At 36.4% G+C, this 72,089-nt stretch overlaps 5 protein-coding genes across 7 annotated transcripts in view; 3 read left to right on the top strand and 2 right to left on the bottom strand.

Annotated features, from left to right (window-relative positions):
* LOC306867221 (vacuolar protein sorting-associated protein 4B-like) overlaps positions 1-4,550 on the top strand; it is a 7,861-nt gene extending 3,311 nt beyond the window's left edge. Inside the window, exons 8-11 of the mRNA XM_079412813.1 lie at positions 1,717-1,798; positions 1,875-2,094; positions 2,978-3,118; positions 3,194-4,550. Of these exons, the coding sequence (XP_079268939.1) occupies positions 1,717-1,798; positions 1,875-2,094; positions 2,978-3,118; positions 3,194-3,295 (545 nt within the window). The 3' untranslated portion in view covers positions 3,296-4,550. The remainder of the gene's footprint in view (positions 1-1,716; positions 1,799-1,874; positions 2,095-2,977; positions 3,119-3,193) is intronic.
* Positions 4,551-5,166: 616 nt separating this feature from the next.
* Positions 5,167-9,520, bottom strand: LOC306867222 (pleckstrin homology domain-containing family B member 2-like). Of its 3 annotated transcripts, none has more exons than XM_079412814.1 (8): positions 9,448-9,520; positions 9,119-9,174; positions 7,895-8,047; positions 7,566-7,668; positions 7,442-7,481; positions 7,225-7,311; positions 5,889-6,006; positions 5,167-5,819 (listed from the first exon to the last, which is right to left on the bottom strand). In XM_079412814.1, exons 2-8 carry the CDS (start codon positions 9,153-9,155, stop codon positions 5,686-5,688), a joined length of 672 nt encoding a protein of 223 aa, XP_079268940.1. In that variant the 5' UTR covers positions 9,156-9,174; positions 9,448-9,520; the 3' UTR covers positions 5,167-5,685. The 3 variants fall into 3 exon arrangements, with proteins under 3 accessions (XP_079268940.1, XP_079268942.1, XP_079268941.1); XM_079412816.1 differs by having other exon boundaries at positions 5,565-5,819; positions 9,119-9,213; positions 9,448-9,499; XM_079412815.1 differs by lacking the exon at positions 9,448-9,520 and having other exon boundaries at positions 5,565-5,819; positions 9,119-9,238.
* A 4,585-nt stretch (positions 9,521-14,105) lies between these two features.
* Positions 14,106-37,193, top strand: LOC306867749 (uncharacterized protein KIAA1614-like). Its single transcript, XM_079413599.1, has 10 exons — positions 14,106-14,221; positions 17,400-18,320; positions 22,611-22,680; positions 24,573-24,713; positions 26,274-27,451; positions 29,418-29,565; positions 32,199-32,451; positions 32,644-32,768; positions 34,996-35,168; positions 35,248-37,193. Exons 2-10 carry the CDS (start codon positions 17,435-17,437, stop codon positions 35,439-35,441), a joined length of 3,168 nt encoding a protein of 1,055 aa, XP_079269725.1. The 5' UTR covers positions 14,106-14,221; positions 17,400-17,434; the 3' UTR covers positions 35,442-37,193.
* A 4,309-nt stretch (positions 37,194-41,502) lies between these two features.
* LOC306867460 (syntaxin-6-like) lies at positions 41,503-47,809 on the bottom strand. The gene is made up of 8 exons (XM_079413120.1): positions 47,644-47,809; positions 46,789-46,958; positions 46,611-46,705; positions 46,472-46,534; positions 46,256-46,384; positions 46,032-46,138; positions 45,283-45,377; positions 41,503-44,784 (listed from the first exon to the last, which is right to left on the bottom strand). The coding sequence occupies exons 1-8, from the start codon at positions 47,676-47,678 to the stop codon at positions 44,708-44,710; spliced, it is 771 nt and encodes a 256-aa protein (XP_079269246.1). The 5' UTR covers positions 47,679-47,809; the 3' UTR covers positions 41,503-44,707.
* A 2,251-nt stretch (positions 47,810-50,060) lies between these two features.
* Positions 50,061-51,640, top strand: LOC306867176 (immediate early response gene 5 protein-like). The gene has a single exon (XM_079412750.1). It carries the CDS (start codon positions 50,348-50,350, stop codon positions 51,152-51,154), a length of 807 nt encoding a protein of 268 aa, XP_079268876.1. The 5' UTR covers positions 50,061-50,347; the 3' UTR covers positions 51,155-51,640.
* The last annotated feature ends 20,449 nt before the right edge of the window (positions 51,641-72,089 follow it).

Here is a 72,089-nt window from a genome sequence, read left to right on the forward strand (position 1 = left end):
GGTTCAATTCCCGTTTAGTGTTAATGGTTCGGAAATAGTTTTTATTTTGTTTATATATAAATGCTATGTATGTATTTATTTAGATATTATATTGACATAATAATCCATCCATTGATCCATTCTCTAAACTATCCTCTGTTGGGTTGCTGAAGTATGGAAGCCTGCTTCTGTCACTGAATAAAAAATTAAAAAGGTAATTGCGACTTAATGATAATTTTTTTTCTCAGAATTGTGAGATTTAAATCGCAGTTACGATTATTTAAGTCAGAATTGCGAGATATAAACTGGCAATTCTGACTTTTTTTTTGCAATTGAGAGTTTGTATGTCACAATTCTGACTTTCTTTCGTAATTGAGAGTTTGTATCTCACAATTCTGACTTTTTTTCGTAATTGAGAGTTTGTATGTCACAATTCTGACTTTCTTTCGTAATTGAGAGTTTGTATCTCACAATTCTGACTTTTTTTCGCAATTGAGAGTTTGTATCTCACAATTCTGACTTTTTTTCGCAATTGAGAGTTTGTATGTCACAATTCTGACTTTTTTTCGCAATTGAGAGTTTGTATCTCACAATTCTGACTTTTTTTCGTAATTGAGAGTTTGTATGTCACAATTCTGACTTTCTTTCGTAATTGAGAGTTTGTATCTCACAATTCTGACTTTTTTTCGCAATTGAGAGTTTGTATCTCACAATTCTGACTTTTTTTCGCAATTGAGAGTTTGTATGTCACAATTCTGACTTTTTTTCGCAATTGAGAGTTTGTATCTCACAATTCTGACTTTCTTTCGTAATTGAGAGTTTGTATCTCACAATTCTGACTTTTTTTCGTAATTGAGAGTTTGTATCTCACAATTCTGACTTTCTTTCGTAATTGAGAGTTTGTATCTCACAATTCTGACTTTCTTTCGTAATTGAGAGTTTGTATCTCACAATTCTGACTTTTTTTCGTAATTGAGAGTTTGTATCTCACAATTCTTACATTTTTCTTCGCAATTTGCGAGTTTGTTTCTCACAATTCTGACTATTTTTTTGCAATTTGCGAGTTTGTATCTCAATAGTCTGACTTTTTTTCTCAAAATTGTGATATATATATATATATATATATATATATATATATATATATATATATATATATATATATAAGTTTATAATGTTATATGTAGTTATAATTATAACAATTCTGAGGGAAATTCTGAGTTAATATCTTTATTGTGTGTTTTAAAGTCAGAATTGCATGATATAAATTCACAATTACCTTCTTTTTATTTGTTATAAATATGTATGTATTTAAGTATGTATCATAATATAACGTATTATTAAATTGTATTATTAATATGTAAATTATAATATTTTATCACATTGAAGTCATTTAGTTATATTTTTGATATAATGTTATGTTTGTTATAATAATTTTTTGTTTTCATAAGTTTTCAATATTTAACATATTGATTCTAACTTTTTTTATTCTATATGATAAAGATTTATTGTGAATTAATAATATTTTCCAGATAATATTTAAAAAAATATTTTTTCTTCTTTCTAATTTTTTTTTTTGTTATATATTACACAAATTTTGTAATGTTATAAAATAATTCCAATTATATTGAAGTCCTTGATTTTTGTTAGCAGTTGTTTTCTCTTCTGTTTTTGTCTTCATAATAGTTTTCATTATTTATTATATTATTGATTATAAACATAATTTTCTCATTCTCGCAGGCGTAGGAAACGACAATGAAGGAATTCTGGTCCTTGGAGCGACGAACATCCCCTGGACGCTGGATTCTGCCATCAGGAGAAGGTGCGTCATGCAAATCCACACAAATTCTCATGTCTTGAAATACAGGCATTGGTTTATTGTTGCCTCATGGTTAAAGGTTTGAAAAGCGCATCTACATCCCTCTTCCCGAGCTGCACGCTCGCTCCGCCATGTACAAGCTGCACCTCGGCTCCACTCCCAATAGCCTCAACGAAGATGATTTCATAACTCTTGGGAAGAAGACTGAGGGCTACTCGGGTGCTGACATCAGCATCGTCGTTCGTGACGCCCTCATGCAGCCCATCCGCAAAGTTCAGGCTGCGTCCCACTTCAAAAAGGTACGGAATGACATTTGTCTGGAAGCTTGATTCCGCCATGGGATTTAAAAAAGGTAATTACGACTTTGTCTCATAATTCAGAATTTTTATCTAGGATTTCTGAGGTTTTCTCACAGAGTTGGGAGAAAAAAAAGTTGGATTTATGAGATAGAAAAAGTTTATACCTTAAAATTCTGACTTTTTTTTCTCTGAATTCTTACATCTCACAATTCAGAGTTTATATCTCGTGATTCTGGGGAAAAAAAGTATAAATTGTGAGAAAAAAGTACAGTTTAATTACCTTTAAAATTACCTTCACGATTACTTTTTTTTGATCCCATGGCAGAAATAGGCTTCCAAATTATGTTCTTTTTTCCGCCACAGAATAAAAAAAAATTATAGTTTTTTTTTTTAAATAGTTTTTCTCATAATTCTGACTTTTTTTTTTTCTGACAATTCCAACATTTTTTCTGAGGATTGTGAGTTTATATCTCAATTCAGACCTCATATCTTGCAGTTCTGAGTTTATATCTTGCAAGTCTGAAATTATAAAAAAGAATTGTGATAAAAAGTTTTATTTTCTATTTTTATTAATTTTTTTCTACTTTTATTTTTTATCCCATGGCCGAAACAAGCTACCATATTCTGTTCTTTTTTCTGCCATGGAATAAAACATAAATAGTAATTGCAACTTTATATCTTACAATTCTGTCTTATCTTTTCTTCCGAATTGTGAGTTCATATCTTGTAATTCTGAATTTATATATAAAAAAGTCTCAATTGTGAGATTAAAAAGTCACAATTACTTTTTTTATCCCATGGTGGAAGCAAGCTTGCATAGGTTTGCGTGCCTAGTAAAGCGTCTAATCGAGCTGAATCCGTCCTCTCATGTCTGTTTTAACAGGTCAGAGGAGAGGCATGGAACAACCCAGATGTTGTGGTGGATGACCTCTTAACGCCCTGCTCTCCAAACGACCCAGGCGCGATCCACATGACCTGGGTGGATGTAGCGAGCGATAAACTCCTGGAGCCGATAGTCAGTTTGGTAAGTTTGCAACTAGTGGAGGAAAAAAGCTAAATTCCCAGAGCTTGTTTTGATCTTCTTGTCTGTGTGTCTCAGGAGGACATGTTGAGGTCACTCGAGAAAACCAAGCCCACTGTGAATGAGGAGGATCTGGAGAAGCTGAAGAAGTTCACTGTGGACTTTGGCCAGGAGGGATGAATATTTGCAGGATTCGCGTAGCATTTATTTATATTTTTCCATCATGTTTACAAAGCTCCTTCTCCATATTTTATTTCTCAAAATCTTTGGTTAGTCTTTAACCCTGAGGTTTTTTGTGAGCCTTAATATTATCCTGAACATAACCAATCAGATCAGATATCCATTCATTATTATTAAAAATCCTCTTAATTTTAAATGTTTTTTTTGCAAATGGGTCATAATATTTTTTACTTGGACTTTTGAGAGAGCGAGAAAAAAAGATAATTTGTATTTAACTTGGTCACTTGTGCCTCAATGTCTGGTTATCTACCTTATTGCCAAAATAAGACTTAAAAACGACTAGTCTTACAACCAACTTGGGACCACAATCAAAGACAAGCAGTGAGCTGTGAAAAAGTGTTTACAAATATGTGAATGTTTTGGGTGTGCAGACCTCTTTTGTTTGTTTTTCTACTTTCGTCTGTAAATAAAGTATTTACTCTACCTCTAATCGCGTGATTCTGCTCTTTGTGGTTTTCATGCCTTGTTCCGTTTTTACTATCATCTAATGCCTTTAATATACGCTGCTTGAAAGTGGTCGCAAGCAGACAAATAATACCACTAAACAGCAGGTGGCGCTCTTACACAGTGACGTAGCGTAACGTAACTTGCGTGAGCACGTTCTTCTATACACGCCATGTGACTTTTTTTTTACAAGCCTATAAAAACGTTATATTTTCTTTTTGTAATGTTGTAGTGTTTATTATAAACAATTGCAAACTGAAACGTAATGAATGAACTGACCCAAAGAATCACAAGACATCTTATTTTAATAGTTTATAACACACCGATTATTACGTGGGTATATATTAACATGTAAATTGTTTTTTTGAGGTTCAAACAAAGCAATTAAGAAAAACAGATATAAGCAATAAAGTATGGTGTCAGATTTTTCTAAAGCACATTTAAACACCTGACCTGAGTTAAACTAAACCATGACCTCAAATCCACTGATACCTCTTGTATGCATTACGATTATTATCACTTATATACTCATGATTATACCTGTTATGTAAACACAACAAAGTCAAAGTACAGTAAAGAACAAATCATTACATAATTGTGTAAATCTAACCGATTCTGTCTATCCGACTTTCCCCTGAAGTTTCCCACCATCGCACTATCCCACAACACATTGTGAATGTTTTACATTTTGTATTAACTCAAGAGAAAAAAAACACACAACATTAGAGATCAAGACAAAATCACATTTTTCAAAGTAAATAAATAAAAAGAAAGTGTCCACAAAAAAGTGAAAATACACACTTGATAACACCGAGTATAAATAAACAATAAAATGAGTTCAAAGAAGGCCGCCACAAAAACAAAGGCAAAGAAAGGAAAAAAACGTAGAAAAGGTGCGGCAGATTTAAGGACGCACTCGTTGCTCTTTCCTGAATTACATCACAATCACCGTCACAGTATTAATTATGTATCATCATCAGTATTATTACAGGATTCCTGTCAAATTAGATTTAAATGAATATTTCACACAAAAATGAAAATTCTGTCATTATTTACTCACCCTCAAATTTCTTGAAATCACATGATTTTTACAGACATTTAAAAAAAAGAAATTCAGGCTGCTGTTGGCCATACAATAACTGATATTTTATTTTTGAAGATATTTCTGCCAAATATTTTTTTTTCAATATATTGTCATCAATTAAAAAATTAAATCAAAACAGACATATGATTTTTATATATTTTATATAAAATATATATATATTTTATATATATTCATGTCTGTTTTGTTTTTTTATTTGATGAAACAGACGTGTGCCTTTTTACAAAAAAAACAAAAAAAACATTACAACTGAATTTTCATTTTTGCGAGAACTATTCCTTTTAACCGACTGTCAGAAAAATATTTAATTCAACACAATTTTGGCTTTGCAGAGCTGCAAACGACACTAAAAACTGTTTCTTTTCTAATTAGAAATAACAGGAAAAAAGTACTTGCCTATCATTCTTTTCATCAAGGCCTGTGTCATCGTTAGTATAAAATCAACCCATTTTTAGACTCAACAACAGACACTTTGTGTTTCTAAACAGCAGCTGATCTATAAACCTCACCGATTTTCCTAATCTTAAATCCAGCCGCCAATCTTTTAATGTATATCTTTGTATGCTACAGATTAAATTTGCAAAGCAAACGCGTTTGTTGGTGCCTAATCAAAAGTACATAAGCTTTGGTACAAAGACAAATACAGAAAAGTAAGCTAATATTCGCCCAACCCGGCTACATTATCAGACCTGCACGTTACGAGGCGTAAAGGCAAAGTTAAAACACAGGAAGGGTTTCCCGCACTGTAGGTCAGGTGGGGTTGGGCTGGATTCACACAAACACATCAGAATACGGAAAACAGGGAGCCGAGGGCCAATCCCGTCGCAGCACCGGCCAGCATCCCCAGAGCAACGTCACCTGTGTCGTCACGCCGGCGCTCCTGCACGATCACGTGGTTGACGCTGGGTGCGTATCCGCCTGATGGACACAAACGTCAATCAAACTACATAAAGGTTATATGTCAAAAGTCAACAAACTTCCTGTTACCTTGATAATGATACGGGTAGGCAACTGCATACTGCTGGCCATCTGCAGAATAGACCATCTGTGTGGCATAAGGCGGAGGATGAGGAACATAACTGCCATATCCATCAGGATAGAAAACCTAGATGAAAATGTGGGGGGGGGAATAAAATCAGGGATGCATTATTTATCAGTACCTTATAATTTTTTTAATTGGTATAAATATATAGTTTTTAATTTTTTCCTGGATGCTCATACATTTAAATATAGAATATTTCTATTACTTCTTTTTCTCATATTCGATTGCATTTTAAATGATCTGTACTATTTAAATTGCATTATAATTTGTAAAAAATATTTCATTAATAAATTAATATATGTTTTCAGAGTATTTACTTCTTAATCATGCATGCTACTTTCCCCTATTTTTTATATTCAAATTATTTGTTTTTATTTATTGCATTTATTATTTATTTGTATTTATTTAGAGATTTTTGTAACATTTATTGAAATTTTAACAATTTTTTTTAAATAATTACATTTTATTAAATCATTTAAAATTCTATTATAAAACAACTATTTTTCATTTTTATTTATTATACATTTTCTTTAGTTTTTCATTAAATTTAATTACATTTTACATTATTTTTAATCATTATGAAAGTTATTTATATCACAATTAAATTATTTCATTATTTTACCAATACTACTTTATTACTGGCTCTGGAATATTTCAAATTTTAATTGTACATTTTTTTTCATATATTCTCTCTCTCTGTATATATATATATATATAAAAATGAATGTTTAATTATATTTTAATTACTGTTAATAATTCTAAAATATAAATTTTATGTACAAATTATTTTATAATTAAATGATAGAATTCACCTATATCTTCATATTTAAATGTATCATACATTTTTTCTAAGTTATAATATTTATCACATTTAATGAATGAAAAAAAAATCAATTATAAATAATTTTGATAAACAAAATGTAGAATTATAATATTAGCCAAAACATGAAAATAACAATCATAAAACAATCTGCATTAGTGTCCTGCTTTGATCAGATGAACTAGTTAAAACTGAAAGCATCATTTGAAGCAGTGTTTTATTGGGATTGATAACATTCTTTTTATAGCAGCCAATATATTTTCAAGTATTGCTTGTAAACGTAATCCGACCTCAATTGTTCTTCCTGGTCAAATAAATTTATAATCAAACAGAAATGACAAAGTCAACATCTAAAAAGAGCTTTAAAACGCATGCAACAACATATGCAGGATATCCAAGTAAAATAAAATATTATTTTTTTGTAATAATCAACATGTGTCATTTTCCTTTAAATGTATTACCTGCGAAGTTGGGTTTAATTCAGAATAGGGTGGAGGAGCTGATGCTACGATGTCCTCGGCAAAACCGACCTGAGAAGGTGGCACAATCTACAAAACACACCAAGTCATGTCAGCAAATGCATCTGTACCACTTCTAAAATGAGCTCCAGAAGCTGTGCAAATGGAAAGTTTCAATGTGAAAGTATTTTCCCAGTCAGGCTGCATTTGTGTAACTCACAGTGTTGAGTCTGGCGTCCTGAAGTGCCATGCTCCAAGCCCTGTGCCAAAATACATTGAGTTAGTATGAAAACAATCGAATTTTGAAGAACACATTGTAAATAATAATAGAAAATTTGACTCACAAAGCATCGTCTGCACTGTCTGCGCAGACGCTGATGACCCGACCGTCCCGGCAGACGATCTGCAGGAGGGAGTCTTTGCTTTTGCCCTCAGGTGGCGTGAGCTCTGGAAATAAATAATGGAGGATGAAGACCAACAACAAAAACAACAACACATGAGGACTTTACCAGGCTGCTTATTATTTACTTTTTCCTTCCTCTGTTGGTCTAACGACTTGCAAAAACCTGTCAGGTACTACATAAGGCGGCACTTTTGAGGTTTCCACATCTTCCACGGTTCAAAAGCAGAAGGAAAGACGGCAGATGAAGACTGAGGTGCGGCTCACACCCACCTCTACATGCGCTGGCGTTGCGGATGTTAATGCAGTCCACCTTCATGTGGATCTCGTCTTCCATGTCCCGCCGCTGCTGGTCATCATAGAAGACCAGACGTCCATCTGACCAGAGGTCAAACCAGTTTCTCTTCCAGCGCCGCAAGATGGTGCCTGATAGATTTTAGAATTACATTTTTAATGACTTTAAAATTTTATTCAATTATTATTTTTAAAATTACATTCTAAAATTAAGTACAAGTTTTATATATATATATAAATTTATATATATAAAATTGTATATATATATATATATATATATATATATATATGTGTGTGTGTGTCTGTCTGTGATAAATTAGTGCCGTCAAACAATTAATCACGATTAATCGCATCCAAAATAATATGTGTATACTGAGTATATTTATTATGTATATATAAATACAAACACATGCATGTATATATTTAAGTAAAATGTTATATTTATACAAAAGAATTTAATATAAGAATATGAAAATATAAATGTGTAAATATTTTCAAAATATATACTGTGTGTGTATTTATATATACATAATAAATCTAGACAGTACACATACATATATAATGTAAACGAACACTTTTATTTGCGATTAATCGTTTGACAGCACTATTATCAATTTATTACAAACTTATTCATTTCAAAATATATAATTTATTTAGACAAAATAAATTTAATCAGCAATGTTTTATAATTAAAACCTAATAAATATATAAGCTGTATCTGCATATATATTTTATTTTTCATATTATGAATGTAGTATAAAACAATTAAAACATTAAATAAAAAAGACCACTTGTTAATGTAATCTGACCTCGACTGTTCAAGCTAAAATAATGAAGTAATTATCTAAAAAGATCTTAGACTTACAAGACAAACAAGATGCAGCCTAGCTGCCTAGATAGTTAGCTTACTAGGTTTTGAGACACAAAGTTCAGCAGTTTTTTAACTTAAGTCTAAAAACTCAAGAGGACAGGAAACCATTCGTGCATGTCTTCTTTACTGAATAAAAACTAAAAGCAAAACTGAAAAGCTTTTCAATTCAACTTCCAAGCTAAACTGATGTATATTTCATGAGTTCCCACAAAGAGGTTTTAAATTATAAAAGTGCTATTTAAACTTGAATTACAAAACATGTTCAAATGCTCAAATTAGACTCCAAAACCACCAAAACAAAGGATTTTAAACACGGTGTAATAAACACTCACTTTGTCTGTGCAGCCACCCGCTCTTCACAAACGCCATCCTCCAATACACTCACTACCTACACATACAAAAACAATTCACTTCAAGCCTATACACACTATTTTTATGTATAGACTGTTAAACATGTAGATATTGCTTATGTTTAACAGTAAATATAGTTTAGCTGTTGAACTTTCTGAGTTAGCTTGCGCTCGCGGCGCCGTTGTGGAAAAAACGACGACAAACCGACGAAATAAACATCCAGAGATATCCCAAAACAACTACAAACATGTCGAAACACTATACGGGTCATATTCATGCAATATTAAATGGGTTAGATGAGTAAATCTACCCTCTGTCGGCGTGTTTCTGTTTGAAGCGTGAGCGACTAGCAGTGATCCTCCTCTCAGCTGATGCCTTGTGTCACAGTATCAGATGATCAACACGACTTTTATTCAGTTTCACAGACTTTTATATACTTTACACGCTTTGTTTGGCGAGATATTATAGTACAGAGCGTTTTTAGGTTAATTCATATATTTAACATGTAGGGATCCAAGACATATTCGAGCACATTCAACTGAACTGAAACTTCATTCTTATTTTAGGTGTTTTTTTTTACTGTGTTTACAAACTAAATAATGTTTTTAAAAGTTGACGATATTATAATGATATTAATATAATGAGAAGGAGATTATAGCCTAACAATAAACTGTAGTATTATATTTAAAATTATGTATACGTTGTTTACATAAAATAGAATATTTTAGAATACTAATTAATTTCATATATATATATATATATATATATATATATATATATATATATATATATACACACACACACATACATATACAATGTTTTATAAAGTATTATACAACACAATAATAATAATACCACATTTTCCTTTTATTACTGAATATGTTATACTTAACATATTCATTTAATTTTTCTTTTTCAATACATTTCACAACCTTTTTCTGTATATATTAATTTATGTTATAAATCTTATGGTGCATTATATTAAATATTCTAATATATTATTTTATATTTTTTAATGAAGTTCTTTTAATTAAAAATTTTTTTTTTACTATTACACTTATTACCCCCCCCCCCCCCCCCCCCACACACACACGCACATATATAATATTATAAATTTGAAATGTTATGAAATGTTACATTATGATTTAAGTATATATATATATATATATATATATATATATATATATATATATATATATTAGGGCTGTCAGTTTAACACATCACCTTGATTAATTAGTTATGAAAAAATAATGCGATTAAAATATTTTCACGCAGTTAACGCACTAGCCCCGCCCCCGGGCCTCTACATCATCTCACATTTCATACAGTTGACTGTAGACAAATATTATATTATATTATATTATATTATATTATATTATATTCGAATGAATGACTCATAAAGACATTTTCCGCCACCTGCTGGCAGATTTAGTTTCTTTTTTAGAGTATCATTTAATTAAAATGTAATAATTTAATTAAATAATAATAATAATAATAAAACATTAAAGGGATAGTTCACCCCCCAAAAATCAATTCTGTCATCATTTACTCAAACCTCAATGACTTTCTTCTGTGGGACAAAAAGAAGGTATTTTGAAGAATGTTGGTAACAAAGCTGTTTTGGTTACCAATGACTTTCATTGTATGAACAAAAAATACTGAGATGTTTCTCAAATTATCTTCTTTTATGTTCCATAGTCTACGCCGTTGTAGCCTAAATGTTTATGTGTAATAATTTTTTTATGTTGAATCAAATAAAATATTTCTAAAGCTACAATTTGTAATGTCTACTTGATACTTTCTCATTTAACATAAAATATATATATATATAATTTTTTTATCATATATTTTAATTATATTACATTATATTATATTATGATATATTTCTTTCACATAAATTACACTTTTTTTCTGTACATATATTTTTGTGACAAGTACAATTTTATATGGGAGTTATTAAGAAAAGTATTGCTTTACTGTTGACTTTATTTTTCATGACTAGCATTTAAATTTTAATAAAGATAATATATTTTCACTATAAAATATATAATAACATTTCATAATTTTCCTTTAAAAATATTAATCATTTTTCTGTATACATCACATAGAATTTTACATGGAAGTCATTAAGAAAACTCTTTGTGTACTTTGCAATCTTTATCAGATTAGTTACAATATTTGATTGCTCTCACCACTAGATGGAACAGTTTCACTGGGTACTGGGTACATTTAAAGTTCCTGCAAAGGAAAACGCCATTACTGGAACATTTTTGCACAAACCCATGTATAGGTTGTCTTTTAAATGAAAAGTAACCAGCAAAGTTCCTATTAAGTTTTGCGTTTTGCATCTGCAGTCGTCGTGTTCCTCCATCACACTGCATTTGCCTAAGCCTTATCCAGCTCAGTGTTTTCCTAGTGACCTTTCCCACTGACAGCTTAATGAATGAGGGTCAAAACCAAATGATACTGAATGATCAAACCCTAAACCCCTCATTTATGAAGATTATGGCGCAAAATTGCATTAGATCAGTTCACATTTGCATTTACACAAGCAAACTGAATCCCAAACCACTTTGAGATCCAGTTCAGAGAACAGTTCTGAGACTGTTCTGAGAACAGATAGCCGGATCTAATCCTGTACTGTAACCTGTAGACAGTGTCCACTTCCACAGCTGGGATCAGAGCAGGTCGGTTGGCACAGCTGAGCTCGTTCCAGTGCTGGTGGAAATAATCTCATCCGAGCCTCATTCACTCATACTGGGGATGCTCGTGGGGGCCGGATTCAAGTGATTTACGCAACAATGTCTCGCCAGTGGTTGGCTGTTGCGGATTTTGTTTTGTTTTAATCTTTGGGCAGATTAACCGACTGAACCAATTGTGTGCCTCCACGGGACTAATGTGTGGGGAAAACTTGTGAATTCAAAACAGAGTCCTTGCAAACTTCATCTAGACGAGAATATATTGCTCTGGAGGAAGTATAACAAATGTTTTTTTGTGTGGTTTTTTTGTGGATACTATGATGGTCAGCTATGCATATGACATCAGTGACTGACAGGTAAGTGTCACTGAAGTTTACATTAGTGCTTGTGCTGTTAAGTGAGTTTTTGTTTTTACAGTATTCTGTAGATCTGCAAAATGTAGAGTTTGTAATCGTATATGACCCTACATAAAAAAGTAAAAATAAAAATTATATTATATTATATTATGATTAAAATGGTATAAAATAATATAATTTAATATATATATATATATTCAAATAAATTAAATTATTCATATTCTAAATTTTTAAATGTATCAATTCTCTACATTTAAATTTTGTACACACACTCACAATATTTATGATTTATTTAATATTTTTTAAACTTTTCTACATTTAAATCGTATCTTATACGTGTTGTATCTTAAATGTGTTGTATAAACTATACAAATTTATTATTTATTTTTATATTAAATATTATATTACGTTATAATTTTTAATTGTTTACATTTTACAAAAATAATAAATAAAATAAAAAGTAATAAATAAATTAATTCTTATATTTATTGTATATATATATATATATATATATATATATTTTTTTTTTTTTTTTTTTTTTTTTTTAAATAAATGAAAATTACTCAAAAATATATACTATATTTTTACTATATTATTTATTATTACATTATATATTAATATTAATATTTAATATTTAACATTTTCTACATTTAAAGTGTAAATATTTACACACACACACACACACACATCCATATCATATAAATATAAATATATTATACTGTTTATAATATAGTATTTGATAATATAGAATGTATATATAATATATATATATATATATATATATGATTTTAAATTAATGTAATATTTAATATATTTATAATATATAATTATATAATATCTATTTTAAAACATTTTAAACAATTTAAATGTCATGCACATAAAACTATTTATTATTTATTTTATATACACACGATATTACATTATTATAATTCTTTACATTTATAATAAGTGTTTACATTTAAATTTCAAAATGTCATTGGATGGATGGATCATGGATGGATAAACAAACACCTTGAAAGAGATAAGATGTGAAGCCCTTGTGTTCGTACTCATTATCAGTTGGCCATGGAAAACCTTTAGGCTCTCTTCAGCATCCCTCCTCCTCTCTGCAGCTGTTTGATTTAAATGTAGCCTAATTACAAGGAGCATGTGACTGTGTCAGGACGTTTAAAAACGCACATAATGACTTTAGAGCAGCAGCAGTGATATGTATCCGCTCATATTACCGCTGCAGGCTGGGTCTGTGTCTGTGTTAGAGGAATGCACAAATAAGAAGGCCTATTCAGCTGGTGTCCTGCAGTTTATGCGTCCTTGGACCCAACTGTGTATGAAGTTCAAGACCCAGCCCAGCGCTCTCTATTACAGCTGGCTTTGCTTCAGAACAGGCCTCAGATCAGGGATTCAAGAAAAATAGCCCAGTGACTTCTGTGCGTGAAAAAATCAAACCAGACCCCAAAAGCTCTCACAACGTGACGATTAATAAACACAAAGACGCGCACGAATCAACAAAGGAAATTCCTAGGCAGCTGGAATATGAGAACTTCCTCTCCTCTGCATTTAAGAATTCTTCCATCAATTTTCCTCCCAAATTCTAGTATAGAATTACGCCCCTCCCACTCGGGGGCGGAGCTAAAAGGGCCGCTCCACCAATAGGAACGTCTCACAGGTCAGTTTTTCTCAAAGGTGGTCAAGACCGTCTCCATAGCAACGAAGCGATAGTTCAGCAAGTAGTTCAGTTTCTGTAACGCGAGTGAACGATAGCCAGTCCTTTCAAACGCAGCTGTTTAGTTGGCCAAAATTGAAGTGGGAGTGTGCCGAGCTCACTTGAGCAGGCCAAAACAGCTGGAGGAAGAAAGAGAGAAGATTTGGGACGCTCAAAACTGAAAGCAAAGCAGAAACTAGAGCAAGATGGGATTTGACTGGCCGCTTGTGTTTTTGCTGACTCGAATCTGATTTGATCAATCTTAAAATGACTTTATAAGTGCGCATGTGCCTGCTGTGGAGGATAGACAGCAGAGGGGTGAAGGAGGTAAGATGTTTGAAGATGATATTTATTAGTTTTTCTGTCAGATTTACTGCTTTCGTGATCTTTAAAAGTTGTTTGTCCAGCTTTCATGGCCACCTGTGCGCGAGTCATTGCATTTTGTTTTCTTGACCCATGCTTCTGTTAGCTCCAGTGTTAAATAAATGCCAGATGAGAGAAGTGTTTTCGTTTCTGGTCCGACACAGTGACCCCCGTGTGTTTGGGGGTCACACCAGCAGCAGATGGGATAGTAATGACTTTAGGCTGCAGAACTGTAGAAGTCGACCTGAGCTCTAAGAAAGACATCAAGAAAGCGTCGTGTATGACTTTTACTTATTCCTCTGAAATGGTCTCATTTCCTGTTGTTTTCTCATCACCAACAGATTGGACTGGAATAAAAAGCAGCACATGGAAAAATTGGAAATAGAAGTCACGGAAATGATCAATTTCTATAGTGAATACTTCTAAATACTGTTTATTTTTAAGCTTGACTCTATGGTAGGCTATTTAATTAGCTTTAAAGTGCCCTTTGTAAGCATGTTATTTATTTAGCCTAAAAAGTCAAGAAACAAAATCATGGAAACTTCTAGAGTGAATATTTCTACATTATATCTATTTCTCATTTGATTTCTTATTTGTGCGCATATTAATTATAAATAATTAATTATAAAAAAAATCATCCTGCATCCTGAAAATTACAAGGTCATCAGCCTAATATGTTGCTGTCTCTGGTCATTGAACAACTAGCTTTTGTTGTAAGTCAATATGAAGTATGGCCTTCTTAAAATTTTGGAAATGGTATGTTAATGTTTTAAATGGCTATTAAGCGATTAAAATTATTTCGAATTTTCTCTCTTATTATGTGTGTTCAGATGGAATAATGTCTGTGTGGATCCAAGCATGAAGTACCTGGAGCACCAGGAAGGTGTCCTAATTAAGAGAGGACCAATTAAATCAAATTAATCTGCCAGAAAACTCACTCATTTGTGAATTTACCTCAGAGAAAACATACTTTTCTATTCTTGTCCTAAATAATGGCTGTCAGATGCTAAGTGTACAACATGACCTAACTGCACCGTAGAATATTAATTAAAAGTTAAGAGCATTCAGATGTTAGTTTGACGACATTGTGCTTTGTGAAATGATGATTGGAGGTTTAAAAGCAAGATTGCGCTTTTAAGCCGAAAGCTAAAAGTGGGATAATGTGTCACCAAGCCCTACATTATTCTCAGAACAGGTTAGCGTGTTGTATCGGTTACTTGCGAAACTATTTGTTCTACATCAGTGGCGTTAGTAGTTAGTAGAGCAGATGAAACTTATGTGTTACACTAAAATATTCAGTATTACTTTCCCTCAGCCTTGGGAAAATCCAGTTTCAATGCCACAATGACATACTAGCAATTGTTTGTGACTAAAAGATATTTTTTTAGATTCTGTGGTCAAGTCCTGGCCACAGCTGTTTGGAAAGAATGAAAGATGCAAAAGTGTTCATGTCAACAAAAAGTGATTTATCAAAAATTCAGTTTAGTGAATAATGTGCTTTCCACTGGTCTGAGGACAGTTAAAACCTCTGTGGTTACTAATGGCCTCAAAAAGACAGTTTAAAATGCCAAATACAGTATATCATGCAGTAAGTGATGCTGCCTAATGAAGGCCTGTTTGCACACACAAGTATTAAATGTCACTCAAAAAATGCACAATCACTAAATTATTTGCACTGAAAAAGTCTTATTCTTAATGAATATTCTTATATTGTCTTTAAGTTAAAAATATGAAATATGATTTTTAAAGGAAAAAACTTTCTCTGAAAGCAAGTCTTAATATTTAATTTTATTGTATTGGTGCTTCAAGAAAATGTATCTCGTTTATAAGAAAAGAAAACTGTAGGGCTTTTTTATATAAAAGACTTATTTCATAAACAATACATTCACGTAAACATTGGTTTTCATTTAATAACCGCGTGTACGCACAAATTTGTGCGTGAAATCTGCGTACAAGTATTTTCATGAATAAACTATGATTCACCAAAAATATTTTAAAGGCTGGCTAAAGGAAAGGTTGTGTGGAAATCCCTTATATGGAGATGGTTTGGGTATGTTTTATGCAAATTGCTCATTTAGAATATTCCAAATTTATTAAAGGGGTCATATATTTTCTTTTATCTTTTAAATGTTACAAGCTGATCTTGCACATATAAGATCCGTAAAGTTGCAAAGATTAAAGTCTCAAGCCCAAAAAGGTATTCTTTCTAAAAGTTAAGACTCATCCACGCCTTCCTAAAATGCCTCAATAAAACACGCCCCCACAAATCTACGTCACTGTGTGGGAAGATTTACAGAACACCGCCCAAATGTTTACACAAAGAAAGAAGGCGTAACTTTCATTCTCGCTGTAGTACTGTTGCTGCTGCCACCATGTCTTGGAGACGCTACGTTTCCAAATAAGGTAAGGGGCGTAACATTTCCGTCACATGCTCGAGGTATTCGGCCAATCACAACACACTGGATAGCTGGCCAATCAGAGCACACCTCGCTTCTCAGAATGATGAGCTTTGTAAAAAATCGACTCGTTTCAGAAAGACGGGGCAGAGAGGAGCAACAATAATGTACGATATGTGGAAAATATAGTGTTTTTTTACCTTAAACCGCGTAAACACATTGCATTACACCAAATACACAAAATAATGTTCTTTTTAGCAACGTCATAAGACCCCTTTAAAATTACAATGAAGTTAAGAACAAATTCTCTTGTGTGTATCCACGCAGTTATTAATAATAATAATACATTACATTTATATAGCGCTTTTCTGCTTTTCTAAGCACTCAAAGCGCTCTACATTGTGAGGGGTGGTGTCTCCTCGTCCACCACCAGTGTGCAGCATCCACCTGGATGATGCGACGGCAGCCATAGTGCGCCAGAACGCCCACCACACACCAGCTTACTGGTGGAGAGGAGACAGAGTGATGAAGCCAATCATTGTAAGCGGGATGATTAGGAGGCCATGATGGTCAGAGACCAATGGGGAAATTTGGCCAGGATGCCGAGGTCACACCTCTACTCTTTTTGAAAGACATCCTGGGATTTTTAATGACCACAGAGAGTCAGGACCTCGGTTTAATGTCTCATCCGAAAGACGGAACATTATTAGCAAGTGAAACCTAACTTGTCTTTCCATCCCCTTTAGCAACTATAATGCTCCAGTGACAATCTGATTCGATCATGGAGGACGCAGTGACCTCTGAAGATGCTGAACCCCTGCCTGCCACCTCCCAAAACATTGACATCCACCTCAGGGAGCCAGAGGACGAGTGTCCTTCCAGCACAAGCCCGGAGCCCAGCACCCCGTCCTTGCCTTCTAATCAGCAAACTCAAGGCTCAGCTGTATCGGCACTGCAGTCCAAGGTCAAGGCTCTCTCCGAGCGCAGAGTAGCTTGGAAAGAACCTGGAAGTAAAAACCAGGACAAACGAGTGGTTCCCGGGACCTTCATGCTGGGATATGCCCTCACGGACGCTTGGGGCTCCAGCAGCAGCGATGAAGATGGGGAACCTCGCAAGCCCCTGATGTTCATTGCCGGAGATCCCAAGCCTCAGGTAGAACTCGAGTACGATCCCATTTCTTCCAAAACTTTACTGGCAATTACACGTGGCCTTGGAGAAGGAGCGAGTCTGGAGAACCTCTCGAACAATGCTTGCAGGGCTCAACATGATGCTTCTCCATCTGATAAACCATGGGTGCCTCCAAAGTATTTCTGGAGGTCCATTAGACCAGAGATGCCGGTTCTAAACGGGAACTCCCCTGTGGTGAAAGATGGACCAAATGGAGAAACCATGGGACACAAAATGGGCCACAAGTTTCCAAAAGAACTGCAAAGGTCTGACAGCCTGGAGAGTCACCTAAGCAGGTACAATCATGGTGAGGTGGGGCAGTGTGGACTTTGGCGGGCAGACAGCTTGGAGAGCATGTGCAGCAGTGGAAGCTCGCTGTCCCTGGCCGAGAGGGTCGAGATGAACCGAGGTCTTCTCAAACAGATGCTGCAGAAAGCCCAGAACAAAGACCATGTGCCAGGACAAAGGATAGAGGACCCGACACACATTGGTGGTAGAGGTAAGGAGATCCATTAAAGTGGGTCAATGACAAGGCGCTAATTTTTATAAAAAATGCAATTAAGACTTGCAATGACTTTAACACACCTCTTCTATAATGAACATGTGTTTAATTTCCGATTTACAATATATTTGGATATTTTTTGGGGGGCAAATTAAAAATGCTAAAGTGGTATGACTGTTCTGATATAATAATGAAGAAAAAGCCTATAAAAAATATGAAAAACTATGAAATTCTTGAAAAAAGTAATTTTCATTGTTTATTCGTTTTTATTTAATTATTATTTAAAAAAAAAAAAATCCACTAAATCCCTTATTAATCACATTTAATTTTTTTACAAAACTGGTTGACTCTCATTGCCTAATAATAAATGAAAAATGTTTGAAATTTTCATTTATAAAATGATAAAATAAATGAAAAAATCATGAGCTCCAACCAACATGCAGAAAAAAACGAAGCATAAAACAGGAAGTGACATCACAGAGGACCCCTACAGAGCCTCATGACTGTGTGCAAAATCTAAGTTTAAACTTTTTATTTTTTAAGTCAGTCCAGGTTGTAAAATGTCATGTGGTGTGACTCCGAAAAAACTAACAAAAAAAGATATACCTTAAAATCTCTAGTTTTATTTATTATTTAACAATATTTTTATATTATTTTTATATTTTATTAGGGCCCAAGCACCGCGGTGCAAGGACCTTATTGGAATTTCTCCATTTATTATTATTTATTTTTCTATAACAAATAATCATGATGTAAGTTATGTGTCATGTGTAAGTTATTAATTGTTATTGGATATTGACACCACATGACAGTTTCAGAGTAAATAAATCTAAACATCTCTTAAAAATGTTCTAAAAACACATGAATACCAAAATACCTTTTTATCTTGAAAAAAATATATTTTATTATATATTTATTTATATATTAACATATAAAACAAACAAAAAGAGCACATTATTAAGAACCTGGCATATGAGTTTCAAACTCGGCTTGAAATCGACCATCTTATTTCTGGAAGCTGGGATGTAATCGTCCTTCTCTGATGTAACAATGTACAATATAAAGCGTAGCAGCGCTAATCCGAGGTTATCAGACAGGTGTTAAATGCTGTTAGCACATGTCTGATGAGATGACATTGTCTCCTTTAGCATGTTTATGGATTACACGCAACAATCATACATGACCTCCCTAATGAAGCAGAGGTCATATAGACGAGAGAGCTGGATAATCCAGATATGAGGGGACAGAAGGATAAGAATGAGAGTTACACTGATTAAAAACTACTCAGAGTAACAGTGATAAAGGCTGGGAGATGGGAAAACAGAGACGGTGTGATGCTTCATTTGTTTGCTTGTTTTCCTCACTTTTGAAGCACCAGATGTTGACGCAAACATGATGACCTTGGCAAGTGAGATAAACAACTGGCTTTTAGCTGTCTGGCAAACACAGCTCACTCAACATGAAGTAGATAAAGCAGTAGTGAAACTGTGGATAACCTAGAGTTTTGGTTTTGATAGAATGCAGGGAAAAATGCATTATAAAAATTTAATTAAATAAAATATACATATAAATATATAAATATATATATATATAGGTACATCTAAAAAAAATTGATTATCGTGAAAAAGGTCAATATTTTTGGTCACTCATTTCAGAAAGTGAAACCCATATATTATTAGGGCTGTATACCTTGGAGAACCTGGCGATACGATACATACCTCGATACACAGGTCACGATTCGATACGTACCTCGATACAGAGCTGTCTCGATACGATTTGATACAATGTGACACGATTCGATACGATTCAATAAAAATACATGGGCCAGAGCCAATTAGTTAATGCTGAACACATTTACTCAACAAACAGAACTCTGCATTTTTCTTCAATTTATTGAAGACATTTATTGCTTTAACATTTTCCATGAGTTTTTTTAAATTCGCGGGCGCCGCTGCGCCCCCTAATGGCTGGGCGGAGTATCGATACTAAGGGCTAGAATGTCGATACTGTATCTTTTTTAATTATATCGGTATGTATCTAAGAATCGATATTTTGAGCGCACCCCTATATATTATATAGATTCATTACACATAGAGTGAAATATTTCAAGCCTTTATTTCTTGAAATTTTGATGATTATGGCTTACAGGTAATGAAAACCAAAAATTCAGTGTCTACGAAAATTAGAATATTACATAAGATCAATAAAAAAAGGATATTTTAAACAGAAATGTCAGGCTTCTGAAAAGTCGGTTTCAATATGCACTCAATACTTGGTTGGACCTCCTTTTGCCTGAATTACTGCATCAGTGCGGCTTGCCATGGAGGCAATCAGTTTGTGGCACTGCTCAGGTGTAATGGAAGCCCAGGTTGCTTTGATAGCGGCCTTAAGGTCATCTGCATTGTTGGGTCTGGTGTCTCTCATCTTCCTCTTGACAATACTCCAGATTCTCTATGGGGTTCAGGTCAGGCGAGTTTGCTGGCCAATCAAGCACAGTAACACCATGGTCACTTAACCAGCTTTTGGTACCTTTGGCGTGTGGGCAGGTGCCAAGTCCTGCTGGAAAATTAAATCAGCATCTCCATAAAGCTTGTCAGCAGAAGGAAGCATGAAGTGCTCTAAGATTTCCTGGTAGATGGCTGTGTTGACTGTGGACTTCAGAAAACACGGTGGACCAACACCAGCAGATGACATGGCAGCCCAAATCATCACTGACTGTGGAAACTTCACACTGGACTTCTACAACTGGACTTCTTTACACTAAGCTCTAATCATCAAAATTAAAACAATTTTTTTTTACGTAATGAATCTAAAATATATGAAAGTTTCACTTTTTGAAATAAGTTACAAGAAAAAAACTTTTTTCACGATATTCAATTTTTTTTAGATGTACCTGTATACAGTGGTGTGAAAAAGTGTTGGCCCCCTTCCTGATTTTTTTTTTTTTTGCATGTTTGTCACACTTTAATATTTCAGATCATCAAACAAATTTAAATATTAATCAAAAGATAACACAAGTAAACACAACATGCAGTTTTTGAATGAAGTTGTTTATTATGAAGGGAAATCCAAACCCACATGGTCCTGTGTGAAAAAGTGCTTGCCCCCTAAACCTAATAACTGGTTGGGCCACCCTTAGCAGCAACAACTGCGATCAAGCGTTTGCGATAACTTGCAATGAGTCTGTTACAGCGCTGTGGAGGAATTTTGTCCCACTCATCTTGGCAGAATTGTTGTAATTCAGCCACATTGGAGGGTTTTCAAGCATGAACCGCCTTTTTAAGGTCCTGCCACAGCATCTCAATAGGATTCAGGTCAGGACTTTGACTAGGCCACTCCAAAGTCTTCATTTAGTTTTTCTTCAGCCATTCAGAGGTGGATTTGCTGGTGTGTTTTGGATCATTGTCCTGCTGCAGAACCCAAGTTCGCTTCAGCTTGAAGTCACGAACAGATGGCCGGACATTGTCCTTCAGGATTTTTTGGTAGACAGCTGAATTCATGGTTCCATTTATCACAGCAAGTCTTCCAGGTCCTGAAGCAGCAAAACAGTCCCAGACCATCACACTACCACCACCATATTTGACTGTTGGTATGATGTTCTTTTTCTGAAATGCTGTGTTACTTTTACGCCAGATGTAATGGGACACACACCTTCCAAAAAGTTAAACTTTTGTCTCGTCAGTCCACAGAGTATTTTCCCAAAAGTCTTGGGGATCATCAAGATGTTTTCTGGCAAAACTGAGACGAGCCTTTATGTTCTTTTTGCTCAGCAGCGGTTTTCGTCTTGGAACTCTGCCATGCAGGCCATTTTTGCCCAGTCTCTTTCTTATGGTGGAGTCATGAACACTGACCTTAACTGAGGCAAGTGAGGCCTGCAGTTCTTTAGATGTTGTTGTGGGGTCTTTTGTGACCTCTTGGATGAGTCGTCGCTGCGCTCTTGGGGTAATTTTGGTCGGCCGGCCACTCCTGGGATGGTTCACCACTGTTCCACTTTTTCACACAGGGCCATGTGGGTTTGGATTTTGTTTTCCCTTCATAAAAAACCCTTCATTTAAAAACTGCATGTTGTGCTTACTTGTTATCTTTGATTAATATTTCAATTTGTTCGATGATCTAAAACATTAAAGTGTGAGAAACATGCAAAAAAAATAAAAAATCAGGAAGGGGGCCAACACTTTTTCACACCACTGTATATATATATATATATATATTTTAAGTCAGTATTAATTAGGGAGGACATAACCCCTGTAATCTGCACACTGAATGTCTCCGTGTCTGTTTCCGCAGGTATCTGTGGCCTGAATGATAGTGATTGGGATTCTGGGATTTCGCTCCAAGGTAGTGAACACAGCCAAAGGTGGGCAGCACAGATTGATGCTCTCACATTACTCTCTTACACACAGCATGTGTATTTACTATTTAGCTTCTCATAGTGCTGATTAAAGATTTATTATTTCAGCTTCCTGAGACTCTCAAAAGTAGTGTTCCTTAATTCCTCCTAAAAAACAGCATCGGCACATCTGAATGTTGAACATACAAAAAAAAACTGGAATGTGAGCTCAGGAGAAAACAGCTGCTGATGCTTTTCATAAGCTGAGGAACTAGATCATAATCGGCTCTTCCTGCCGCTCCTTTAAACTCCACCTAAGAGTTGAATAACAAAGGAAATAGCTGAGCGTTTTTCTCCAAATTAATAAAGATGCCACAACTTCTTAAAAAAAACACATGGGTCATTGTCAGGATATTTGTGTCGGAAAATGTCAGGAACTTTAGGAACATTATAGGAAAAACCATACATTAATAGTATAATCATGATATTTATGTAGATTTATTTTTAAAAAGTGTTCTATATAAACCCATTAAAATAGTGATGAATTGAGGCATGAAAACATGTTCGATAATAAACGTAAGTTTTTTTATTATAATTATTTTTTGTTACATTACACACTAAACAGAGTTTCTGATATATGATGGTTTCCATAAACTTTTATGGTTTTATATCCCCCGCCCCCCCCATAAATTAGTGTACTTGATGTATTTAGTTTTAAAAATAGTAAAAATCCTAAAAACCAACAAAAATAAATTAGTATATCCATATTTTTACTTAATAAATTAGTTAAGTAGTGTCGGACAGACTACTAAATTGGCTACTAATTTGAAGAAACAAATATATTTTTTTGTATTATTATTATTATTTTTTTTTTTTTACATTACACACTAAATTTAAAGTTGAAAAATAAGTTCAATTGACTATGATTTCTATCAGTAGTAAGTCCTGCAGTATAGTGTTTCCTGATAATGACTCATGCACTCGTATTTATGATGATTTCATAAGCATTTTTATGGTTTTATTTCTTTTTTCATAAATTAGTGTTCTTGGTGAATTTAGTTTTAATAATCCTAAAAATCCTAAAAAAACAAAGATATGAACAAAAATAAATAACTATTACATCCATATATTTTTATTTAAAAAATTAATTAGTGTCAGACAGACTACAAAATTGGCTACTAATTTTAAAAAACAAATATTAATTTTAATTTTAGTATTATTTTACTTTTTTTTTCTTTTGCAGTACACTTAACATTTAAAGTTATGAAATAGTGAGACTAGGTTCAGTTGCCTGTGATTTCATATGCATTTTTATGGCTTTTATTTTTCATAAATTACTGTACTTGATGTATTTAGTTTTGAATTGAATTAAATATGAATTAATTAGGCAAATTAATAAACAGTATATCCATGTTTTGGCTTGGATTAAAAAAATAAATATGTGAATTATTGAAAGACAGGTAACAAACTTGGCTGAAAATTTCATGAAAAACAAATATTATTTTTTTCATTATTATTATTATTATTAAAAATATTTTACATTACACACTAAACAGAGTTCAATTACAAAAATATTACATAGTAAAACTAAGTTATTTTTTTGTTGAATAATATCAGTAGTAAGTCCTGAGGTATAGTGGTTCCTGATAATGACTCATGTATTCTGATTTATGACGATTCATAAGCACTTTTATGTCTTGGTGTCACCATATTCCTATTTTAGAGTAATATTCAAGCCTTTGATCATGTAAACATATGCATAAGCCCATCTAGTGCATCATAATCAGGTACAAACCCCACACACACTCAGCGTCCGTCAGCCTAATTAGTGATGACGGCCTGCTCCACTTAATCCTCCCACTCTGCACAGGAGCTGACGTGTTTCTTTCTCTGTCTCTCTCTCTCTGGCCGGCCCACAGGGCCTTTGTGTTGGGCGACGAACTTCCGCTGAGCCCTCGCCACGAGCAGGCCAAACGACTGCTGGAGAGAGCTCGTATGAAGGCCCGGTCCAACCCTCTCAAAGCCGACCACACCATCCTACCCGTCCAGAGGGACAACCCGTACGTTTTCCCGGTCTCTTTCTCTCTAGTCCTTGGCTTGTTGGGGTTTCGGCTGGGGGGTTGGGGTTTTGAGGCCTAGGCATCATGGGAAGGGAGGGTGACTACACGGCTCTCTTCATATCAAAACAAGGAAGCCTTGCCTGCTCACTCTTGAGGATTTGTGTGGGGGATGTAGATCTTAAACTGTATTATTTGTGCTGGACTGAATAGTCTTTTGCTCTGTTTGGAGACGGGCAGATGATAAAGGGAAGGGGGCAAGTGTTTGTCAAATCTCTTTTTAGAAGCAACAGGTGCTGTTTTCTATTTCAGTCTGGCATATTATATAAAGACATTAAATAAGGTTGTAACTTCTGTGTCTTTGTATGAAACTGATATACAGTTATTATAGAATAACTCTAGAATCAAAGAAAACAAAGATGCGTATTCAGTGATAGCTGTGAAACAGCAGGAAGCTAATGGTAGTCTGAATTTAAACTTCTAAACTAAGTATACTGATGGCCTCCTCCAAACTCTTCTGTTATATAAGACTACCTGTACACACGGTTGGTGCCTCTAAATCCCACTTCCCCGTCCAACGCTCTGTTCTCTGCCTCAGTACTTTCACACAAAGACAGACAGGCGAGCCGCCCCAAACGCCTTGTTTGGTATGCAGACAAGCGGCGTGCATTGCATGGCAGCATCCGGAACAGATTAGGGCAATTTTAAATGCCACAACAAAACCTGACACGCACCGAGAAAAGAGATTTTTTTTTTTAATATATAAAAATATACGTAAATACTAATAATCAATAAAAAATAATTTTCATGAATTAGTGTACTTGGTGCATTTAGTTAAAATGTAATTTAATTAAATTTAATTTAATTTAATGTAATTTTTTGGCTTAGTTTAAAAAATTATAATAATAATAATAATTGAATTAGTTACTGACAGATTAAAATTCTCCCTTTTTATTTAAATGGGAGCTTTGCTGAAACTGCTTTGCCGTCCTGCTCTGCTACACCTGTCATGTCTGCCAGCTGTTACTTTCCTTCTCCCTAATTCCCTCCCTGCTTCTCCCTTATGGGGAAAACAGCTCAGTGATGTTGAGCACACTGCTGTCAGCTTGCTCTAGTTAAACTTAACACTTAACTGCCTCTCTTGAGATTGAATGTTTAAGACAAACTTGCAGCTGTAAAGTCCCATAGGTTTCAGAACAGTGCACTAAGCTTTATGGGCATAAAAACTCCCAGTGCACAATAATACACCTGTAGATTACTATCCCTGCAGTTTTAGCAAGCAGGGAATATTGAAAGGCACTAGTTTTGGTTGTCTCATTTTTAACAATGAGCTTATGTTATCGAAATGCTTGGCATGCCAAAGACAACCTTTCTTAAAGGAGTAAAAAAGCATGTCAGGAATGTGCACAGAGTAGCCAAAGAAGAAGGAAATTTTCCTCAGGAATTTGCCCATGTCTCCATGCTGAGAGATAGTCTGCCGGCTGCTTTGGCATGCATCCGTTTCTTCACGTATCTAAGTGCTCAGGAATGCAACTCATTTCATATATGTCCATGTGTGTACAGGGAACTGTTGTCCTGGGTTGGTGTACCCTTACACCAGGCTCCTCTTGCGGGGAAGGAGGGCGTGTCGGTGGTCTCCGGAAACCTTAGTGACTCCTCCAGCGGCGACTCGGCAGGTGGAACCCGCCGGAGACACGGACAGTCCCCAACCCGTGTGCGTTTCGAAGACGAATCGGAGAAAGACGCTGAGGTGCGTTACCTAGAGCGGCTTCGCCAGAGGCGCAGGGCTGGAGAAAGAGCACAGGGGCTGCTGGTGTCCAAACCCACTTTGTCGTCTTACATCAATGGACATGCAGAGACAGGACATGGCTCGAATGATTCAATATTCTGGAAACCAAAAGCCAAGAAGAGTTTGTTGAATGGCAAATGTTCGGAAACGGCAAACAGGCAGTGCAACTCTTGTGGGACCTTTCTAAATGAACCACCCGGGCCTAGCTTGAACTCAAATACTCTGTCTTTACCTAATGGGAAAGTCGAAGGGAAGAAGATACCATGTTGGGTTGCTCCCACCCTTCCCAACCGGCTTGTCCGAATCGAACAGATTAAGGAGACGTACATTGGGACAAGTCCCGCTATCGTCCACAGCGATGGAATGCACTGCAGTCCTCTGGATAACGTGAGCGGTAGAGGAACATTCCAGAAGCTAAAGAAGAGGGTCCGGAAACAAGAGAGCAAGCAGGAACCCTTGTACGTCAATGGCCTGAGGGCTCCAACACCTCCGGATTGCAACAGTGGAACTCAAATATGTCTCTCGAATGGACTAGCATTGCCACTCAACCCCTACGCCACGGATCCACTTGGACAGAGAATCCCAGCTGCTTGCTGCCCCATATCCAGCAAGGGACCTGTAGCACCTCCACTGCCCCCCAAAGGTGAACCATCCAGCTCGCACCTTCCTCAGCCAACCCCTCCACCTCTCCAACCGAAAAAATCAGCTCTAAAATCCAGCGCAAAGAACCGCTCTAATGGTCAGCGTACCGTCAAACTCATGTCTTCACCGGAGTACCTGGACTCCACAGAGGCAGGGGGCGCTGTGGAGAGCTGTCTTCAGGAACAGGCTTCCTCTGGATTGGGTTATTGGGAGGACAGATCTGCAGTGTTCACCCCTGTACCCATACTCAGGACGAGCCCAGTTCTGTGTGCTCGAAACTCACCCATACAAGGGGAAGAAAGGCTAACAGGTTAGTTTAACTACATAGGCTAATAGCAGTAGTAACTGAACAGAAGGTTTATCCAAAGCAACTTACAATACACCAGGGATGTCCAAACCTGCTCCTGGAAGGCCAGCGTCCTGCACAGTTTAGCTCCAACTTGCCTTTAAAGGGCTAGTTTACCCAAAAATGAAAATTCTGTCATTAATTACTCACCCTCATGTTGTTCCAAATCCATAAGACCGTTCATCTTCAGAACACAAATTAATATATTTTTTATGAAATCCGAGAGCTTTCTGACCGTTCATAGACTGCAGCGCAACTACCACGTTCAAGGCCTAGAAAGGTAGTATAGACATCATTAAAATAGTCCATGTGGCATCAGTGGTTCAACTGTAATGTTATGAAGATACGAGAATACTTTTTGTGCACAAAGAAAAAACCAACAACTTTATTCAACGATTTCTTCTCTTCCATTTCAGTCTTCACCAGCATTCACGACAGCACCTCGACGCAAAGAAAAGAAGAAATCTGTAAATAAAGTCAATATTTTTGTTTTCTTTCCACATAAAAAGTATTCTCGTATCTATCTAAAATTACAGTTGAACCACTGATGTCACATGGATTATTTTAACGATGTTCTTACCACCTTTCTGGGCCTTGAACGTGGTAGTTGTGCTGCAGTCTATGAAGGGTCAGAAAGCTCTCGGATTTCATCAAAAATATCTTAATTTGTGTTCCGAAGATGAACGAAGGTCTTACGGGTTTGGAACAACATGAGGGTGAGTAATTAATTACAGAATTTTGGGGTGATCTTTCCCAACATACCATCCTGCCTGGAAGTTTCTAGCAAGCCTAAAAGACCTTGATTAGCTGGTTCAGGTGTGTTTAAAGCTGCAGTCCGTAACTTTTGGTGCTCTAGTGGTTAATAAACAGAACTGTGTGTGTCTAGCGGAAGAACATTGTAGCCAGAGCTACTTCTTTCTGTTTATGTCTATGACGAATCACGCAGGGGCTACTCCACAGCGGTACCTACCTGAACCAGTCTGAAATAGTCCAAATATAAACTCTTACTATGGGTGTACTGTAGTGATTCAGGACAAGCCAAAACACAGTTTGGAAAATGGATTCATGGTGTACTCGCTTATTATATCAATTTTGTAAATTTTGAACATAAAAGTTACAGACTGCAGCTTTAAGTGGGGTTAAAGCTAAACTCTGCAGGAACAGAATTAGACACCACCTGAGACAATTGACCTAAAGAAACATTGGGTGTCTAGATTGGGCACAATGGTGATCGCCCTTCGACTCAAACCAGCAACCTTCTGGTTACTAGCACTGAGCTTTAGTCACTTAGCTAAAAATTAGTTTTTCAGGACGATAAACAATGGCATAAAGTCTGCAATTTGTAAAGCACTACTAGCACTAGCTTTTGTTGTGTTGCACAAGTGTCCTACCTACTAGAACTTCCACATTTTTAATTCACATTTGAGCACACTGCAAAGGATAAAGCTAATATTTAGCACTGTGAAGGTTAGATTTCACACACACGCTTACGTAATCTAATCTAAAAATTTATCAAAGCTTTTCCCTGAATCAAGAGGCAGTTCCAGGTAGACCTGTGAGCCCTGCTCCAGTCAGCAAGGTGACACCTTTGGGTTAGCACATGTGCGGTTCTCTTCACTGCGTTCCTGTCCCACTGGGGATTGTCCAGATCAGCAGATCCACACTGTCCTGTCGGAGTAATCCCACAGTGGGCCGGTCGCTAGCAGCTACTCTCTCCCAGTCTTTTTCCATCTCCTTCAACAATTTTATGTCTTGTGTGACGCTGCTTGGAAAAGCATTTTCTCACTTGCTTTTCAGTTACATAATGTTACATTGTTAACATATTCAGTTTACACCTTATAAAGATTCATCATGATATTTAACTATTTACATAGGATGTTTCATCCATTATCCTATATTACGCACAGCCATGTTTTACATTCTTCTCTAGATGTGGAACAGCACCAGAGTACAGGACAGCTGGGATCTGATGCAACATCTAGCAGTGCTGAATCAACCCAGACTCGTCTCGATGACGGACACATTAGAGGGCCAATCAGACCAGTGCATCACAGGGCAACTAGCCCAAACTTCTCACAGTGAGTAAAGAGGGAAAGAAAGAGAGGGTGGAAATAATAAATATGCTATGTCCGTACCCACATCTACTATAATCCCCTTTAGCACTTTAACAAACCAGATCCTTTACTAAAATGTACAATCCTTTCTCTGAACAATGTAATTTCCGGGGGCCACAATCATAGGGATTGTTTTGGCACTTGAGGCTTAAAGTAGGTCAGAGGAGATGTGGGCAAGGCTTCCTTATGACTACGTTTGTTTACTACAACACTGCCACCTACTGACTGAGAATTGCAATTGCATAAACATTTATACAGACCTCACAAAATCAAAATTGCAGATATATATATTAGTGGTGTCAAATAATTAATCGTGATTAATCGCATCCAAAATAAAAGTTTTGTTTACATAATATATGAGTGTGTACTGTGTATATTTATTTTTGTATATATAAATACAAACACATGCATGTATATATTTAAGAAAAGTATGTTGTTTATCTATTAAATATATTTATATATAATATAAAATATAATAATATAAATGTATATACATGTAAATATATTCTAAATATATACTGAATGTGTATTTATATATACATAATAAATAAACACAGTACACATACATATATTATGTAAACTAAAACTTTTATTTTGGATGCGTTTAATCGTTTGACAGCACTAATATACAGTGCCCTCCAAAAGTATTGGAACAGTAAGGCCAATTCCTTTATTTTAGCTGTAGACTGAAAACATTTGGGTTTGACATCAAAAGATGAATATGAGATGAGAGATTAACATTTCAGCTTTTATTTACAGGTATTTTCATCTGGATCTGATACGCAACTTAGAAGATAGCACCTTTTGTTTGAACCCACCCATTTGTCATGTTACCAAAAGTATTGGAACAGATAGAATTAACATAGATTAAAGTGAAAAAGACTTCATATTTAGTTGCAAATCCTTTGTTTCAATAACTGCATCAAGCCTGTGACCCATTGACATCACCAAACTTTTGCATTCTTCTTTTGTGATGCTTTTCCAGGCTTTCACTGCAGCCTCTTTCAGTTTTGGGGGGTTACTCCCTTCAGTCTCTTCTTTAGCAGGTAAAATGCATACTCTACATGGTTTAAGTGTGGAGATTGACTTGGCCAGTCTAAAACCGTCCACTTCTTGCCCCTGATGAACTCCTTTGTTGTTCTGGCACTATGTTTTGGGTCATTATCTTGCTGCATGATGAAGGATCTCCCAATCAGTTTGGTTGCATCTTTCTGTAAATTGTCAGACAAAATATTTCTGTTGACTTCTGAGTTAATTTTGCTGCTGCCATCATGTGTTACATCATTAATGAAGATTAATGAGCCTGTCCCAGAAGAAGCGATGAAAGCCCAAGCCATTACATTACTTGTGTAGTGTGTACTATAATGTACACCTGTGTACACTGTGTTTCAGATGAGCTTGTATGTTTGGGATCATGAGCAGATCCTTTCTTTCTCCAAACGTTAGCCTTTCCATCACTTTGGTCCATAAAATCAGTCCATAAAACCTTGTCCCAGAATTTTTGAAGCTCGTCTCCTATTCTTCTTGCTAATGAGTGGTTTGCATCTTCTGGTGTAGCCTCTGTACTTCTGTTCATGAAGTCTTCTGCGAACAGTAGATTGTGATACCTTCACTCCTGCCCTCTGGAGGTTGTTGCTGATGTCACTAACAGTTGTTTTAGGGTCTTTCTTTACAGCTGTCATCAACTGCAGATGTTTTCCTTGATCTACCCGTTTGAGGTGTGTTACTTAGTACACCAGTGGTTTCTTTCTTCCTCAGGAGATTCCAAATGGCTGTACTTGCTATTGCCGGTGTTTGTGCAATGGTTTGATTGATTTTTCATCTTCTCTCAGCTTCACAATTGCTCGTTTTTCACCCATAGACACCTCTCTGGTTTTCATGTTGTTACACGTCTAACTAACTATAAACGCAGTCTGCATGGATCTGAAACTGAGCGCAGACATTCAGTGCTATTTATTGTTTGAATAATCAATTAATAGGACACACCAGGGCAACAAAACACACCTGTCAGTCACATGTTCCAATACTTTTGGTAACATGAAAAATGGGTGGGTTCAAACAAAAGGTGCTATCTTCTAAGTGGTGTATCAGATCCAGATGTAAATACCTGTAAATAAAAGCTGAAATGTTAATCTCTCATCTCATATTCATCTTTTGATGTCAAACCCAAATGTTTTCAGTCTACAGCTAAAATAAAGGAATTGGCCTTACTGTTCCAATACTTTTGGAGGGCACTGTATATATATATATATATATATATATAAAATATGAACTTTTATACAGACATCACAAAATTAAAATTGCGGAATAAAATAAAATTGATGAAATGACAAAAAAGAAAAAAATTAACTAATATAATACGCCAAAAAGGAAAACAAACATCTTTTTGCCTGTGGGATTTGTTTTTCTATTATTATACATTTATTAACTATTATAATAAATATATTCATGTTAATTATTAAAAGTATTGTTTATTTACTTAATTTTTTATTGATTTATTTAATTATTGATTCAAAAAAGACTTTCCAAACCATGTAATATTGTCAATGTGGAGATTAAATTAGCAAAAAACATATTGAAATAACCCTGTTTTTCAGAGCGGGGACGGATGCAGAGCAGCGGGAGGGTCGACCCAAACTCTCCCTGCGGCGGTTCTTCTCTGCCATGGGGCTGAACAGCATGGGGTTGCTGGGAAAAGGACGATTCGGCAGCATGGATCAGCTCAGCCTGCACCCTAAACCAAACTCAAACCTGAACCCTCGGCCGACTTCACCCTCTACCTCCCCCAGCCCCACACACAGACATCACCACCAGCTGAAGAAAGCCCCCTCGCTGCAGACTATACGACTGGTTAGCATCTAGAAAATATCAACCTTTAGACGTCCCTCAAAAAACATCTAGAATTTGTTTCTTATGAATGGGTATTAATTGCAATCAAAGAGATACGGTAGATTACATGGATGTTGCTCAGTATGCTACTTTTTAAAATTTCAGGGTGATAATTTAGAGAGCAGCACTGACTGTATCATTTCTCAACACTAGGGGTCTCCATTTCTCCAGCTGAGAAGATCTTCATCGGCTCAAAACCTACAAATCCCCAGAAAGAAAACAGACCGTTCCTCTGCATACACTCCAGGAGAACAGCCCTGTAGTCCAGTATTAACCAGGTACAGCAAATTACACCAAACAATATATAATATAATATAATATAATACAATACAGTTGGCAAAGAAATGGAATTTTGTTGATATTTGGTTTCATGGGAAAAAATGTTTTTTGAGTCATGAATATTTTTTGAATTCTTGCGAAACGCGATATATATATATATATATATATATATACACACATACAGGCATACATTCATACACATACATTTACAGCAAATATAAAATGTTATGACTTGTAAATATTATAATAAATACATAAATTTACCTATATAATATGTGAATATTATTTTCATTCATTTTCATACGTTCACATTTTTATAAATATCATAATTTGAGTCATGAATATTGTTTTTAATGCTATATTATATATAGTAAATATATGCTATTAAATCTATTTAAATTTAAATATAAAATATGTAAATATAGATTATTTATTATTTATTTATTTATTTTTGGAAATATCAAGATTTTAAAATAAAAATAGTGATAGTTATGAGGGTCTAAATGCATCCGGTCTGCTTTTCTCGTCTTGTCATTGACCTATATTAAAATATTACTATCTGATACCATCCCTTTACTATGGTAATGCCATAGTACACACCACTTGATCTCAAATCTGCCTGTTTATTTGTAACCTTTTCGTGTTATGAACGATGGCAATTTGAAGCATGACATGTTCTGCATCGTGTTCCTGTAATGCTCAGACAGTTGTCGTGTTGTGCAACAGGATAAGTATTTTCCATTGACTGGGTCAGCTGCAGCAGCAGCAATAAAAAGAGGGAGAGAGGGAGGGAAGGAGGGAGGAAAGATAAAAATAGAGGTGTGTGTGTCTGCCAAAGAAAGAGATGGAATGCAGGGAATGATCACCCGTCTACATGCTGCTGCTATATTCAGCCTCTTGCGTGTGTTACTAGATGCTGCCCTTGAAGCATGTGTGTTTGGGTTGTTCACAGTGCCAGATAGTGTGTTTGTCGCCGGCATTGTGATTCAATAGCGCCTGTTAGCGTGTGTCGGTGTTTATGAGTGTGTGAATGTGTGTTTGAATGAAGGAGAGATAGCCAGAGAGGAATTCCAGCCCCAGTGACTGGAGACAAGCTGCAGCTTACATCATCTTTCTCCAGAGCCAGTAAGAAAGCAGAGAGCTGCTACAGAGACGGACTATAATTGGCCGCTCGCTCAGATCTGACAGAGAGAAAGGGAGGTAAAAATACGAGCTGAAATACAAGGAGCAGGCACTGCGATACGTCTGGGGACTATTGTTATTTGACCGGCTTCAATGAAAAAATTCACAGTTGAAAAATAAAATTCTGTACAATAATAAATAATAAACTATTCAAATATATTATATAATTTTTTTGTAAAACAAAATCATGTCATAAGGCCCTTTTATAATATAATATAATATATAAAAATATGACAGTGCCTTGTGATTATTTATTTTTATATATTTATTTATTTTGGACATTTCAAACAGTTCTGCGTGTATCTTGTATATTTAGCCTTCACAGGTTAAGATATGTTTCTATACAATATAAATATTACACTCCTATTCTGTTCTATTACATTAGATTTAGTGCTGTCAAATGATTAATCGCGATTAATCGCATCCAAAATAAAAGTTTTTGTTTACATTGTATATGTGTGCGGACTGTGTATATTTTATTATGATACATTAAATTATATTATATAAAACTACATGAGGGTGGGTTTATACAATACTCTTCAAAACTTATATTAATATTATATTAATGTATAAGACAAATGCTATACTTAATATATATAACATTTAATATTTAATAAAATTTTAATGTATAAATGATATACTAAATATATATATAATTTCTTTTTTTTACATATTTAATGTCAATATTTAATATACAATTTTAATGTAATTTTTTTTATAAATATATAATTATAATTAAAAGTAAATATATTAATAGAATTTTAAAATAAATCACACAATACATATTAGAAAATGCAACACATTAAAAATATTTTTCAACAGCTTTGACTTAGAGGTAGGATCTTTCACAGTCAAGAACCACTCACATTTTTCTAAGAAAATAATAATAATAATAATAAAAAAGTATTAAAATAGAACTGAACATAATTCAATATAATATATTGTAATTAGTAAATTATAAGTAACTCACCATATAATCTGGTACTAAAATAGTTCTTTTGCACTTCTGTGGTCTTTTTAAGTCGATAAATTTGTGTGTTTTAGGGATCTTCAGCGTGCCTTGAGTGTAGAGGACGTGGGGCGGCCCAGTGCGGTGCGTCCGGTGGGACGTGTGGCCCGGGCCTTCCCTGACGGCACCATCCTGCTGGAGCTCTCCAGACCCCCCAACGGCCCTTTCGGCTTTCTCATCTCACGAGGAAAAGGCAGGCTGGACTCGGGTGAGGGACCTTCCGCTCTTGTTTTCATACACTTCTGACTTAGTCGGAAAGTTTAAGACTAACCGGCTTTATGTTTAAGGTGTTTACGTTGAAGAAATGGGTGACAGCAATATGGAGAAGCTCTATGCAGGGCTGCTCGGGGTCGGAGACGAGATCTTAGAGGTGAACGGCGAGAAGGTGGCAGGACTCAGTCTGGACCTGGTGACCCGTTTAATGACTCAAAACAGCACAGCTTCAATCCGCATACTACGACACAGACGCCTACAGCGCTAACTGAAGACAAGACTGTACCAGAACCACATTTTGTTGCAGTCAACGTAAACAATAACGTCAGAAACGTCAGGGACTAGTTCGTGTAATCGGCAGTATTACGTTTAACCGACCTTTTGGAGTTTTATCGCAATGATCACACAACGGTCCCAATTAAGGGATAGTTACCCAAAAATGAAGTGTTTTTTTTAATACATTTTGTTACAATCCAGTTTCATTTTTTTGGGTGAATTCATCCCTGTTATGGCTAAAGGCCTGTTCACACCAAAAACAATAACAGTAATGACAAAATATATAGTTTTAAAACCCATTCTAAAGTCATAAAAATAGCAGAGTCCACAACTATAATGATAACAACACAGAGGAACAATATCATTGGAATCATTTTCCAGCTGAGGAAAGACAAAAACACTGGTAGCCAATCAGAATCCATCCTGCTTTAAATAGCTTGAGAATTTAAAGTGGCAGATGACAAACAGCATGTTATTGCGCGTTGCAGTGGATGCTAATATAGTTCAGTCATTACAAATCTCTGAGAGTTTAGCACGGTAATATACAGATCTGCTACGCTACCGAGACTTACTACTGTTAATACATCCACAGACATGCTGCCTTGTGCATGTAGAAAATATTGCAGCTGCGCATATAACATATATGAAGTAACCCCCTTATAAAACATTCAGCAGATCTATACAGGTGGAGCTGGGGGAGGTGGAGGGTTTCTGAAGCATGCTGCAACTGCTACAGCAAGCACTAGCCGAGTATTTGAATGTTGAGCAGCAAGCTCATTGGCTGCTGATGCGGGAAAAAAAACAATCAGCTGCGCCATGTGAGTAATGTGATTATATTATATCATCGGCCTGTGCCATCTAGAGTTTCATGACAGAACTGTACATGTATCGTTATAGTTATCACTGTAGTTATTGTTTTTGGTTTGAATGGGCCTTAGTTTAAAAGTGGTACCTTGAAAAAACACGCAATTGAAGGTGTGGTCACATTAGCGAACTTTCAGCGAAAAACTTGTCCATTGTAGAATCGAAGTCCAGCTCAAACAGAAATCACTTTTAAACCAATCAACTTTCTGTTGGTCAATGTGGAGAATTCACGTGACCAACTTGGACATGAGCGAAATCTACATGGGAACTTCTTTTGCCCTCACGCAAAACGGTAAATGTGACCACACCTTGAGTCACATTCATTAGCTCGGTTTTTACCAGAATGGTACTATCGTTACAACAGAATATTATATCTGTACTACAATCGTGTATGAAGGATATTTCATGTACTGAAAGTTAAACTCAAGTGTAATTGCAATGAAGGATGGTCTAAATGTGTTTGCCAAAAAGACCAATGAACAACAATGTTTATTTATCTTCTGAACATTTTGTTTCATCCAAATCCTCCGTTGCTTTTGCTTTCGGTTCTAATACGAAACCTTCTCCATGCTGCTGACGAGTAAATAGATCTATATCGTACACAGTCAAAACAAAGAGGTTTATATACTCTCTTAGAATGGCTCGGTGCACATGCTGCTGTCGCATTGATCAGCTCTAAATGCTCTTTAGTAAATTGATTGGATATTTCTCCATGAGCCAGCACATTGTTATGCCTCTGCAGTGCAGTCCGACACCATTTAGCGTGCTGTCCTGAAGGATATCAGTATTATGGTACGTGCAATGCAAACAGCTATCAACCTAATGTATTTTGTTACATTTATTTATATGTGTTCTTATGAAATAAAACAACTGGCTTTTGAGGGACGGCTTTTTTTTTTACCTTCATATATTGTTAGTGTTTTAGTAGGAGCAGGAATACAATGAAATACAGTGAAGAAAATGAAATTAATTTTGGAAAAAAAGTGTTGGTCATCAACAATATGCTATAAATTGTGTGGAGTCAGAATAACTTACTCTGAACTCAAAATATTCCTTTTTAGGGATAGTTCACCTTAAAATTTAAATTCTGAGTTTTGTTATTCTACTGAACACAAAAGAAGATATTTTGAACAATGTTGGTAACCAAACAGTCGTCGATAGTCATTGACTTCCACAGTATTTTTTCCATACAATGAAAGTCAATGGCTACCGTGAGGGAACTTGAGAGTGAGCAAATGATGACAGTGTTTTCATTTTTGGGTGAACTGTCCCTTTAAGGACTGTCCCTTTAATCTATGGACTTTTTTTTTTTTTATTCCACTACACTGGTCCCTGCGTGCCAGTGTGCATACTATCCACCCTATCTGCCCTAAATAGTATTGAAAATTACTAACATCACATCGAATTTAGGATGGATAGTATGCACATTGGGACGCAGGTTGTGTCTCACATTTTTGAAGGCAAAGACGCATTCTGTGTCTCAGGGGTTAGGGGTCAAAGTGAATGCATTATGCACTACACTGTTTTTCCATTTCTATGTAAAAGTTTCTATGTAAATATGCATAAAACTTACATGTGTGTTCATTGTACTCGCAACTTTGGCATTCTCGCACGACACATTGTTCTAAAAAAAAAAAAAAAAAAAAGCAATGTCCAAGTTAAAAGTAATTCAACTTTTTTAAAAAACATGTCAATAGATCTTGCGTTTGTTTTCATTTTATTACACTGCGTCTTGCATTTTTAAACGTTAAAAACGCATTCTTAGTGAATGGTCCCTAACGTAGCATTTTAAAAATGGCGCTCAAGTTAAAAGAAGTTACAACTTTTTTAAAAAGCATCTTGAGACGTTGTGATTTTTATTCCACTGCCCAGTATCTTGTTTTTAAATGAATAAATGTGTTCTGTGTTTTAGGGTTAATGGTGTGTGCAACCAAAAGTTAATTTAATTATGTGCGCTAGTAGATTACATACAAAATCGATGCAAAGACGCAAATACATGAGAATTTGTGCTGGGCGATGCAAATGACACAAATTGGGCAACACGCTTGCCGCAAACATGTGATATTTGCCTTAATCGTGTCAACTTTCAACTTGAGGGGGAAATTCGTGTGGCGCGTAGTTGTGCAAGCCATTCAGGAAAGAGCTTATTGACACTTCCGGTTGTATCAGAAAATAGATGAGAGCATGCGTGATATTTTAATTCACGCAAGTGACACGAAAAACATCCTGCGAGTAATCTAGAGCAATAACGCGATGCGAATATTCGCTTCGCTTTTGGTGTGCCATGGTGGTTCACACTGAAAAAAATTCCATTCCACTGCACTACTTTTACACAGTTTTTCCTATGTAAACATGCGCTAAACTGACATTTTTTATTTTAGCGCTGGCATCTTTTTTCTTTTTCTTTTTTTTTTACAGTGTTTTACAAACATAAGCTCAAGTTAGAAGAATTACAATTTAAAAAAAAAAAAGCAAAACGTTTTTGCATCCCACATGCTACTTTTTGTTTTATGTAAACGATAAACGTTTGTCTTTAACAGTTGCGCTGACATCTCTGCGTTAAAAAATGTTCTACTTAAATATAGTTAACCTTTAAAAAAAAAGAAAAAAACGTCCATAGTCATTGCATTTTTTATTCCACTGCCCTGTCTTGTGTTTTTAAATTAAAAAACATATCTGTGTCTTACGGGTACGGGGCGGTTGAAATAGAACGTGTTTTTCGCATCCCACTGCGCTGCTTTTCCATTGCACTGTTTTTTTTAAAAAGCGCAGTGTTCTAAAAACATCACGCAAATGTTAAAACAAGTTCAATTTTAATAAACAAGTCAGAATACCTTGCGTATTTTCCCCATTTCACTACTCACGTTTCACGTTTTCAACGCAAATATACGATCTGTGTGAATCTGAGAGTGCAGGATTGGGGTTTACAATGGCAAAACGATAACAGGAGGAGCTTACAGACATGTTTGAGGGTCTTGGTGAGGCACGAGTGCTGGTCAATAATCTCGCCTGTCCTCCCCTATTGATTAGACAATGATTGATTCCATCCTGGTCACGACATTGAAAACACACACACACACACACACACACACAACAATCAAATACATGCATTTATTAAGTCAGAACACTTACAAAACTAATAAAAAAATCTAACCTAGCTGCACAATATCATTCATGTCGTTATATATGCTTATATGCATTTACAGGCTTCAGCTTTAAGCAATTAAACCCTTCATTAGTCAATATTCATAGCTGTGTCACGATAACTAGAAGAAAAGCTCGCGATTGTCCGTGACAGCTGTTTAACAGGACTCCGGGTAGGTTTATAGTCGTTCTGTGCTCTCATAAACATGATAGCTGCTCTCAAGTGCGGGTTGATGTTTGTGTTGTGTGTAGCGATGCTAATGAGCTCAGCTGGCAAAGGAGTGTGTCTCTTCCCCGCCCCCGCCCCCACCTCCCCCTGGGTACGAGAGCTCAGCTGTCCCCTCCACTTACTGCGGGATAAAGGAGCCCAACACTGAACCTGCATCCTGCACCTGCTGCCTCCCTGCCACACACACACGCACATGGCCTCTTTAAATCCATCATTAGAAGCACTCCAGCTATGCAAAGCCAGTTTTAGCCACAAATATCACCACTATTTTGAGCCAAACATTTATAGTTTATGTATTACAGCTCTCTGAATGGATATTCCAATAAAAATTGCTGTAAATATTTTGTACTACATGTCAAAAATATTTGTATATTTATTTGATATAAAATAATACATTAAAATATTAAATATTATGCAACATTAATCCTAGAAATGCTTTACTTTGCATAAACATATATAATACTGATATTAATATAAAATACATTAAATGAACAAAATAATCAATATATATATGCATATATATGCATAATTATAACACTATAAAATAATAGAATCATGATTATTACAGAATTAACATTTAGATTCTAAGCAAAAATATAGTATTCATTCTGTAATATAAATCCTAATGCTGTACTATATACATGTAAAAACATTTTTATTTACATGTTGTTATATTAAATGGGCAGTACATATTTAACACCGTGTGCGTGGGACTCAGGTGTTGGTCTCTAATCATTACTGAACCAGACAAAAGAGGGAGGAAGGGGAGGCAGAGGAGAAAGACGCCACCTGTCATAAAATCAGGGTGAACGGCCCTCTCTGCTAGATTAGAGGATCAATAGAGACAAACGCTCAGCATCAACACAACCATCAACGCTGATATTCTGATAGATGCTGAAATAAGAGCCTGACTCCACAACCAGCACAACACAACATCGCTCAGAGCAGTGGTTCATTGACCCCCCCTGAACGCAAATGGTAATCTGAGCCCCCCCCCGTATTATATTTATACACGCCCATATACATATATATATATATATATATATATATATATATATATATATATATTATTTTGTCTCTTAGAAACGCACATTTGACATTGAGCTGACGGTAATAGTTTGAGTTAGGATGTAGATGTAAATTTATGTTCATTATCAAAATCAGTAACATCTGTAAAAATTGCAACAAATTTTATTTTTTTGACTGTTTGAGTTTTATTAAAATTAACCATTGTTCTTCCATAGTAGCATACATTTACATCATGATAACCAGAGTTAAAACCACATAGCACCTCAATATTGTGACAAAAATACAACTATATGGTTTCTAGGTAGCCTATTTATATGTAAAACAGTAGTCTAAATACATTTTTTACAAATGCACAAACGCTAGCCCCACATTTCTGCCACAATACCATGGTGCAGTTAGTCTTATTATCATATTATCAAGTAATACTTGAAAGGTAAACTTTTTTTTTTTTAAAGAATCGTTTTAACAATATAAATTATATTTAATATTTTTATATCCTTTGTATTTTAATGCATTTTTTTAAATAATTTTATCTTTTGTATTTTTTATATATTCATTATACAGAATTTCTTTTAAAATAGTAAAAAATAAATAGTTATATTTGTAATTTTTTAAAAAACTATAAATTATTTTAATACACAAATAAAAATAAGCACATTTTCATAATATATTTGACATGTTTTTAAATAAATTCATATATTGTTATTGATAATTATAATTTTTTTATTTACATTCCTTTTATATCCTCACATTGACAGGAATTCAATCCGACACCATCTTTCAATGATTTGTTTTTAATGGGGCTCAGAGCTTCACACAGTAACAAACTGAGGGGTTGTGGGTACATGGGAAGGTTTGACAGAGTTTTCTGAGGGACGAGGAGAAACAATGAGGGCTTTAAAAAAAAAACGAATTTCGCAAATTCTCTTCAGTAGCAAACAAACATCACAAACAAACACGTACAACTGAAATCCACACAGTCAGGAAGAACAGTGTTTATGAGCCCCTTCACTACCTTGATCTCTCTGCTCCTTCACTGCGACTCAACAACAGTGACCTAATTGTGCAATTGTATCAGTTTATTTGTATCGTAAAATTGCATAATCAATTCAGTCATACTTCGAACCAATCAGAACTGACCTACTGCATCATGTGACCGAGGGCAGTCAGAATCAGCTGAACACTATTATATGGGCCGACGGAAATGTCTGAGAAATAAGAACACTGCAAATTCCCTGTACTTTTTTGCAATATGACATTATTTTCATGATTGGGCACATTTTATCAATCCTCATTACTGTAATGTGAAATATATATATTAAATTACAATATAATTAAAAAATGTTTTAATTGGATTTATTTAAAATTATTGTGCCCAGACAACATTACTTTTATTACTATATTACATAAAAAAATCATGATTTTTCACATTACAGTAATGACAAAAGTGCTTAACTGGCATGGAAATAATGTTGTATAATAATGCAGGAAAAAAGGATTACACAAAATACAATTTCACTTTTTTTTTTTTTTTTGATTTTGGGGTGAAATACAACATTTCTGTGTGTGATTTACCCAAGAGATTATTAAAACAACATACAAACAAAACAAAAAAATAATACAAATATCCAGTAAGATAAATGTTTTTCACAGAATATGTAGTGTTGTGCTGTCGAAAGACAACAAATACGGTGCTTTTCATTTTAGTGACTGCTGCTTCATACGCTTCCATTAGAGTTAGCAGTGGACATATACCGCAAACCGTTTGCAAAAATATATATTTTAAATACTGGACGAACATCTTCGCTGAGCAGTTCAAGAATGTGAAACGCAACCTAACGTTTTGTCACAAGTGCCTGGCTTTCTAAAATGAAATCGGTGCTAAGGCACTGGCTAATTAGTGACCTATAACTAAGAAATAGTTTACCCAAAATTAAAAATGAGCTGAAAATGTACTGACCGTTAAAGCCATTAATAGTGGACTTGAGTTGTGTGGATTATTGTGATATTTTTATCAGCTGTTTGGACTCGCATTCTGACGGCACCCATTCACTGCAATGGATCCATTGGTGAGCAAGTGATGTAATGCTAAATTTCTCCAAATCTGTTCCGATGAAGAAACAAACTCATCTACATCTTGGATGGCCCGAGGTCGAGCACATTTTCAGCAAATTTTCATTTTTGGGTGAACTATTTCTTAAACCATTACTTCTCAAATTTAGCTTTTACACTAAAATATATTTGGTCCAAAACTTTACTTCCATCTGAAGTGATCCGTTTTCAGACTTTCTAGAGATTAATAATCAATTGTCACGCAATTCACATATTTAATGCTTATAAAAGCACAATTTTTTGTTCGTATTTGAATTGTTAACCTATTATTTAAAGACTTTTAGACAGTTATCTGGAGCGTTTAACATCAACGTTTCCGTTAAAAACAATTCCATTCAGTTCAGAAACAAACCGCAGTGTGTGAATAAATCTCACTAGTAACTGACTATTGATAACTCAAATGTAAAAAAAAGTAAACAAAGCACACAGAAATAAACACTTAGACAGTAAATAACTCATTCGCATTAGTATGATCAGTAACATACCCGCTTACACAGTAAATGGTTTGTTAAACTCCAGTGTTTAGTAAATTAGTGTTGTTTATTTACAGTGGTCTAAACCGACGATTAAAGCAGTGCACAGGAAATAACGTCAGCAAAATTTTCTAGTAGCTTGACTCTTTTAGCGGTTTAAAGGGTAGTTCTAAAATGAAAATTACCCCATGATTCACTCACCCTCAGGCCATCCTTGGTGTACATGACTTTCTTCTTTCAGACAAATACAATCGGAGTTATATTCCTGGCTCTTCCAAGATTTATAATGGCAGTGATTAGGGGTCGAGATTTTGAAGCCCAAAAAGGTGCATCCATCCTTCATTAAAAAATGCTCCACATGGCTCCGGGGGGTTAATAAAGTAAAGTTTAGCATTTGTGTAAGAAAAATATCTATATTTAAAACTTTATAAACCGTAATCTCTAGCTTTCGCTAAACTGTCGTATTCATGTTCACGAGAGAGCGGCATTTCAGCGGATGATGGAGGACGTAGGCGTAGCATAAATTCCGGTGAAAATATGGTAGTCTCACGAGAACCACGTTTTGTTCACAGCAAAGGAAAACCAGTCTCCTTACATCAGTCTTACATCGAAATCCTCCAACATTTTACTTTACAAATCCTTGTTTTGTATTTCTAATTCGTGACTGTTGTTTTGTTTCGCTCTCTCCTCCGCGCTTCCGCGTTCGTTGCTTCTCACTGGAGCTTATGCTACACCTACATCATCCGCTGGAACGCCACTCTCTCATGAACACGTGTACCCCAGTTAAGAGATTATGGTTTATTAAGTTTTAAATATGGATATTTTTCTTATACAAATGCATCAAATCGCTTCAGAAGGCCTTTATTCACACCCTGGAGCCATATGGAATACTTTTTATGATGGATGGGCGCACTTTTTTAGGCTTCAAAATCCCTTTAAAAACAATTATAAAGCTTGGAAGAGCCAGGACATTTTTTAATATAACTCCAATGTATTCGTATGAAAGAAGAAAGTCATATACACCTAGAATGGCTTGAGGGTGAGTAAATCATGGGGTAATTTTATTTTTGGGCGAACTATCCCTTTAAGCATTAAAAGTCATGGTCCATTGGAAACAAATGATTTACCCTGGATTACAACACAACTCGTACGAAATGATTCAGACTGTATTATCGCCAAACCGATAATGCGCTTGGGAAAAAACAGCCCTTGTTTTTACAAACCATGTTATCCATTTGTTTTCAGTCTGGGTTGTTTATAAGAAAGCAAAAGGATACAAAGCAGCAGCGTTCTACTGTATCATGGACTAAAGATGGAGAAAGGGTTTGTTTGTCTCCCAAGCACCTTCGCTGGAGTGACCGTTCGCAGGAGGGAGTGCTGTAGAGGCAGAGGACGGAGGAGTGCTGTTCACAGAACAATGAAGAGGATGATCACGACAAACAGGATGGCCAGAAGAATGCCTATAGCACACCACTGTCGCCGATCTGCAGGGTCAAGTGAGAATATCACAGGTTACAACACTCATAATTAGGTTCAACAGCTAATCCGTATAGCCGTAGAGGTTTTATGGTGAAGGCAGAACTAAATGTTTTTAAAAACATTCCCACAACTTTCAGAAGTTCAGATTTAATTCTTGGTCTCTCAACCAAATGTTTCCTATGAATAGGTCCGGAAGTTTTACTTCCTGTTAATGCTTTGCCTTTTAAGTGCATCGCAGCCAATCACCTTTAACTTCAACAGGAAGTCAAGGGGTAGTAAACAGAGTGCCAACTTTATGAATCATGACAAACTTTACTTAAAACAGTCAGCATAATATTTTAACTGCAATAAAACTAAACAAAGGTAAATATTGTCAGATAGGATGCTAAATATTAAAATAAGAGGTTTCAGTTGAATGACTGCTGAAAGTATTCTCTGACTGATTTTAACCATGTATGACTGTAAATGAAGCGTATCTGCTCTTCGGCTGCTGTATTACTCACCACTGGTCATGTGAGAAACTTTAGCCAGCTTCTTCATGACGTTTTCCAGTCTGGATTGAGTGCCGTCCATCTCATGTGAAAAATCATCCAGCATTCTGAAAACAGGCCAGACACACAGTCAGAATCGAAACAGAAAGTTTTGAGGTCTGTTAACTCACCCGCAAACTAGACAAACTGATTCACGCCAAAAGCAGGTCAATTTCTCATGTACTACTTTGTGCTCTGGTTTGTAATTGATGAATAAATAATAAACTATATTACATATATATATATATATATATATATTTTTTTTTTTTACTACAAATAAATTGTTTTTAAAATACTTAGAAAATACATAAAATGAAAAATTACATATACGTGATGTTCAAGTACTAACACACACACACACACACATATAAATCGTTAATATATAACTAATTTGAATAATTATATTTTTAATGTAATATGCGTATATGTGTGTGTATATATATATATATATATATATATATATATATATATACACACACATACATATACAAATACACACGATTTTATATATGTAATTTGTCCATTAAAAAATACATAATTTATTATTTATAGATCCCGTTTTCAAATGATATATAATTTAAAATAGAAATAATAATCTATAACTTGTATACATATTTTTCCATTAACAAAAAATTATAAATTGATACTAATTAGATTAAATGACAAATGAACATACACACAAAGATTTCCTACCTAACATCCCCAGTTTCAAAGTGACTTACACAGCTTGCTCATCCAGCTCTTGGCCAATCCTTTGGGACATGTTCTTCAAGACACCAATAGTTCCCGACACCAACTCCAGCTGCTCATCCTGCTGTTCTGCTATGAGCTGCAATGTGCACAAATAAAACACACTGTTCTGATAAGTGCTCAGAAATATGGTGCAATATGCTAATCATGTGATAATCACCTCTTAATTGCGATAATAACTGATGTATTGACGTACCTGTTGCTGGGTCTGTTGTTCCTCGATGAACTGTGAGTTTGCCGTCTGCAGCTCCCGGTCCAGTCTGGTGTACTTATCTGCATTGGGTTGCCAGATTGGGCCACGAGACCCACCATCACCCATTAAACTCTAATCCGAGATCATAAATTCTCATGAGATTATACGTAAACTATCAAATCATAATTTGGCTCTGGCTTTCATAGTTTGAGTACAAACCTGTCGATTTTTCCTCTCAGACACTGTAATTGCCATCGGACTAGCCATGTGGTCTTTCATCTCCTGTAAGATGAAACTCAATTAGAGATATTCATGTGCCATTGGGGCAGATATGTGTATGTCTCTCAAATCTGCTCACCCTGACTGTTTGCCTTGTGCTAGTGATGAAGGCTTTCCTCTTGGCCAACTCCATCGCATCGAGATTGAACTTCTTTGGATTAGCCTCCACAATACTTAAAGACAAGGTTAAGGCTATAACATATAAACACCTGAACCATTTCAAGTCCAAACATAGGCTACCAGAAACAAAAGGATATTGATGGTCTCATCCAAGTCCTCCAAGTCCCATTCAATGGACCTCAAACTGTTCCTCAGCTCATTGGTGGTCCAGTCCACCTCCTCCTTACTGGCTCCACCCGGGTCCTGTTGCAGCTCCATCCATCTCTGATGAAGCGCCTGAGCTGTGTTCACAGCCTTCTGCACCTCTCTAAAGAAAAGCAATCCATTAAACCTTTTTATAAAGTGAGGAACCCAACAGTATTTGAACAATGACAATGCAAATGTTATGCTTGACATAAATATAAACACTATAGTATTACAGAGTACTTTTTGTACCATGATAATATCCTGATTTTGGACACGTACCATGGCACCGTGATGGTATAACATGAAAATACCATAGTACTTTGACTTATACCATGGTATTCATGTGTTTTTGGACATGTATATATGTCCAGTACAGTGAAGATATCGCTGGGAAATAGCATGGTACTATTGTTTTACCGTAGTATTTAAATGGCACTCCAAGGTACTTCAAAGTATACCATATTACATATTCTTAAGCATGACATATCAAAGAGCAGATGTCTGGCAGATACCACACAACAATACCACTTCAAAGGAAAACGACACAGATATCGATTAAATGGCATGATTTAATGATGGGAAAATCGATAATAACGGTTGCCATGGCAACATGATAACGATCTCAATGAAACAGCTGTTTTAAGCGTAGTGACACACACGACCTCCCAAAGCGTTCGTGCGTAATGCTAACATTGGTAAACAGAAAAGTTTAACCATAAGAAAAAACTTTGAGCTAATAATTCGCTTTCTCCTTTCTAAGTTACCTGATATTCGCCCATTGTCATCGATCTAAGCCATAAACTCACCCTTTAACCACGAAAAACGGATCTTCCATCGACATTTTGGTGCTCAGATGAGTCGATTCTTGTGCGATAATCTCATGCTCCTGATCGCGGCTGGTTTTGCTTTTCTTAAACAAAGGAGAGCGCTTAATATGTTGTTTACATGTGGGACGGAGCCCGGATCCGCTCAGCCGCCATTGCTTGGCGGAATCACATCCGGGTCCTTCAGCTTCTAGACAGACACAGACACACACACACACACAGAGCTTCCCGGTAAACAAACACCGGCGTGCTCTGCGTGGGTTGTTTTGGTTTGTTGCAGTAAAAGAACAAAGCAATATTGCCACAGATATGTTGAAATGTGTATACAAGCAAGATTGTAATTATAAACACACACACACATACACACAAAGAAAGAGAGTCAATATTACTTTATTCTGTTATAATTGAATAATTCTATAGTATATTACACTATTATGGAACATTATATTATTATTGTTATGAATAATAATAAATATATCTTTAACTCTATATAACTCTATAGCATCTAAGGCAATAAATTGACTTTAAATTATTACTATTATTATTTGATATTGAGTGTAAACTTCTATATAATAATAATTATTATTATTTTAATTTAAATTTAAAATGTAATGCAAAAATAATTCATAATTTAATAATTATAATGCTCATTATTATTATCATCATCATCATCATTATTATAATTATTATGTTTATCAATACCATGGTATTGTGATGATATCTGATGGTAATACCGCTTTGAAATTCAGAAAATTTTGTATCGTGGTATTTCATATTCAAAAATGTGTATTACTTCCAAAAATACCATGGTTGTATCATGGTAGATGTAAAAAAAAAAACTATTATTTTTTATATACATTTTCTCACATAGTACAATAGTATTACCAGCTGATACCGTATTGTACTATGGTGCCACCAATACTTTTTAGTTTTTTTACTTGAACTCATTACATGAATGAAACACCTCCAATCTATTCCCAAAAAATAAAATAGTTAATAACAACAGCAATAATATTTGAAATAATCTAAAATAATAGAAAAAGGCCACAACTATGAGTCTGCCACTGTTTTCTCTTAATAAACGTAGCTTTGGACCTCGTCTGCCTACTAAAGCAGTGCTTCATACATTATTCAACACAGCGCACAGCCTTCTCTTTAGCTGACTATCTACACCAGTGCTATCCACTGGTAAGGGGACGTTGTGTGTGATGTAAAACCAGCTGGAAACACTTCAGCTCAGCTTAGTAAGTAAAGCTGCATAAATTATTAATCAGCTCTGGTTTTATTTATAGTATCAGTTGCCAGTTTCCCATCAACAAGCAGCCTTGCAATAGATGAGCAAAGCCTACATTATTTTATATGGACCTTGTGTTGCAAGCAGGATTCTGATTTAAATAACAGATGGCTTTATTCCATTCGTTCTTATTCTATCAATAATACATTCTTAATCTGAAATATGGCTCGAAGCACTAGAATCAAAGGATGTCTCACAGATATTTTGCGGATGACATGATGACTGGTCGTTTATATTTATGTAAACAATCTCTGAAAGTGTCTTGCGTCATAGCGCGCACTTCCTGTCAGGTTTGTTTATGACCCACATCTTTAATGCACTCACAAACCAGCGCACACGGATTGCTCATTTTAAAAAAATGTCATATATATGCAATGAAAGCATCGCATTATCATCAGTTCAAGGTCAAATCTCCCACACTGTTCATTGTCGTTCATGAGTAGCAGCTAACTGTTTCTTCAAACAAAACATTGCCCTTCCCCCACTAACAGCTCCATTCACATTCGGCCAGACACCGCAATGGATTTGCACAATAGAGTCACGTGACACAACTGTAGCAGATAAACCATTACATCAGTCGAGGAAGTGAGTTGAAAAATTAAAGGGGAAGTACCAGTTTTGTTGAACAGAACGAGATGAGCTGCTATGCGGAAACCGTGTACAAAATAACAATAATAATACAGTAATGTGGATATTTAGAAACTAAATATATGAAAAAAGGAGCCTAACGTAAATATGCTACATAATCTGTAAAAAACACGAGTTAGTGTCTTGTATATGTCGATATTGTATGGTTATTCGTTTCTGTTTGCGTTTTAAATATAGTTCGTCTTGGTTTTATAAATCAAAATAGCTGAACAAACACAATGAGTTGTAAAAATATCTAGCTGTTTTAGCTTGAAAACAATTCTATCCCTTTAAACAGCTCTCCCACGTTAGTATTTAAATATGACTCATCGCCACGGCGCTCTCCCATTGGTCATCGCCTATTTGGCGGGGCGATATTCACAACGCAGGCAGAACGTAACTCGAGACGTGATTGGCTAGTGTAGCCGCTGACGCTAAAGTATAAAAGCGAGATAAAAATAGAAACGGTCTCATTCCTCCCTAGACCGTTGTTAGGTGCTGGAGAGAATGTGTGAGGTATTCAAAACTCCTACACTCACCCAATAACACAGATATTGTATTTTGTGAATGAGAATGAGGATTGTGTCAACAAAATACAGGACGATTTGATCTAAAGGAGGAAAAAAAACTACTTGGGCGTTCTTTATTAACGCGTTTCCGCGCTGGTGGCCAAGTCGCAGTAGCGGTTTGAGGAGAATCCTGAGAGGAAATCAAACGCCCGGCGAACTTTGTACCTCTGTGAACTTTGCCTTATCGATTCCAGACATGGAATACAAAGTAGAAGCCCATCGGATTATGAGCATTTCCTTAGGGAAGATCTACAACTCGCGCGTTCAACGAGGCGGCATTAAACTGCATAAAAACCTGCTGGTTTCGCTGGTTCTTCGCAGCGCGCGCCAGGTCTATCTGAGCGACTACTACAGCGGCGCCTACCTCAACGCTGCTCAGGGCGAGCGAGAAGGGAACGAATGGGACATTACGGACCCAGAACGAGAGAAATTCCCTCCCTCTACAACGGAATGTGACCGAGTAGAGAGCTCAGAGGAATCTCAACAGAACGAGCGGGAATATCGCGAAAACGACGATGAGGTGAAATCAGACCAGGCGGATTGTACTTCCACTTCACAACAAGAGCAAAAGCTAAACTCTTCTTTGGACTCTGTGGCACAGGTTTCATCTGAAACACCGCCAGAAACCATTAACGAACCCAAGAAGAGTCCCTCAGACAGTACAGTAGCAGAACGAGACTCAACGCCTGAAGCGAACGGGGAACCACTCAAAACGCACGTTTGTTCAAACAGGAAAAGAAGCGCTGAGGAGACTGAAAGTGGCGATTCGCCTCAAAAAAGGACCAAAGTTGCTTCCTCAAATGCTAAAGAGGACGAGGAAGCCGAGGCGATGGACACAAGTAACGTGTCCAACCTCATTACGATATTTGGTTCCAGTTTCTCAGGACTTCTCAGCAAAGACGGTGCTAAACCTGAGTCTGAAGCAGAGGATAGTGGACAAATCTGCTGCGACCAAATGTTGAAGAACCTAAACCCTTGGAGTACAGCGATAGTAGCTTTCTAATAACTGTTTTGCACTGCACTGTACTACTTATCCGGGTTGATCTAAGCGCATTGGTAACACGTGGTCAGGCCCAACATCGTAGTATGGGACTTCCCAGCAAGCATGAGTGGTGCTACCAAAGTACAAGCTCAGTTTGGCCTGTAAGATGCCTTTCTAGTGAAGGAGCTATCTGAATGCTGGTGCTTGGGATCTACTACAGTCCTTGAAGTGTTGAACTCTCAGACATTATAAGGCCATGTGAGCCAGTGGTATTACAACATATGCAAATGTATCATGAAGGTCAATGTTACATTGTCACTGAACCAATTCAGGGTCGATCACCAAACTTGACTGTACGAGGTTTAGGCCACTGTTTTAACGTCTTTGTTTTAAAAAGACCTGTACATTTTGTAATATTCGAGTGTGTATATATTGTTTGTCTCATTCTGAATCTATGTATTTTGGTATCATGACAATTTACGTGGTGCTCACGTATTAAAAAAATGTGAAATGACACGGTTTCTGTGCTTTCTGTTCACGAGTGGAAACGTTGAGAACATGACTCAGAATGACACCTCATCCACCTTTTCTCAAATGTCAGCTTTTTTATTATTATTTGTTTTGTTTTTTAGAAAATTTAAAATTACAGCCCAATGCTGTTTTCAAGGTTCCCACGGTGATAGAACTTTAAAATAATTTTAAATTGCAGGTCACTACGATTTTAAATTGAAAATACTAACAATTAACAAATATATAACACTACTTGATTGTCAGAAATTGCCGTTTGTGATACACATAAATCACATATACAAGGTTGAATCAGAAGTGTCCCAATTTACCTGAATTCATATTTTAAATTTGTGAATTCTATATGTTTTTAAATTACATAGAACTATTCTGTATTCACTAATGAAACCCTTGGAAGTTATTTGGTCAGGAAGTGTGAGAATCATATTTCATACACTTCATTTTGAATATAAGAGTCGATGAAAAACAATTTAGGGTTAGTATTTAAATATTTAAAATGCAGCTTCCCCAAACAAAACTATCTGGACAAAAGTGATCCAACAAGTTTGAGAAGAACAAGAATGTTCAGCTGCTGTTCCACTGCATCACTTGCAGGCCATTTTTACTGCATGCTGTAAAGAGAGCTATTGTGCCCCTGAAGCATGTGTGGTATGCAGGGTTCAGTTTCAGCGCAGACTGCTCTCTCTTCTCCCAGGGACCAGGCAATTCAACATGACATGCCTTCTCCTACAAGAGAGAACAGTCTTCTCAACCTTTTTTCCACGGAGAAACATCACAAGAGCAGTCTTACATTATTAATAGAGGTGATATGATTCATTTACAATGAGTAAAAGGCTCTATGCTTAAAAATGTTTCATTTTATGTGAGTAATTATGAGAAATGTATTTAATTCACTAGGCAAGAATGCAGTCATTGAGGTAAGTGTATGAGCCTGTCTTGTAATATGCACAAAACAAATCAGTTTATCTTATATAAAAATTTCAAAAATAAAAAAGGAGCATCCAGGTCAAAAGAATCATAAAAATGACATAACTACATAAGATTAAACTAATGTGGGTTCCCATGATCATGGAAAACCTCCAATAACAGGACATTTTAAAATGTGATTTCTAAGTCATATTTAGTGATACGCATTTTATGACTTTATAATATTTCATTATATGAAATATACACTACCGTTCAAAAGTATGGGATCAGAAAGATTTTAAATCTTTTTGAAAGAAATCTCTTCTGCGCACCAAACCTGCATTTATTTGATAAAAAATACAGTAAAAACATAAAAATTGTGAAATATTATTACAATTTAAAGTAACAGTTTTCTATTTGAACATACTTTATTTATTCCTGTGATGGCAAAGCTGGATTTTCAGTATTACTCCAGTCTTCGGTGTCACATGATCCTTCAGAAATCATTCTAATATGCTGATTTATTATCAATGCTGTAAACAGATGTGTTGCTTAATAGTTTTTAGGAACATGTGATACCTTTTCAGAATAAAAAAACTAAAAAGAACAGCATTTCTTCAAAACAGAATTCTTTTGTAACAGTGTAAGTGTTATAAGTTTTTATCAATTTAACATCCTTGCTGAACAAAAGTATTAATTTCTTTCAAAAAGGAAAAACATACTGACCCAAATTTTTAATGGTATAGTGTATTTTTTATACAAAATGCATAAAATATACAATAATTTAAATGTAACTTGTAACTTAGCATATAAATATAACATCCTGTAAATTATAATATACTGTATAATATCTTAAAACTGAACTGCAATCTCTATAAAATGATTTTAAAACTCTTCAATAGTCACAAATAACTAGAAAGCTTAAAGTCACTGATTGTATGAGGGGGGAAAGTGATTTTTAAGGGTCAGATCAGGTAGAAAAATATCTTAAGGATATCCAACATGTTCAACTTTTTAGTGCAAGTAACATTTAAGAAAAAACATTTATGACTTTAACTCCAGCAGAACCAGCTTGATGCCCGGTGCGGCCGCATTCTTTCACACAGACATGAGTAGCTATTGATAGATACATTCCCTTGAGAAAGACCAGAAGGCGTGAGTAAAGCTGCTTTCTTGCCCTGCTCGTTTGAGAAATGTGGGTCATTCAAATCCTGGCTGTAGTTGAGTCAGCTGACCACAACCAGCATAGAACAGTAACAGAGCTGGAGTGAATGACGAGTGGCCTGATGTTGCTGCGGTGGACCTTTTCAAAAATTTTTGTATTTCCTTTATGTAATAATGTAATAGCTCATGTTATCACTGACATTGATCCAAAATCAACATATAGATATAAAAATAATATAAAAATGTCTAAAAATCAATATATAGATCTGAAAATGTGTGCTGCATGTGATGCAACATCACTGGCTGTTTCACAAACCATGCTTAAACGCATGCAGCTGTCCTCTCCTGACTGGCCTCTCGCTCCTGCATTCCTCTGTCCTGGAAGGAAAGGGGGTGGGGGGCGGGAGGAAAAGAGTAAAGTTGTGAAAACGTTTCCTGCTGATGTGCAGTAGGAGAGCATGTGGGTCTGGAATGTTGAGTCAAAAGCTGAGAAATATAGCGGGAACGTTGGTCTGATTACACTTTTGGTAAATAATTAGATAATGGCATGTCAGCTCGGTTTTACTTTTTTTGTTTTACATTTTCTGAAAATTATATACAGTGGTGTGAAAAAGTGTTGGCCCCTTCCTGATTTTTTATTTTATTGCATGTTTGTCACACTTTGTTTTACATCAAACAAATTTAAGTATTAATCAAAGATAACACAAGTAAACACAACATGCAGTTTTTAAATGAAGGTTTTTTTTTTTATGAAGGGAAAACAAAATCCAAACCCACATGGCCCTGTGTGAAAAAGTGTTTGGTGGTGGTAGTGTGATGGTCTGGGGCTGTTTTGCTGCTTCAGGACCTGGAAGACTTGCTGTGATAAAATGGAACCATGAATTCAGCTGTCTACCAAAAAATCCTGAAGGACAATGTCCGGCCATCTGTTCGTGACCTCAAGCTGAAGCGAACCTGGGTTCTGCAGCAGGACTATGATCCAAAACACACCAGCAAATCCACCTCTGAATGGCTGAAGAAAAACTAAATGAAGACTTTGGAGTGGCCTAGTCAAAGTCCTGACCTGAATCCTATTGAGATGCTGTGGCAGGACCTTAAAAAGGCGGTTCATGCTTGAAAACCCTCCAATGTGGATGAATTACAACAATTCTGCCAAGATGAGTGGGCCAAAATTCCTCCACAGTGCTGTAACAGACTCATTTCAAGTTATCGCAAACGCTTGATTGCAGTTGTTGCTAAGGGTGGCCAAACCAGTTATTAGGTTTAGAGGGCAAGCACTTTTCCACACAGGGCCATGTGGGTTTGGATTTTGTTTTCCCTTCATAATAAAAAACTTCATTCAAAAACTGCATGTTGTGTTTACCTGTGTTATCTTTGATTGATATTTAAATTTGTTTGATGATCTGAAACATTAATGTGTGACAAACACGCAAAAAAAAAAAAAAATCAGGAAGGGGGCCAACACTTTTTCACACCACTGTGTATATATATATATATATATATATATATATATATATATATATATATATATATATATATATGCGCAGTAGCTATTTTAGTTGGACTAAAACAATAATGTCTTTATTTACTTTTCACAAAGTCGGTCTAAGGTCAAAATGTTCAATTGTCTATTTTCAAATGCAGTGATGGATGAAGCACTATTCACACAGAAGTCACTTTCAAACCATGCAGCAAAACCGTGTGACCAACTTGAACCCAATGCGAAATCTGTTTGCAGAAATCTTTAGTAGAAATTCCTGATTGCATGGATTCCTATTGAAATGGATTTTACCTGTGAAAATTCACAGTAAATGTGACTGCACCTATTTGTTAGGCAAATATCTGATTGCACATAGTGTCATGTTTACTTGGACAACTTGACTACTCATAAACCTCTGTAGCTCGACTAGAATGGAGCATTTAAACTCACTTTCTGATATCATACCACCACTTAAATATAAATCTACAGGACTTTTATTTGTCAATTTTATCATAGGCCAGGCAAAAGTGAACAGTATGACCATTTAGAAAAGTAATATCAAACCAAAGTTCAATGCTTAGTGTAAAAAATCCCCAACTTGGCTTTCTTTGCAAAGCTTTTAGGATACACTGAGCAAAAAGAGACTCAAGCAATAAAGATAAGATGTCAAGGACTATTTTAGGTGTTTAGGTGATTTATTGTGTGCTAAGAGCCATGCCGTGTCCCTGTTTAACATGGACAGTCCCAAAGAGCAGGGCGGAAAGATGCCTGAACAAAACACCAGTCTGTATACAAGTAGAGACAAGATCTACTCCAGCAGTTCTTTTGTTCAGAGCAAGCAGAAAGTCAGGAAATCTTTCGACCACTCATTCAGCAAGATGGATATCTCCGCATTGACACATCAACCGGAGTGACCCACAAAGCAATTTGTCAATGATCTCATCAGTCTCCACAATGCTCAAAGTTACTCATCCACCTATTTTTGAAGGTATTCAGTCAGTATTCCTCTAAAAGTCCCTAAGGGGGGATGGGCGACGAGAATAATCTCACAAACCAATATGTGAACTCTCCTACATTCACGCGATGGCTTAAAGGAGTCATTGTCCATTCAAATCAGATTTGTGCGTACAGGAATTACCGAACGTAATCAGAAGCCTTCAAAACACTAGCAAACCATCTGCCATCAGTTAAAAGATCAGATGTTCTTTCTGTACACTCTTGTGATGGAAATGAAGTTTCCAAAGAGAGATTTCGCAGTAGGACCATTTTGGAACCTTTCTCGGAACAGTTTTTAAAAGAACCTTAAAGAGCATCTAATCTAAAGAACGTTTTGTACAATGGAAGGTTCCATGAATGTAATGGTTCTTCATGGAACCATAGATGCCAATAAAGAACATTTATTTCTTATACTTAAGAGTGTAGCGAAGAAAATAGATAAAAAGTAGACAAAATTTGTACATATAGTATTTTCTTTATTGAGGTCGGTTGGCAAGTAAATGCATGGTCAAAATACAGCATCATGTAACACGGATCATCGTTTATGTGAGACTGCAAAAATAAACAGGGAAACTCCAGCTCTAGTGTGCACTAAAACCAAACAGGGAACTAAAAGTCGTAACCGCAGAGCAGTTAGAACTTTGAAACTGGTCTACAATGACTCAATGCCCTTCCCCCCCACAAGAGCACAATCACAAAGACAATTCGGCAATGATCTTTTCAAGGAGGGGAGAGAGAAAGAGCCCTCGCAGTGGCCCCGCCATTCATTCCGTTTGACCCCTGCCGGAGCCCAGACAAACTGAAGTCTTTGTTTATCTTGGGAAACTGGCAGAGGACAGGAGGGGGAAAGGGTTTGGGTGGGGGAGGGTACTGAAGATTGGAGGGAAAATGGGATCGGGGGAGGGGTATCCTGGGAAAAATGCCAGCATGGGATCAATGACAGGGCCGGGCTTCCTGAAACAGGAGCAGCCTGGGATGGTGAAGGAAAGGGGTGTCGTTGTGGTTGGGGGGGAGGGCCAGAAGACCAGAGGCGTACTACACGTGCAATACGTCATGTTGATGTATGTTTCCTGTTGGGTGTGGGGTCGCGTTTAATTACAGTTCCGAAAGCTTTATAGACTCCACTCAACTGATAGCAAACAGTCTGTGAGACTTCTGCAATGACAACAGGCCTCTTGTGTGTGAGCGTTTAGGTGTCTCCAAAGACGCTACAAGCCGGGGCATGTTGAGAGCAAAGGAAGCTTGGGGCAATTAAAGCAGACAGATGGTCGCTAAAAGAAAAAAGGCTAGAGTACCTTTCTCATGTTTTGTTGCTACAGGAGGGTCATGTGTTCCAACAGGAGCCACGGCGTAGATAGATCTGAAAAGAGTGAGAAATTTTGTGTTAGTCAGGCACTTTACACACACACACACATTAGTGATCACTGTTCTTGTAACTAGATTTTTCACTTGATCAAAACAACTTCTTTGTTGCCCAAATACAACTTGCTTTTGTTATTCTGGGTGGTTGCCAGGATGTTGCTTTGCAGTTGCTAAGGTGTCCTGAGTTGTTTTGGCATGTTGCAGTTGTTGGGGTGTTGCTATGTCATCGCTAAGGTATTCTTATTGATTCTAAGATGTTGCTAAACAGTTTCTTGGGAGTTCTGAGCGGTTGCCAAGGCACTGCTATGCAGTTGCTAAGATATTCTGTGTGGTTTTAGCATGTGGTTGTTAAGGTGCAGTTGCTAGGGTGTTGATATGTTGTTGCTTAATGATTCCAACATTCTGACATGTTGCTAAGGTGTTCTGGGTTGTTGACAGGATGTTGCTATGCAGTTACTAATGTGTTCTGAGCTGATGTAGTTCATTGCTAGGCTGTTGCTATGGAGTCACTAAGATGCAGTTTCTAGGGTGTTGCTACATCATTGCTAGGGTGTTCTGGGTGGTTGCCAAGGCACTGCTATGCAGTTGCTAAGGTATTCTGTGTGGTTTTAGCATGTCATTGTGCAGTTGCTAGGGTGTTGCTATGTCATTGTTAGGACGTTCTCAGTGAAGCAGTTGCAAGGGTGTTCAGGGTTGTTGCCAGAATGTTGCTATGCAGTTACTGATGTGGTCTGAGTGATTGTAGTATGTTACTTGCTATGGAGTTGCTAAGGTGCAGTTGTTCCGGTGTTGCTATGTTGTTGCTAGGGTGTTCTTAATGATTCCATCATTAAAACGTGTTGCTAAGCATTTGCTAGGGATGTTTCTAGGTGGTTGCCAGAACATTGCTATACCATTGTTAAGATGTCCTGAATGGTTTTGGCATGTTGCTATGCAGTTACTAGGGTGTTGCTATGTCATTGCTAGGTTGTTCTGAATGATTCTAACATTCAAACGTGTTACTAAGCAGTTGCTAAGGTGTTCTGGGTGGTTGCCAGGGTGCTGCTATGCAGTTGCTAGGCACTCTGTGTAGTTTTATCATGTTAAATTGTATTTGCTAAAGTGCAGTTGCCAGGGTGTTGCTATGTCATTGTTAGGCTGTTCTCAATGATTCTATCTTGTTGCTAAACCGTTGCAAGGGTGTTCTGGGTTGTTGCCAGGATGTAGCTATGCAGGTACTAATGTGTTCCAAATGATTGTAGTCTGTTGCTAGGCTGTTACTATGGAGTCGCTAAAGAGCAGTTGCTAGGGTGCTATGTGGTTGCTAAGGTGCAAGTTTAAAACTATGTGCTGAGGTTTTAAACTATGCAAGCCTGAGAGTAAAAAATATAAAGATACTTCAGATAAAGTAAATAAAAAATAACATCATATTATGAGATATAAAGTCATAGTTACAAGATATTTTCACAGCTGAGAAACACAGTTGCATTTACCTTTTTTGACCATTCATACTTAGGGTTGGGGTTTAGTACAAATCAAAGTTGGAAGTTGGTTAACTGGTACTACAGAAGGTTTGTACCAATAAAATGTTTAAATGCTTTAAAAGCTCTTTATAATTCCTGACCACTGAATTTGTGTCAAAAAAGAGGAAGTATATTTAATTTTGCATGGCCAAAAATACCTCCATAGTTTTCTCACTCTGTTAGTTCCTTGAAATGGTCAAAGTTCAGTATAGAGGCAGGGGGAAAGTTCCTTCAGAGGACTTTTTATTTGCTCATAGTGACTCACTCACACAAAAGTCCACAAAAAATTACACATCCAAATGTGATATGAAGCCGAGGTAATTGTTCTAGTTTGTCAGTTATTAAATCTTACGTATTCATCGTTAAAAGTAATAATTATCGTAAATATTCCTTGCTGAGAACTTGCCTTCAGGCTGTAATGGTGTCACAGAATCCTCTATATCTAAATGAGTCCAAAAATCAAGGTTGGAACCACTGGTTTTCAGAGTTTTGACATAACAGTAAGTGTTTTTGTGTGGCAAATGTTACTAGGGAGACAAAACAAGCTTCATGCTGGAGAGTCAAAGTGGCTTAGTAACCAACAGCAGCTGCCACAACAATAAACACAACGGTGCTCGCTAGAACACTATGCATAGTTTTACAGTAATTCATTCCATTCATGCATTTACTAAATGAAAACATACCTATCTGAATTTTATGAATAACATCTGTGCTAATCATGTCCCCCTCACTACAAAACTTTGGTTGGTGGAAATTAGGTCAACACTTTTTGTGGTAAGCTCTTTAAACTATCAGTACTAAACAAAGAAAACATTGTGCTGTAGTGCTTAGCAACAATACAGTAAAGTGATCTCCGTTCAGGCAGCGAGCGGCTCCACCTATTATAAGACCATATGCCTTGTGGAAACAGTGAGAATATCAAGAACACCTTTCTTTCTCTCTAGCCTGCTGCTGAGGAAACACCAAACATTCAGGAGTAGACAGTTTTTGCTTCTGACTTGGCAAACACAGGAGAACCATGATTCAATGTGATCTTTTTGTGAAAAAAGGTTAGATTAGTAGCAAAAGCGTTTCACAGACAAAAACCATGGAAGAAAAGTTTTCTACTGCTTAAAAAATATATATTTCTAGTGCGTTTAAAGAACTCAAAACAATGATCCGAAGAGCCTGTACTGTAACATGGGCGATATGACCAAAATCTTATATCACAATATGAGACATTTAATTTCACAGTAATGACATATATCATGATATAGTTATTTTTGCTTTAAATAAGGTCTTTTTGATATCAAAATGTTTGACAGACAGCAGGAATATTAGACTGCAGTCACTTTAAGAGCTTCCCCAATCCAATATACTGTTACACCTGTGTTATCTTTCTCAGCTGTTTGCTTTCACTTAAGATCTAAATTACTGTGTTTGCGAGGATACTTGCAAAGATGAGCATTTTGACACATACAAGTGTATGTGTGTATTTAACCATTCAAAGACTATAAAGTGGCAAAAATACCTTGTTCAATACTTCTGCACTTTATGAGCACCGTCTTCACGTGCACACGCCTCTCTGACAGCGCTCAGAAACAGTCTCTCAAACAGTGCGTGCATACAGCGAAATGAGTTCTTTTTCACTTCTGATTGCATTTCAATAGCTTAAAATCAATTGGTTTTAATCCACAATGCTTAAAAATGTGTGCAAACTATATGTTTTTATGACCATGCAGCACAGCAACATCACATGAGCGCGTAACCATGATAGAGACGATAGTCCAAAATTTCTACTGGTTAATCGCCCACCCCTACCAAGATCCCTACATGACAAAAATAGTGAGGATGGTATCAGGTGAACCTAAGGTCATGCAAAGAACCACTTAGGAACCCTTTAAATGGGTAGTTTACCCAAAAATAATGATTTGGTCATCTTATACTCACCCTTATGTTGATCCAGACCAGTATGATTTTCTTTGATCTGTGGAAAACAAAAACAGATGTTTGGGAGAATCCTCAAGCTGCTCTTTTCCATACAATGAAAGTCAATGGAGATGGCCACTGTATTTTCAAGAGATAACAGTTAAGCCTGTGGTCTGTTCCTCCCACAAAGTTAATGTTTAGCTTGATATATGAATATGAATCATGTCGATCACTTTTACAGTACATTTTTCATGCTTTTTGTCATTTCTGGAGCTATACAGTACCTGCTCTTATTAACTTTCATTGTATAGAGAAGAGCAGAAGAAGAACATCTCTTGCTGTGAGGAACAAACAATATGAGGGTTAGTAATAAAGCCAGAAGTTTTGTTTTGGGGTCAAATTATTTTATGAAAATGTACATTAGAGAGAACATGTTGTCTCTATCTCCTATCATAGACTAAAATGTTCTCATCTCATTTGACACCTGCTCAGAGCAAGCGCCGCCCTTTTAACTACCAAAACCAAACTATCAAAGAACTGTTGAGGAGATATTGTCAGTTCTCGTGTGTGTCCTCATGTGTCCATCGCATTTACGTTTGAACAAAATTGAACATATGTGTGCAAAACACTACAGCACTGATGACGTAAAGGTTAAAGCCAACAGTGACTTTAACCCCTCTTAAAGTGTTTCCCACAGTGCTTGGCAGTCCAGCGGGTCACACAATCCCATCCATTAGCCTCCTGCTCTAGTGACCTGCAGGAGGCCAGCAGATCACGGCTATGCTTTACACGTCTCTGCTCGCTGCGATTTCCTGCTACATGCCAAGTCAACAGATGCCTAAGGAGACTAGCGGATTTTACACGCAAGACCCAAACTGAGCCAGAGAGCAGAACCTTCCAGCAAGAGCTCAGGCTGAAAGTTGATCACAATTAGGAAATCCTGGGCCACCCATTGGGGCTGATGGGAAGGTGTAGCTTTAAAAATAGAGATGTGTGCCGGGCCGGGGAAAAAGAACAGTTGCTTAGTGCAGTGGAAAAAAAAGTGCAGTGCTTTTCTTTGACGTGTGATAACATACACTTAAAAATGACCATGTTATTGCTATGTTTTGGGCATGGCACTATGGTAATACGAAGGTATTCTTTGAAGTAAATATGTCACAACAATGTTATAGTATCTTTTAAATGACTCACAAAATGGTACTAACATGGTTTTTGTTATTTTGATAAACTATTTTGATAATGTGCTATGGTTTTCGGACACTGTCATGATAGCAATACCATAGTATTCTTTGAATTAACAAAATTACACTCCATAGTGTTACCATGATATTTTGAAAGATACCATCGTATTACTACAGAATTTTAGGCATGGTACCACACTGTACCATGGTACTGTGATAGCATCAGATGGTAATACTATGGTACTTTGAAATATACAATGGTACTTAAATTCATATAACATGATTTTTATATTGTAGCACATGGCACTTCCAAAATACCATGGTACTGCAAATGGTAATGTCCAAAATACCACAGTGGTACCACATGAGTCATTAAAAAAGATACCCTTTTTATCTTGATACTATAGTATTTTGGACATGTACCATTTAACATGGTATTTACATGGAACTTCAACCAATACCACGGTAAATGAAACATATCTAAAGCACAACAGTAGTACTATGATATTTAATTAGTCATAAAAAAATGATACTATAGTATTAACATGACGTATTGGACGTGGCACCATGATAATCCCATATTATTGGATATGTACTATGGTACTGCAAATACCATAGTCAATTAATTTTTGAAGCATTCTAGTACAATGTTATATATCAATCATCTGACATTACTGTACCATGTTATCACTACAGTGCATTTTTGACTAAATATCATGGTATATAAAAAAGTGCCATGGTGTTACTATCTGACACCTCACGTATGCTAACCACAAAGTATGTACTGTAAGGGTATGCAGCGGCACTATGGCTAATAAGTATATTTGAAATGGACTGCCAGTTTGTATAGGGAACAAATTGGGCAATAAAAAGGCCAGATACCTTGTGTGTGTGTATGTGTGTGGAGCGGAAACAAAAGGTGATGGAGGGGGATGTCGGAGCAGAAGGGGAGATTTTGAAGAAATGGGGGGTGGAGGTTTTGGTGATGGCAGATGCTATCCCAGCATGACTTCAGTGAATCTGTGGTGGGGGCTGTTGTTGGGGGGGAGGGTCTGCTGGCCTTGTTTGACATCAGCTGCAAATCTGGCCTAAGTGTGTATTCGTTTGTTTGTTTGTAGATGCATCCATGCACGTGTGCGTGAGAAGGGTGAGGGTGTTGGAAACGCCTGTTTTTGTTTGTGTCTTTGTGTAGCGTGGAGAAGGGGTGGTGCTACTGTATGTATGAAAAACATCCTTGGGTGCTTGGGTGTCAGATTTAATTTGATCTGTCCAGAACAGAAGCAGACTGTGAGAGTGTGCGCATGTGTGTGTGTGTGTGTGTGAGAGAGAGAGAGAGATAGATGGATTCTAAGACAGACAAACAGACAGACAGACAGACAGATAGATAGATAGACAGAAAGACAGATAGATAGATAGATAGATCACAGTTGCAATGCATTATGGGATAGATAGATGGATAGACAGATAGATAGATAGATAGATAGACAGACAGACAGACAGACAGACAGACAGACAGACAGACAGACAGATAGATAGATCACAGTTGCAATGCATTATGGGATAGATAGATAGATAGATAGATAGATAGATAGATAGATAGATAGATAGATAGATAGATAGATAGATAGATAGATAGATAGATAGATAGATAGATAGATAGATAGATAGATAGATAGAATGTAATAAAATGAGCCAAAACGAAGTACCTGAAAAGCCTCAATTGAAACAGCCTTAGAACCAAAAGTGTGCCTACAATGTCTCCGATGCAATCTAGATAGTGAGCTCACTAGGTTTTGTAACAGAGCTTTAGCGTTTGTTCCCATGGCTGTCCTGTGTCTTTGTATTGGTGCTTCTACCATCACGACTGTGTGTAATCATGCACTTCCTGCGAACACTGCCGGCCATTCATCATCCAAACACACAGCTCTTTTTTCCTCTTTGCAGGCCCCTTACATACACCCACCTCTCTTCCTCTCTTCTTTCCCTCATATTCACACTTTTGTTTTTCTTTCTTCTAATCTTCACTCCCTTTTATATATCTACATAGACAGAGACATAGACAGACAGACAGACAGACAGACAGACAGACAGACAGACAGACAGACAGACAGATAGATAGATAGATAGATAGACAGATAGACAGATAGACAGATAGATAGATAATACTTTCTTCCTCTTTCTCTCTCCATCACCCCTCTAATCTGTTTGTTCATAAGTCCAGAGCAGCAAGGACAATCTGTCCCATATTATTACCCTTGAAATTACATAACCAGGACGGAAATGGGGCGATGTTTGGAAGGGAGTGACACCAAACCTCCCAGTGTGCCGAACAGCTGAGTGTGTTTGTTTTGCTTCATTCAGTTTCAGCGTGTGTATGTGCAGAGCTGCTGGCCCTGTATGGCGGTTGCTATTTTTGTAAACAGAGTGAAGAGAGAGAAACAGCATTAGGATGATAGAGCAAGGATGTTTTAATGTCACTGCTGTGCGTCACAAGTGCGTGTTGCATGGGTTCTAGCCGGAGGCACGACAGCGATCCGGACCCCTGAATTACACACCTCATAATTTATGCATGTCTCCCAGACATGCAGTAGAAACACAAACCTCACTGACTGTCAACATTAGTAATTACATAATAGCTCCCCTCCCACTACTTGCTATCAATAAAAGATGTTACCAAGTCTGTAATCTAACGTCAGAACAGTCGCCACTCCTCCACAACCTTCAAAACAAAGCGATTGAGAGAGAAAGGACAAGTTTGTTGACTGGATGTGGAGACGATTAGAGCCTGAGGCAAAGGTGTGTTCCTGTGGTGTCACACTCTAAACTGGTTGAACGAGCAAAAAACACACAATTGTGTGAGGTGAGCTCACTTTACGGTCATGTGGTGTGACCTGTACCGTGGGTGCCGCCTTTCTACCGCCCCGTCAGTAGCAACTCATGTCATAATAGTCAAGTGATTGTTTAGGCCTCTCCACAAGTTTCACTACTTTTGTCAAGTACTTTCCTTACCGGTTTTTCACAAATAGCTAATAAACATACTCATCTCTCAGCAGTTTCACATTATAACCATTGCTATAACCATCCATGATATTTGGAAGACTAGCATGTCAGGTGGGGCTGAAAGAACTAGATTTGTGTTTATATAGTTAGGTTATGGAAGCCTGTTTCCTCCATTGAATGAAAAATAAAAAAAGGTATTTGCAACTTTTTTTTATTCGCAATTCTGACTTTTTTTCTCACAATTGTGAGTTCACATCTCGCTATCCTGACTTTTTTCTCAGAATTGTGACACAAACTCGCAATTCTGATTTTTTTTCCCCTCAGAATTGTTTGGCACAACAGAATTGTGAGTTATAAAGCCAGAACTGCGAGATATAAAAATCATTTATATTTCGCAATTCTGACTTTATTTCTCGCAGTTTCGAGTTTATATCACACAGTTCTGAGAAAAAAGTTGGAATTGCGAGAAAATATCAGTGTTTTTTCCCCACAGAGCTGGACTTCATAATTCGCAATAGTGAGTTTATATCTCACAATTCTAAGAAAAGAGTCAGAATTGCGAGATATAAACTCACAATTGTGAGAAAAAAGTCAGAATTGTGAGATAAAAAGTCACAATTACCTTTTTTTTCTAAGATTGACAAAAGTAATTAGCAGCTCATCTTTCTAAAAAGGTTAACAAAATATATTGTAGTATAAACTAACGGTACTTTATAGGTAAATATAACTAATTTTAAAGCTAATTATGCAAGATAGGATCGAAAGAACTAGATTTGTGTTTATATAGCTAGGTTGAATTCAGCAAATTTATAAGTTGTCTTAGTAAAAATATTAGCAAAAGGTAGTTCAAGAGAAATGTTGAAGAGTAACTAGCTAAATGCAGCAATGCTACTAAAACATTTCACTTTCTGTTTGTTGCATACTGTTTGAAATAAAAATTCAGCGCCAAGAACTATTGATATTGCACTGATTGATGACGATGAAAGTTAGCAAAACATGTTGTAATATTAGAGTGATGTTCTGGAGTAACTAGCTAAATGTATCTGTTTGACACTACTAGGAGTAAACACAATCAGTGTTAAGTACTTTTCCATCACAACAGTGATTAATTCATAAACTAGTGTTATTTGATAGCTTACTAGAACTAATTTTAAAGCTACATGCAACTAGCTATGTTAAACTACAACAAACTTAAGACTGACAAAGAAATGTGTAAGTCATCTTTCTAATAAAGTAAGAAAAACATGCCATGATGTCTAACATTTTTTAATAGCATTTTACAATAGTTTCTGTTAGCGAGCAACTTTTCTCAGCAAGGATTTATCCCTTCTCCAAAAAGGAGCCATTGAACCGCTGTGGTCACGTGGAGGTATTTAGCAGACAAGAACACCACACACTCCCTAGGGGGTGGAAGAGAGCGCAGTCGTCAAGCTGTGGAACAACAACAAACGAGTACTGAGGCGGGCCGATGCATTACTGTGTTTGTAGTTGCATGCAGGGGAAAGTGGAATTAGCAACCCAAACAGTGTAATCACTCCGGGTGCTCCAGGCAGCGTGCGTTATTATTTCAATTACTCTGAGGGTTAGCAGTGAGCCCTGAGGTACGCCAGAGATTAGCCTACCGACTGCTCTTCCTCTCTGAGGGGAAAAAGTAGGAGACAGAGTTGGTAAATTCATCCCAAGAGGCAACTGAGGAGTCACGCGGGTGCATCGAAGATGTGACTCAAGCTAATGACACATCTCAACGGATGTCAGAATCCTATAGAGGAGGGGCAAAAAATCATAAATGTGTGAAATTTGCATCAATTAGCCACAGACGAATGTCCTCGGATGCCATTTGTTTTTCCGCATGGACTGATTGGTTGGGAATGTCGTGGACAACTTGTTTAGGGGCAACCAAACTTTAACTCCATTCGCTGAAAACCTCTCAAGGAGTCAAATGGTAATGAGAGCGACAAAAACCTCAAGACAAAGGGGGCACATCCCCCAAATCAGGACCCCATACTGGGAACTGTGACGGGGGTCACGGATGAGTGGGGGCAGGGCATGTGAGGTAAACACATTCCAGCCAAAGGTTCTTCAGCTACCCCCACTCCCCTCGTACGCCTTCTAGGACTCCTTTTTTTTACCCCTTCATGTCACACACCACTTCCATCACGTCAATACACAAACAGCATGGTTGCCCCCCCTTCTACCGCCACCTCTTAGTTTTTTTTTTTTTTTTTTATACTTCCAGCAGCTTTTCCCAACCCCCACATACACCCAGGGGGCAAAGCAGGCCAACCTCCTGCCAGCAAGCTGCCTTATTGTTCAAAGCCAGTCGCATTTACGATGAGGATAAAAAACACATACGGTATATAATCTCTTTACACCTAACACTGCCCAGAATAGTTTGTCTGAACGTGATAGCTTAGTACAGGCACACCTCTGGAGGAGATTGAACATCAAATGTCACCAGAATCAGGAATGGAAAAAACAAGAAACGTTAATTTCTAGACACTTTAAGCAACTTCAGTGTACATATTTTATGACAGCGCCTTCTCTGGGAATCGAAACCATGACTCCAGCACCGTTTGGAATGCGCTCTACCAATTGAGCTACATAAAACAATAAAGATTGTGGACCCGATGTAATGGTTTAAAAATGTATCTGTTTTCAAGAAATTGCCAATGATGTCATGAATGTTGTGTGCCAAAGAAAAAATTTGCGATCGATGACAACAGCTCCCTTTGCTTTTGTTCCTCTTATGGTAATGATACCTAACGTGAGCTGCATTAGTATGTTTGCCAGGTAGAAGACATGTCCCTCATTATAAGTGTGTCCAAAAACCACTCCCCCCAGGCTAACTACATGGCAGTCAAAACAGCATCACTTCAAATCAATCTCTCCCCAGACAGACCCCCACTACCAGACAGTCCCTTAATTTCGCCATGACCAGGAGCCCAAGGACCACCCGGAGGTCAGGGTTCAACACCTGAGATGCGAACGCTCAGACATACATTTGCCAACACGCGTGATTTCATCACGCCTCCAGCCAAAACATAATCAGAGGCTGTCTGGGTGCAGGCATGCTAATATGGCAGATCATCTATGAACATAAAGCAATGTGACACATCCGCCACCCCCATGCAGAGCCAGTCGACTTTGTGTTTTAAAATAGACCCAATTCAGTGCGCTCCAAGAAAATGCACCAGGATGTGCAGTGATAAAAAAAGAACGCTGTGACCTGGCTGGTGATTCAGAGCTTGACGTGGAAAGGTGAAAGACCCACATGCACATGCTTGTGAGGTAATTCTACTTGGACAGCAGCGCCCCCATGGCATCAAATTTAGCGTGGGCTGTGTATTTATAGAGCTGAGAAACAGTAGACCGATCCGCCCACCGAGCTGATGGATGAATCACTCTCTCAACCTGCAGAGATAAGAGCCAGAGAGAGAGCGATAGTGCACATCTGTAGCCACGACACACACTCCTCTCGCTTATGATCTCATCCTTTGCTATTTTCCTCCTACACTTAAACCCCCACAACACAATTATGATCCATAATGATCCACCTGGAATCCGAAGCATGCACAGTATGACATGTTTAACGTAAGCAGGTATAGGGTTTCTCCAGTTGCAAAAAAACATAAAATCAGCATGATATAGGTTTGAATTTTTTTTTGTAGTACCATGGTACTTCTAAAAAAAATTCAAACCTATATCAAGCTGATTTTATGTTTTTTAGATTTTTGTTTCTGGTACCACGGTAATACCTTCCTTTTTACATTTACCACAGTAAACCTGAAATATATGATGGTACTGAAATTTATGTACCTTGATTTTTGTATGGTACTTCCAAAAATACCATGGTGCTACCATGGTACATGCCCAAAAAGCCATTCTAGTACCATGTCCAAAAAACATCTACTTTTTTCAAGTGTAATGCACATTTACCATGATAATGCCACCTTCGTTTTATATTTACCTTAGTAAAACTGTGGTTTGATGGATATGGAACCATGATGATATTTTTTGGACTTGTACCATGGTAATACTGTGATTTTAATGGATATTATAATACCATTACAGAAGTGTACTGTGGTGGCACGGTTATGGTATTTCTATGGTACTTCGAAATATATGATGGTACTGAAATCTATATACCATGGTTTTTGTATGGTACTTCTGAGAACATCATGGTGCTACCATGGTACGTGTCCAAAAAGCCATGTCCAAAAAAGTATAAATTTTTCAAGTGTAGTGCACATTTATCATGAAAATGCCACCTTTATCTTTTTTAACATTTACCATGGTAAAACTGTAGTTTTAATGGACACGGCACTATAGTACCATTATAAAAGTGTACTGTGTTGGCACAGTGATTGTAATACTATGGTACATTGAAATATGTGATGGTATTGAAATATGTGTACCATGGTTTTTGTATGGTACTTCCAGGAATACCATGGTGCTACCATAGTACATGTTTAAAATCCATTCTAATAGGCTACCATGTCCAAAAAAAAAAAAAAAAAAAAGGCATTTTTTTCAAATGTAATGCACATTTATCATGATAATGCCATGTTTGTTTTGTTTTTTTTTAGGAAACGGTACCATGATAATACCATGGTTTTATCTGAATTCACTTTAATGAAATAAACTAACACATCTTTAGGACATATATCATGTAAATAGAGTGTTATTCTTGGAGTATGATATAAATACCATAGTACATAAATATAAGTAACAAGGTTTACCATAATTTTACCATAGTACAGTCTTTACTTCTTTTAAGGGATTTAAATATCAGTGTATGAATATGGTACTCATTCAGTACTATTATCTGATACCATTACTGCTTATACCATAGTACTTTTATGTAAGTTATACTGATGTTGTAAATTACAGCTGTGAATCAAGCAACTCCACCCTCAACTTAAGGAACACACCCTCAATTTCTTGCCAAGCGAGGCGTTGAAAAATACTCTGTAGAATGTCCTGATGAGAAAACAGCACACCGACCCCATTCACTTGTTTATTCATGACCTCATTTTTTCGCCGCTCTCACTCGATAGCACTGTGTCACTTACACTGAGCGAGCTGTGGGTTACTGTAGTACTGTTTACAGTAGCAACATGAAAGTCCATGTCAGACCCTACTAATTCTGCTGACTCTGTAACAAGAGATTCAGCAGCTGCCCTTTGGCGCAAAAACCTTTGGAGATACAAAAGGAACACTGTTTAGAGTACCGGAAATAACTGGCTATATATTATATAACTGTAATTTCCTCAGGTTTCCTCTGTGTTATACAAAAATCAAGCAGGGTTTGCCAATGTTGCTAAACTATGGAAATCTGTCAATAGTTAGACTTAATGTATGTAGAATATGAAGATCCATAGGCTTACTTTGTCTATAATCCTACATGTAGGTTGCACAAGGCAAATATGTTGGGGGGGGGGAGGGAAGGGGAAGGGTGGCGTGACCTGGTTTAAGTGGAAAGAATGTCTTCCTTGTGAAAACAACTTTCCATAAAGCTCCTCTCTTCAGTGAAGACAAACTGCATGACCTTATAGGGACTGAAGATGGGACACAAATGCAGGAGGAGTTTAGTGAATAGCTCTATCTAGTGGGCATTTTAGGTACCTGCAAGACACAAAACAAAATATGCACAGTAAATTATGGATCACAGATTATATAAACACAGACTACAAATGATTTAACATTTTTAATTGTGATTATCATTCCACATAATATTCTATCTTTGATTTTCCATATTGTTTTGAATTATTGAAGTATTTTTAATTCTTTATTTTTTTGTACAGAATGAGCTAAAACCTTGGTTTTTATTTCTATATGGTATTATAATGTTATTAGGTCTTAAACTATTGTCAGGAATAGCACACAAAGCCTTATTTATACAACACCACTGCTAAAATATTGTGTTATATAATAATAAAGCTATATTAGGAATATAAGCTATATTCGAATAAATAAATAAACTACTACACAGATGAAGTGTGATCTGTATAATATAGAAAATATCCATTACTGTAAGACAACTTCCTTAACCTCTCCCTTAATTATTTTTCCCTGTTTTATTCACTTTTTTCATTTGTACCAACAAATCGTGGACTACTTGTAAATGTTTTCCATTTCAATAGAAAGTATCCTGTAGCATGAGAATCATTTCAGTACTTCATTATTTCATATAGCATGCAGAGTAAATGATGAGTGTAATATGTCATGCAGTGTCTAACCATAAGAAGGGAGATGCTGCATTGAGAAAATTTGCGCAGACACACTTTCTAAAAAAAAAATCATGATGCTGCCAATACCAAATCATTATAAATGTTCCTCTAATTTTCTTTCAGTTTGTCCCCAGTTTGGTAAAACTTGTCCTGTTTTTGTTCGTTTGGAATGAACTACTCTGAATGAAAGCACTAGTCCGGTTAAAGAACAGATGACTCTTATGAGCAGGTTCATTTCAGTGAGTCAAAAAACATTAGGCCTAGGCTACAGCGCGGCTAGTGCATGTCCGATTCCTAAACGAATGATTCTTATGAGCCGGTTCTTATAGTGAATCAAAGCCAAAATGAACAACCAATGGTATCAATTTGAGACCAAACAAAAAAACAGCTTGATTCCCAAGCGAATGACTCTTTTGAGTCTGCCTTTCTTTTCAGTGAACCAAAAATACTTAATTCACTTAGAGCACGTATAGCCTACTGAATATATCCAATCCTCTTAGCCAACTAAACTACAAGTTAGCCTATTACTTTGATCAATTTAGTCTAGTCTAGTCTACTTTTTGGGTTGACTTTTTGTCATTTAGCCTAGTAATTTTGAGTTTTGTATTAAAAATTTAATAATATTATAATAGTATTAACCTTTAATAAAAACAAATTTTCTGCGCCAAACGTTTTCTTGGGTTAAAGCCTCCCACATGA

Source organism: Barbus barbus (assembly GCF_936440315.1).
Source record: "Barbus barbus genome assembly, chromosome: 49".
Classification (NCBI taxonomy): domain Eukaryota; kingdom Metazoa; phylum Chordata; class Actinopteri; order Cypriniformes; family Cyprinidae; genus Barbus; species Barbus barbus.

Excerpts from the sequence above, each read along its gene's own strand:
- LOC306867749 (XM_079413599.1), top strand. The coding sequence starts at position 17,435 with ATGGAGGACGCAGTGACCTCTGAAGATGCTGAACCCCTGCCTGCCACC. Across the intron at positions 22,681-24,572 it reads GGTAGTGAACACAGCCAAAG|GGCCTTTGTGTTGGGCGACG; the intron begins GTGGGCAGCACA and ends GCCGGCCCACAG. Across the intron at positions 29,566-32,198 it reads ACTAGCCCAAACTTCTCACA|AGCGGGGACGGATGCAGAGC; the intron begins GTGAGTAAAGAG and ends CCTGTTTTTCAG.
- LOC306867176 (XM_079412750.1), top strand. The coding sequence starts at position 50,348 with ATGGAATACAAAGTAGAAGCCCATCGGATTATGAGCATTTCCTTAGGG.
- LOC306867460 (XM_079413120.1), bottom strand. The coding sequence starts at position 47,678 with ATGTCGATGGAAGATCCGTTTTTCGTGGTTAAAGG. Across the intron at positions 46,385-46,471 it reads CTGAGAGGAAAAATCGACAG|AGTTTAATGGGTGATGGTGG; the intron begins GTTTGTACTCAA and ends ATCTCGGATTAG. Across the intron at positions 44,785-45,282 it reads AGTTTCTCACATGACCAGTG|ATCGGCGACAGTGGTGTGCT; the intron begins GTGAGTAATACA and ends TTGACCCTGCAG.
- LOC306867222 (XM_079412814.1), bottom strand. The coding sequence starts at position 9,155 with ATGGCGTTTGTGAAGAGCGGGTGGCTGCACAGACAAA. Across the intron at positions 7,669-7,894 it reads CAACGCCAGCGCATGTAGAG|AGCTCACGCCACCTGAGGGC; the intron begins GTGGGTGTGAGC and ends ATTTATTTCCAG. Across the intron at positions 7,312-7,441 it reads AGGACGCCAGACTCAACACT|ATTGTGCCACCTTCTCAGGT; the intron begins GTGAGTTACACA and ends TGTGTTTTGTAG.